Genomic DNA, 65935 nt, shown 5'->3' with positions numbered 1-65935 from the left:
CTAGGTAAAAGTTACTGTATTAACAATCAACCAACCTTGGGTTCCAGGTCTGAGTGACAATTTGCATCCATCCCTGAGTTACATAAATCTAAGCCACCATACTTCAAAGAAAAAGTTCTTCAGCTAGTGTTTCTTCTGAAATCCCAATGGGAGAAGTGTGTTCTCTGGGTGCTTTGATGCATTTCAGGTTCCTTTTGGGGCTCTGCAATTCATGGCAGATGGTTCTCTGATTATTTTATATTAAGGACCAACTTCCAGTAACATCAGTGGGAGCAGGATTTTAGCTCTAAAGCTATTATTAACTAATGCAGCACAACAATGCCTGGCTTTCGTTCTGTTTTGTTTTCTCCCAGGGTCGGAACGTGTGTGTATCCCATTAACTCTGTCCTCGCTGCTCTCAAGATGTTCCGCACAAATGATTTTATTTTTTTTGTAAGAAAATATATTTTACTAGGCAGTTTTATGAGAGCTGACAAAATGCCTCGTAAATAACCCAGCAGGAAATATGGGGTAAATAAAATTTTTACAACTTTATCATAAACCTGAGAAGTCTTTGGTTCCTTTTCAAATGGAATGAACAAGGTATTTCATTAAAGGAAAAGACATGCTCTCTAAAGCCCAACAATTATAGACACAATGCCTTTTTAACCTGCAATTCAGTCAAACAGGTTTGGTGGCAGTGGAAAATGTTACAGGCCCTGTTTTGACACTTTAGGTCATGCTCCCTACAGATCAATTTGTGCTGTAGGTTCCCTACACAGCAGAGCTGGAGAACTGATGTGTGCCTGACCTGCCCCCAAAGTATCCAGGACCTCTAAGGAAATGTGTATCTGGGGGAACATGCTGAGGTTTTCTGTTGCCTTTGTACACCTCCTAGTACAGGGGGCTGTGGTTGGGCCCCTGAGTGCAAAGGGAGTACAAACAAATATGGTCCTCAGGTCTCCAACACAAGCCTGAAATGCGATGGTTTGGTCAAAGACCAAGAGTCTGAAATAGAAACGCTTGGAACAAGCCTCAGTCCTTGAACTTTGCATGAAGGGGGAATTCAGCTCTCAGCAGGAGGATCTTTGACGTGTGATATTTTGGTACTGTGGCAAGATGGGAGGGGGTGTCACTTTTAAGTCCTTTGCACTTGTAAAAATTCATATTGATATCCATGACTATTTTCTGCTTACAGTGAAAGAGAAATATGGCAAAATACAACCTGTTCCTGGGTGCATAAAAGGTATGGAAACTACCTCCCAAAGGAAGTGATAAAATGCCATTGTACATCTACCTGGTCTGATGAAATACCAGAGGAAATGATCCGGAGGGAAGGTCTTTGCCATTTCTCACGCCTCTGGTTCTCTGATCCACCCTATTTGTGCCTCTGGGTTGGATAAAAACTGCGAGAGAACAGTGCTGGAAAGGCTGAGCCTCACAGAAGAACTGGAGATGTTCAGATCTGCACATTCTCTTCCCTGTGTTGAGAGCAGGAATCTCAGGCTTACCAGAAGAAGACCAGAGCAGACTCCACCAGCCAGGCCTCACCTTGCTGGCACCACAGGTTGTACCGCACAGCTATGGCCCCCACCCCTCCTCCAGGGCATCACTGCATAAAGCCCACCACCCAGGGTGGTATGGGCCCCACCCTCCCTTAGAGGCACTGTTGCATTCCCTTGCCTTCCCTCCCAGTCCCTCCCAGTTAGATAGCCCTTCCCCACCCACCCACCAGATCACCTAGGTCCTCAGGACATCTACCGGATGGTCGGTCGCATCGGGGAAAGCATTTAAAGCCTTTGTAGCTCTAATGCCGTGTAAACAAGGAGGTAAGCCCACACCATACCACGACTCCAAAGCTCTTTTGATGTTGATTTCTTTTATGACCACCAGCCACACTTTGGGAATGGGGCACCTACAGGAGAGCCGGTCCCTGCACCAACAGTTTGCAGCCTGACCCTGCATAATGCTGAGTACTCAGAGCCCTAGCTGACTTCCAGGCCAAGTCAGGGTGTCCCTGGGCGTTTTGCCTGTACAAGGGCTCCAACGTCTGGCACGTTGTCTGGAAAGCGCTGTGTAAATAGGAGAGACAATTATCACAGCCCTTTCCCGAAAGGAAATTCCATATTGGCACCGGACAGCAGGGTAGCATGGCAGAGCGCAGCCCTGACAGAGCAGGCTGGGCTGCGTGCAGGGCTCTGCCCGCCCCCGGCAGCGCCTGGCAGCGTGGAGTGGGAAACGGGCTTTTCGGTGGGACGTGCTGCTTTAGTGAAGGCCCATATGTTACTGAGTTATCTGCTCTGAATCCCCCGTATTATCCCCACGTCTCTGTCACTGCCCCCTGCCTCTACCCTCCCCTCAGGCCCCCACCGATGCAGAGGCTAAATAAAATACCATTTCCTACTGATTTAGCCTTTGTCTTTGGCAATCAAAATGCCCTTCAGGCCCCTGTGGATTCAACCTTCCAGGTCAGGGTAGGACATGGGAAACCCCTTCCCAGGCATTTCACTGTAGATAATGTCGTGGCTGATTCATGAGATCATTCAAAGCGCTGCCTTCCACTGTGGCTGCTGCTTTCGGTGCTGACGCTTTTTGGCTTGGGCTCTACCTCCTTTTCCCTCCCCACCACATCACCTCTCCTTCTGGCTGGATTTTACAAACCATCTCCTGGGCAGCTGGGAGACACAGGAGGGGTGCTCAGAAGAAGAATAAAGGGCAGGTTAGGTCTACTGCAGCCAGCCTCTGTGCAAGGGAGGAACAGGCTGGGTGAGTTGGGAGAGCCAGCAAACTCTGTCCCTGCTCCGGGAGAGGCAGGAGAAGCCAGGGAAGCAGCAATGCTCTCGCAGTCCTGCTGCTCCTGTTTGGGCCCCTGAATGCCGGAGTGGATGGAAGCACAAGGGCTCCTGTTGTGGTACTGCTGGGCAGACACAGCAAGAGATGGGGGAACATACTTATACCTGCCCATAGATGCATCATCTGTGTGTCATTCCTCGGCTTGAGGGTGCAATATAGGACAACAGTGTATTTTTTTTTTTATTACAGCTCCTCTAATCTCCTGCTCGGTATTGTTCTGGAGACTCCCTCTAACATAATGTCCAACAGAGATCACACTGGTAAAAGAACATGGTGTAACAGGAAAGACCTATAAAGGACAGTATATTACCTGTCTTTTATCATGTTATTTTAACCTCTCCTTCCTTGTGCAGTTTTACATACTTGGGTTGAAAGTGCAAAGAGAAAGCAGGGAAACTGAGAGCACTGACTTCACCCTGTAATGTGTAACATAGGTAAAAAGGGAGGAAAGTTGACTGTTTTTTGTTGTTTGCGTGGTCTCCAAGGCAAGTAGGATGAGCATGGAGGGAAAGACTCCAGTGTTGGCGTCCCATGCATTTTGCTGGCTAGGTTTGACCATTTCTGACGTGGTTAAGTGTGCAAATGTGTGGCCGGCAGGGAGCATGCTGCTGTCATGGATGTGCAGCAGGCATATACGCTGATGTACTCTGGGTGAAAGCCTTTGTGAGTACAGGGCTTCCTGTTGATCAAAACTTTTCTGGTTCAGCCCCATGCAGGGATACATATTGTTAGAAAATCATGCTGGTGAAAACTGTCCATGAGTCAACAGCTGTCATCCCCAAATCAGTATTTATTGGCATGGCTCAGTTACTGATACATAACTGCCAGGTGTGTCCTAGGACTCGGCCCCAAGCACCTTCTCACTGTCTGCTCTCTGTAGGAGACCAGGTAGGGATGCAGTAAAAGGTGAGCACTGAGTAAAGGACAAGGTATGGGTTGTGCCTGTGCAGCCACGTTACCATGGGTAGGGTCAACGCGCCCTGTATCTTTGGTGGGTAGAGCTGTAGGGAATTAGCTCACAGGAGTTTGGGCTATGAGGCCGTTCCCTGGCTTTTCTTGCAGAAATAGAGCCTATTTATCTTCTTATTTATTTATTTTTAGGCAGCAGCCTCCTAAATAACTACCTAAAGCATTTCAAAAAGCCAATCTGGCAAGACATGAAAATCAGAAGGAGACAGCAGGGAGGGGAAAGTGCCTGAGAGCCGGGAAGAGAGGACAAATGGCCCCTGCCCCAGCAATGGTCCCAGCCCCCCATTCTCACCCTGCTAACATCCCTCTCTTTGGTAAACGGAGACAGGCAGGTTGGCACCTTTTCTCTTCAGACAAAGGAGCTGGCCCTTTGTTTCGCTGTGTGACTCCCTAGCAGATGGGGGCTGGAGGGTGCCTGAGGGGTCTTGTTCAAGGAAAACCTCCAGTATGCAAAACGTGCCCACAGGCAGACAGGAGAGCGATGGGTTTCCTCCTGTGAAAGAGGTGGGTGAAACATTTTCTATCTCCTGCCTGTTCTTTTTTGACTTTGAGAAAACATAAATAGTCTGTAGTTTTCCTAACTGAGCCTCTTGTTTTTATAGGAACTGAGAGGGAAACCTGGGATTTGGAGCCAAGCCTTTTTTCTGGAGAGCAAGAAAGCCAAAATCCTGACGACAGGAATGTGTGCATATCTTAAATATTTACAATTCTTGCAGAAAATTTCTTAGGAGGTGAGAATCTGCCCCACAGATCAGTGAGACGCAAGTTTTACAAAGTCCTTATACTTGTCAATCCCTGCTTTCAGCCCCAAGGGATTTATTGGGTTTTATTTTTGTTGGTTTCAGTGGGGCGAGCAAGGCAGACAGAGAGGAAATAGCCAAGCCAAGGCACAAAGGTTGATGAGAAGCCCAATGTTAGTTGGTCATTTAGTCTATCCCTCACTGGTGATAGATCATCTTCCAAGGCCATTGCACCACATATGTGGCCTAACCTTGTTGTATGTGCTTCCTCTAGTCTCCTACACCACAAATAGCCAGGCTGAGGCAATTAAGTAACTGAAAATATTTGATCTCTTCAGGGAAGGTGTCAGGCATGGCATGGAGAGACTCATGGCACATTTCCATACCTAGCTCTGCTGTGATGGCAGCTGAGATCTGTCCTTGTGAATGGGGAACCTCTGTGTTGAAACCAATCTCAGTCAATGGACCTGTCGTGCTGACTTGCAGGTCTCAGACCAGCTGGTAACAGGAAGATGCCCACACTGTTGCTGGCATGGTTTGTCCCCTTGTTTCATTATTTTCCTTCCCTACTCTGACCTATTATTAACAGACCCACCTTCTACCTAGTGCTTCTGTTTCCCCTGATATATTTGTAAAAGGCCTCTTATTCTCCTTAATCCCTTTGGCTATAATTAACTCATTTTGCATTTTTGCTGCCCTTATCTTTTCCCTGCAAGCCTTAACTGACTGAATATTCTTGTTTGGTTGCCTCCCTGTTTTCCATTTCTACTAAAGGTTTTCTTTTTAATCCTTAGATCTATGAGCATGCTTTACGCACACTTATTTCTTGCATTCTTCTTCTTTATTTACTCTTCTTTTTGTCTCCCACCTTACTTATTGTGTGTGTAAGGACCCCTATCTGCTTCACACATGGGTAGATTTCACGACTGCCTCACATGGCACCTTACTTGCTTAGTTTCTTAATTCCCTTCAACCCATTTGCCTTTTTTCTTTGGCACTATGAGATTTTTTTTGACAATGTTGAGTTTTTCCTTCCCACTTGTGAGATTCCCACCTTCTCAGGCAGTTCCTTTCTTTCACCCAATACCTTTCGTTCTACAGAATACATGCAAAGTACAAAATATGTATTTTTAAAAACTTTTTGTTTGTGCAGGGTCTACTTTTGACCCAGAAAACTAGAAGGGCTGAACATGGGCTCAGTGCTATTCAGGAAAGTGGATCTTGACTCCCAGTGCCAAAACTGTCTTTAGAGTTTGGGTCTTTATAACATCCTGGTGTCTCTTCCCAACGGGACTCTCTGGACAGCCCTTTTCTTTACTCCTCTCAGTCCCCAGCTTTTCCACCCTTCCTCTCAGCTGGGTTTGCCTTTGCTGTGATGGTTTTGAGCAGGTTTTATTTTCTTTCAATGCATTTTACCTCTTGTGCCAACAGCAATATCACTGGGGAGGGGGCTGCCCCCCTGCTACTGGGGCTTGGCTGGGAAATAAGGAGCTCCTGACGCTCAGAGGAACAAGTTTGTGGCACATGATGGGGATCCATTGTGTTTACCTGAGGGGAAGGTGCCAGGGACTAGGCTGACACTGTGTGTTTGTGGACCAGGGTGGTAAAAGCCCACAGGACATTGTGGAGACCTGTCCACCATCGCAGCACTGAGGCGGGCTGTCCCACCCGCCATTTTAGGCTGCAGAAGAAGGGCACTTGGGCCACCTTCTTGCTTCTTGGCCTGCTGCTAACACCCACCTCAGGAGTGAGCATGGTGAGGAAACTTTTACTGCTAACAGAGAGGTGTAAACTGAAGTGGGGTCTCCAGCCATGCTTTTCCTCTCCTCCTGGGCACCCCAAGGAGAGGCCACCAGGCTATGCAGGTACACCATAATTCAGTGGGTGGGGGCAGGGGTAAAAAACCCGTTCTTTTGTTCCCATTATTATGGAAACAGAAGCTAAAAGAGACCCCTTGGAGGAGAGTCACAGGTGAACTTGTCCTATGTGGTGTCAGCAGCCAGGAGGCTTCCAGGGTGTGTGGTGAGGGCCTGGCCCAGATACCCTCTTCTCCCTGAGAGGACGGGGCTGCCTGAGCCCTGCAGCCACTGCCACTCACCTGGGAGGAGGCGACCAGCTCATCATGGTTTAAAAGACAACTAAATTGACTGTTCTTACTCAACAGCCACCTCCCTTTGCCCTTCCCACAATGTCCCTCCAGATCTGAGCCTCCACGGAGGCCAGGGCTGTGCTGCGTGGACAGAAGGATGGCGGCAAGGAAGAGAGAGGTTTGTGAGGGGCAGCACGTGGGCTGCCTTCCCTCCGCAGGGTCTCCCTCCCTTACACCAGGCACATCCCACCGGAGCTGCTAGCTGGCTGCCCCCTCTGCTCCCTGCTCCAGTCTAACTTAGGGCAGAAGCAGCTGCAGATGGCCATGCCGGTTTTGCCAGCCTCGGTCCCAGCATCACTCTGCAGTGGACATCATGGGCATTCTTTTGCCCTTTGCTCTCCTCTAGTTTCAGGCTCTGCCACTCCGGTGCTGCGGTTCAGTGCGGCAGAGCAGGGGAGGGAAGGAAGAAGAAGTGGGGGGGCTGCTTTACAGAAAAAAAAAAGAAGAAAAAAGAAAAGAAAAGGCAGTCATCTGAGGCCTGGGCATGCTGGTGGTTTTGCTGCTTCCGTTGCATGATCCACCTTTATAGACACGCATGAGAAGACTTCTGAGGAACAGCCCTGGGCACTTCAGCATAACCGTGCACACGTGTGTGCAAACACACAGCCCTGCATGCAGGCTTGCACACTGGGAAGGAGCCTGCGAGGCCAGCCTGCTCCCCAGCACACACTCACGCATGCATGCCTACCATCCTCCTTCCACAAAAGAGGTTTCTTTCATTTCCTGCAAGAGGAGGAGGTGGGAGAGAGGGAACTTGAAGGCTGCAAATTCCTCAGCCACATATCTTGCCTCCCTCTCCTTTCCTATGCTGCCTGCCAGCTCCATGTTCGGGAGCTGCGGCTCCTGCTTCCCATACAAATAGGCAAGGCTGAACAACTGTGCTTTTAAACCTTGTGAGACATTTCTGTAACTTTGTGGGTTGGTTGTTTTGGGTTTTTTTCACAGCATTTGTGTGCTTTGCCTGCCAGAGACACCTCAAGGCTGCTCTAACTCTGTAGGGCCAAGTTGCTGTTTAGCTGGTTAGGAGCACAGGCATGCCTTGTGCTGTGGTTGAAGCCTTTTTTCCACCCGAGCTGTCCCCTTCTTTTCTCCAGCCAACCCCAGGAAGCTCGTCTTCATGCATATTGACAATTACTTTGTGCGGGAGTAACACTTTTCCAAACCCTGAGCGCTATATGAGCAGTATACCTGGCATTTCAAAGGGATATTGCTGTCAGGCACCCAGCTTGTCACAAAACTGTGAGCTGGAGCCACTAAAGCAGCAGGTGGTACCCAGGTGTGTTAGGCTAATCCTCAGCTCTCCTAAGCCAGAGTTACTTTCCCTCATGAGTAACTAGGACAAGCACAGAAGAGGCGGAGAGTGTTTCACAGTTATTTGGCACTTGCAGGCTCTCCCTCATTTTCTACAAGGTAGGTAGTATCACTTCTCCTGTGTCATGGACAGAGACATTAAGGATAGTGAGTAAGATCTTGCTCTCTCCAGAGCTGTGGCAGAGCAGCTTACCCAGCCACTCCAGGGCTGCCGTGGCTGGGAGGTGTTTCTTAGACCATTTGAAGCATCCGAATGCAGTGTTGTGGCTCAGCTCAGTTAGAGCTGGTGCTGATGTAGGAGGGAGTCCAGCTGTCTCTCCTGTTTTTTTGCCTGACACTGCAGGCATAAATGAGTAGTATCAATTAGAAACCATGCCTGAAAGGCAAATAGATTTTGTGTTCTTTAAACAGGGGAAATCCTGTGCACAGAGATTTCAGGACCTGGTGGCTGGAGTGCAGAATGCATGGAGAGAAAGTCCGCTTTTGCAGAACGTTTCCCAAGGCATCCAAGGACTCTCTCAAACCCACAAAGCCTGCCCTAAAACCACAGCTGCAACAAAAGAGGAAGAGTCCACAGCAGAACTCGGAGCATATTAAACCTTGCAAAATAGGTCTCTTTCTGCGGTGGTGGGTATGTGTATAAATACGTATATATTCGTGTACATGAAGAGAGAGCTGGGTTTGTTCGGCATCGAGGCTAAAAGTGAAAGCAGCCTGCAGGAATGCTGAGCAGGGGCGGTGATTTCAGGCAGGGCTAGCAGTGGCAGGGCTGGATCGTGTGGAGGAGCGGCCCGCAGTGGTGGCTTCGCAAGGAGAATGACCAGTCTTCCCAGGCCATAGCGCAGCAGAAGTAAAGGACTCCGGCTGGTTTGTGAGCCACAAACGTAAATTCAGTAAGGATGTAAGTGGGAGAGTGAAATATCAGAAAGAGAGTACAAAGAAAGAGGGTGCAGATGAAAAGATGTCCAACTCGTGCAGGGTGCTAGGCCTAAAGGAATGTAATTTGCATGTGGCATTAAGGAATAACATAGGAAAAGAAAGTAAAAAGAGCGTGTTAAAATATAACCTGCTAAATGCTGGTACTATCTCTGTTCTTGTCAGTCCTGACACAACCCAGTGCAGCCACTGTTGAGTTCGGAGTTGTGCAGGCTCCCATGAAGTCGGTGTTCAAGGCTGGCCCCAGTGAGACTCTACCTGAGGTGGCTGCATTCCTGTGCATTGAGTCAGGAGCTCAGGGTTAACTCTTTCGAGGATGCAGGGCCTTTGCTGAGCAGGTGTGGGTCCCTCATGGACAAGTTTGCTGCAGCTGGAATGACACTGGCCAAAGGGATCTCGCCAAAGAAAGGAAATTCAAGGAGCCTGTGCCTGGACACCGTGTCTGTAAGAGCGGTTGCTTGATTTCAACTAACCTTTGGCCCACAGTGCTGGTGCATGCTTTGTGAACGTGCCTATGGTATGGTTTGCAGTCAGACCCGCATGTTTTGGTTGCTGCATGTATCCAGCTTAAAGTTTCCATTGGGATGTGACCATGTCCAAGGCCTGCACTAACACAGACTAATGGATTGCCACAACCCTATGGGTAGATAAATCCTGCCTTAACTGAGTGGGCAGAGGCATTAAACCTCTCAGTTAAGGTGGTGTAGAGCCTATTCTAGATCACAGGAGCCTGCAGCTCCTGGGAACAGTGGATTCACCTCCTGCATCACTTTAGAAAGCACAGAAGAAGGAAATGCACTGGAGATCTCTGCTACTATCTCAGTTCTTCTGAGTACAAGGTCAGCAGAAGAAAAACTACTCCATGCTATGTCTGGACTGCAAGCAGACAGGCTCCACTGGGCAAGCCACAACCCTTGTTCCCCAGTCACCTCATCCACACCAGGGATGTGGCTGGAGCTCCCTGACCTCCTTTAGCCCACGCACCCAGTCTTTTTTCCCAGGAAGTCAGAACAGAGCCACTGTAACCCTCAAGATGGAAGGACCAAGGCGTTCCTGAGACTAGGGGTTACAGTAGCGTTTCCACCTCTGATTATCTGCGTCTCACCTTCTACTGGAGCAAAATACACTTCCATATCCCTCAAAGTCAGCCTGCTGTGGAAGTGATGGAGAAAGGAGGGTAAAGCATGCAGATAATGCAGCAGTGAAGCATTTCTTTGCGTCTTTCCTGGACAGAAGTATTGTCTCCGTTCCCATCACTTGCAGGACCAGCTGTGGTTTCTGGCAATGCCAGACACAGCTATCACTCTCTGGGTTCCTTTCCCTTTCATTGTCCCTCTGGAGAACAGAACTCCTGTTAAAAACCCTGCAAGTATCGCTGAGAGCCAGCTCTATTATTCACCAGCCAGTGAAGCAAGACAGGCATACTCTCCCACAACCTAGGGATGCCCCTCTGATCTGTTACCAATGGGGCTATCTTTAATGGGATCAGAGCCTGCCCTTTACCACATCCCAGTGGGACAACACCTGCCCACTAGAGAACAAAGAGGAAACCTGTTGTGATGGGAAAAAAGACAGAGTTCTCCCCAGAGGCGCAGTGAGGCCGTTTGATTAAGAGCATCTTTCTTCCAGCCAGCTGGTTTGTTAGCAAAACAACCAACTAAACGTCATCTTTATGCAAAAGAGAAAATCTCTGTGAAGCAAATGCCCCAAGTTCAGTTCTATTCACCTATATAAACCATGAGAAATCTGGGGAAATAATTGCAGAAGAAGACTGTAGGAGCAAGAGGGAAAATATTTCTGCCTAAAACCAGTATTTAATGTATTTTTAAAAGGTAAATTCAGAACAAGATTTGAAATACCGCAGCAAAGAGATTTAACTAGAAGCTTCATTTCTAACACGTCCTCTTCAAAAGACCCAACAGTTACCAATCACTGTACATTTCTTTCAAGCTCCAGTCTTTGCAGAGGTTCAACATCCCAGTCAGGCAGGTCTAATTCCAGTTGTGCCTTCTGCATGAATGTCCTCTGGAGACTGACTGTCCTATGTGCACACATCTGCCCAGGAGTGCCCTTCATCTGTAGCACTCCCAGCCCTGGGGCACGGAACCAGAACAGGACCAACCAGCCCATTTCTCCTTGACGGTGGTGCCAAAGTCCAGATCAGGCTGTGCTTTCTTTTTCTCTGTCTAGTTCAAATTCCAAATCAGAGACCGTAGTCTTGGTTGCTGGGGCTTCTCCCATGAGCTGACCAGAGCAAAACTGGCATATGAGCATAGGTGCAGGCTCCGAGGGGGGTCAGAAGAAAGTTATCTATGACCCAGGCACCACTTTGTGATACATGGTTCATTAGCCCCGTCCAGAGTTGGAGTGGAAGGACTCGGGCATGCTTGGATGTGTTTCTGCATCCTTGTTTCTTTGGCAGTTTTGTGATTCTGGCAGAAGTGTAATTGTGAACAAAGCTTTATTCCAGTGGATGCAGCACGTAACAAGAAGTTCACCTTCAGTTAGAGAGGATCTTAATATGACCTTCCATAAAAAAGGGGCATTGTTTTGAGTTGTTAAACAGCTGCTGTGTTCCACCCCAGTAATGGTTGCAATTCAGTAGTGAATAATATAAGCCCTAGATAAACAGCCGGTAAAATAATTTGGGATCTTTCCAGGCAGGGGGAAGCAGGCAAGTTACTCTACAAAAATAAATTATTATTCTCTCTGCCTAGGAAATGAAGTGTTCTCCTTTTCATCACCAAGTGGGCTGTCACAAAAAAAAAAAATTTCTTCCCACCCTTGTGTGCTGGAAGCAGCCCAATGCCATTTGCAGTACTATCTTGCCATCTTCACTTTCATAGGAAGCAAGATGTGGTTTTAGTTTGGATTCATGCATCTTATCCGTTTTCTCCTCTGACCCTTGCTGCCTTCTCCATCCGATTCCCTATCTTCTTAAAAATAAGCCTTCCAAACTGCCCACCCATTGTTCCGCACAGGCACAAACACCATCTCCTTTCTTGAAGCAGCCACGACGTGACTGCAAGAGAAGCAAAAGTTTCCCTAAACCACTCCCTCCTGCGAAACGCCGAGTGTCCGCTCGGTACGCGCCGTGTCTGTCTGTGCTGGGGCAGGACTGGAAAGCGCCGGGCCTTGGGTCTTGGCCTCCATCGGATGAACAATTTCCCGTTGAAGGTTACTCACTTCCTGTTTTCCGTATTTAGACAATCTGGGCCTATAGGGAGGCTTTGATTTGTTGTAAACTTCAGCTGGTTTAAACGTTAAGTTGCGGGAGACCGAGGTGAAGGGGAGGAAGGGAAAGGCCTGGAGACAAATTAAGGCTATTTAATGCCGCGACTGTGTTCTCTAGCAGTTTTCTAGTGACCATTAGAGCATGTGAAAGGAAGGTCAGGGGCTGACAGCATGGGAGATGGGGAAAGGGCTGCTTCACAGTGGGCTGGGGCTGGCGGCAGTGTGTGTGTGCGTGTGCGTGTGCGTGGGGCTCCCTGTGTGCACGCCTGTACAGCAGTTGGGAGCAGCCGGGTGATACACTCCAATGACTAATTCCTCCAATGTGTCATTTTTGCCACAGACAGCTGTACGGAGAGACTAACGGCAGTACAACAGTTCCATAGCGAAGGCAGGGAGGAGCCTCTAACCTAGAGAGGAGAGTGCTGTGCCCTTTCCCGGTGCCTATCAGTACACACCACACACTGACATTTGTTAGAACTTGCCCAGAAGTTTGCTAGAGTGGAGCGAGTCAATACTTGTACAAAGCTGATATGGTCATGTCTTTTTTATGCCTGTTTTTCAAGGGGAAACTGAGGCATGAAGTGCTGTAACTGTGCTTGTTATCAGAAAGGGACTGAGTGAGGGTTTGGGGTGAGTACTGGCACCAATCAGGCAGTGGTCTGTCTCCAGAGATGTGCTTCTTCATGAAGACCATCTTCCTTGTGCTGGTGGGAGTTATGCTTGGATAGAGAAAAATAGTGTGCAGCCCAGAGTGCCTGTGGGCATAAAGGTCACATGAATGGTTTTGGTTTGTTCCTTTTTGTTCATGTTCATCTAGTTCTCATCTAACAGATTAACTCTCAAAACAGGGTGCTTTTGCTTCCAAATTTTACAAGAATCTACAAAAATTAAAAGAAAACAAACAAACAAAAAAAAGCAGATGGGCTGAAATGCAGCAGGAGGGGGTAAATTAATCTGAATTTTACAGCAAAGTCCAGTAGGGATTTCCAGGGACACCCTGAAATCACTCTAGCAATATAACCTGCTAGCAGAATGCCAATGTGGGCAGGTGAGAGTGAATGAAAGAACCAGAGATAAAAAAATCACAAAACAACCAACATAAAGCTCTTGCGTCCCAGGTAAAGAAATCTGCCATGTCCCCTCTCCCTGACGGAGACTGAATCAAGCTCCAGAGGAAAATAAAAGCACTGGGGAAGACTGCTGAAGCACTGAAGTGTTTAGGAGAAACAAGGGTCGTCTTCACGCTGTGGCATTGATAGGCCCAACTCCAGATGATTTACATACGCTCTTGACCCTCCTGAGCCAGAGTCAACTTTCCTCCAAATAACTCCCTGCAGCCCAGAGCACAGAATCACAGAGAGGCACGGGAGCAGGACACAGGCAGGTAGCTGTTTTCTCCCTGACATTGCTGCATAGGCTGGGTTAACGTTATACTTCCCTGATTCCATTTTTATAGACCAAACAGTAGCAGTTCCCTCCTTCAGTGGTATGTTGAAGCCTTTCCCTGAAGGAGGGGTTAGTTCTCTATTGTGTTACTACCTGCTGGATGTTTTTCTGCTGTATCTCCTACCCTGTGATTGCATTTAACTCAGCCGAGCTTTTGGTGCTCAGAAATGCAACTTAGTTGTTATTGCAAATGCAGTATAGTTCTCACTGTCTATAGAAACTATAGTTTCTCCCGTAAGTTTCCTCTGTAGGGGCCCTCGATCACCCAGCAGCACCTTGATGCAATCTAAACCCTGAATTTAGGACAAGCTCTGGATCTGACAGGGACACATCAGACTGAATCAGGATTGACCGCAAAGCCGGCACCACGGAGAATTGCACCCAAAGATGTTCAAGCAAATGGTGTCCCTGAATCAGCACCAGCCGGCTGCCCTGATGCCGAGGTTTGATCTGTTAGATCCAGAGCAGCCTGGTTTGCACTCATATCACCATGCTTAAAGAACAGTCACTTAATCTCACTTAGAAATGTTTACTTGCAAGGACCAGATGGCCCAGGGAGTTGGACTAAACAAAGCATTTTACTTCTAGGTCATGCATTCTAATCCAGTCCAGGTTGGTGATAAAAGAACATATTCACCTGATAGCCACTTTTGACTTATTTTTTGGTGTTTTTCAGGCTGGTTTCCAAGGGGAGATGTCACACCACAAAATCTCCCTCTGTGCCCTGCCACAGTTGGTACTGATTTGACTGTGTCTGTGGAGAAGCCAAGGATCAAATGCTCCATGGCGCCAGACTGTTTTCTTTTGCAGCCTGCAGGTAAGGGGAAGTTGTCCGATGTCTGGCTGTGTCATGCCTGCTCTGTGGATGGGCAGGATTTCAGTTTGCAAAGCTGCTGGTCCAACCCCCTCCACCAATGTGAAATTCATTTTAAAAAATAGGGAAATATTTAATTGCAGTTGACATATAGGCACTCTCTGCTATGAACTTTACACGCAATCACAGATAACAGCATCAAAATTAATGCCTGCTTCCCACTTGTCCTGCTATAAGCAATAAACGTTTGGCAAGTCAGTAAATAACAAAATTCTCATGTGGCCATCTACAGGTCACCAGGATACTTAAGAAGTTTGCGTTAATTATACCGTGTTTGCCATCAAAGAGGGGATATTAACCCTTTCGAGCTGTTGCAGGAAAGCATTGGAGTCACTTAGAAGTAAATGAAATCTTGTCACTAAAAGTGCAACCTTTGCAACATTAAAAAGAAAAAGGGGAGATGTTTGAGGCAAAACCCTCACTAGACATCATGGAAAATACGGTACCTTTTCAGCTTTCCTTTTATTTATTTTGTATTTTGACATCAAACACTCCCTGTAACTTAATCTTCTTGGCTTTTGATGTGGCCGTGGAGACATGACAATTAAGCATGGCTTAAAACAATAATCCCAACAACAGGAACCAAAGGCAAGTAATGTCAGGGCTACCTCCTCACAAAAAGCCTGTCCCCAAGTGTTTCGTGGTAGTGAAAGGATCGTAAATCCCAATTTGTTGCCTTGATATAGGCTCTGTGCTTACACTTTACGTTGAACTTTACACACTTGCTCCATTTCCATTCCCTGCTGTTTGTTTTTCTTCCGCTATGCAAAATGTCTGGAGACAAACACAATACGTCGCAGAGAGATGGTTTGATCTTTCACAGATTAGTGCCACCTGACAAATACAGGATTATTTATTATCTGTGTTGCAGGAACCGCTGAAGACCCCACTCAGAAGAGGCATGCTCCGGGTGCTGTGGGGCTGCAGCACCTCTTCTGACAAGCTGGTGGGTTTTGGCCCTGATTCCGCAAGCAGATTGGACCGACCCGGCAAAGTGCCTGCAGAGAGGCAACACCAAGGTAAGCCATCATCAAAGCCTGAATGGGCGTGTGATGTGCCACCAAAGCAAATAGCTTGATAAGCCTAAATTATTTTTAAGAGATCTTGTTAGTTCTGTTCTCTCCTTGTCTCAGTCTCAGCTATTCAAATATGGAGGGAGGGTTGCTGAGTTTTGTTACAACCGTGTTTTAAACCTGTCTGAAAATGAACATGTTTCTTTTTAAATGAAGCTTGGACAGTATGCTATAAACTGCTGCTTTTTTTTTTTTTCCTTTTTTTTCCTTTTTTTAATGGGTGTTTGCACTAAGCCTCGCTAAACAAGTTAGAGAGAGATGATTAACTCCTCTGAAATGATGCAGGAAGGCCTCGTCCCAGTTGTGTGTGCTTTCTTGTCATTCGTGAGCAGGGCTTGCAAACAGGGCTGGGGAGGAGGCTGCAGGGTTAAAAAGCAGCAGTGATAGAAAGGGCTGGAATTTACATACACACGCTGAAAAAGGAACTCAGGTTATTTTTTTTCTTCATGAGTAAGGAGTTATGCCCAGGTTCATTTCCACAGAAGTGAGATGCAACTCCTGGGGGGGTCAAAGGAGCAAACCCAAAGTTCATTAGGCGTTTTCTTGAAAATATTGTTTTAGTAGACCAGTACTCACCCCTACACATGGTGGGAGGACTTTGCAAAACTTTGCTTCACTCCGTCAGGCCCCAAGGAGTTCCTTGTGTGGGTCAGACTCAATCATGTGATGAAAGCAGCTGCAAAGTTTTGGCTGTGGGCTGCCTGGTAAACACTTTTCTCCATCCTCATGTACCAGCCCATGTGTGCACGCCCTGCACCTCTGTTCACCAGACAGCACTGAGCAGCTCTGGGCTGGCCACCCCCCATTGCTCCCTTCACACCACTGATGATGCCAAACAGTAAGAAAGAGGCTTCCAGACTGATGGTGTTGCCTGTTACAGCAGTGCAAGAACCTATGGAGAACTTTACCCAGTCTGATGCAGTTGAAACCCACTAAGGCAGCTGGCTGCTTCTCTGCATTTACGATGCCTTTAAAACTTGTTTTTATTTGAAAAGTATTTTCTCCAAGCACTTTAAAAAAAACAACAGAATTAACCCCCGAGAAACAACAGTCCATCATCTGCAGTGTGGTGGTGCCTTAGATTTTAAACTGGTTCAGAAACTTTAGTGCACTTAACTGCGTGACCTCGTCACCCCAAAACACCACCAGAGAATGAGCTTTTGTACCTGTGCTTTTTATACTAAATCATTCACCAGCTACTTTTTTTGTCTTAGCCTAATAGGTTTTTGAAATACCAATAGACCACTCTGCATAAAGTTTAAGCTAATAATTCTACTGGCAACAATGACGACGATAATTTTTCCTTTCTCCCTATTAAAAGCAGCCTTTATGACATGAAGCTGGGCACAAGTACTTTCACAAAAAAGGTATTTTATTATTCTTAGCAGTATTCACCTTGAAGGAATATGAGGAAAGCATACACTTTTTACAGACAATATATAAACATGTTGTACATAATTAACAATAACTTAGTTCACTAATCCAAAAATAAGCAAAATAAAAATTAAAAACAGAAAATACTGAAGAATTTTTTTATGCTGATACAAGTACAAAATAATTTAAATCTCGACTGCCGTTGTCTATGCTGCAGTGACTGACAATATATTGCACTTTGTCAACTGTATCAGTAATCCCTGTCTTCCACCCACATCCCTTCCCCACCCCCTGCCCAAATCCTAAAGAAATTTGAGTTGGGTACAAATAATATACAACTGTACCATTGCAAAAGATAAAAAGTAAAAAGGACCCAATTTTTTACTTCAGTAGATTAAAAATTCTTAGATTGCTCCCAACCAATTTAGTTTCTCATTTATTTCCACTTCTTTACAAAGTGCACCTATATGCCTACGCAGACCAGAAAAAGGAGGAAAGCAGGATTTTCATGGCTGCTTGGTTCTTAATTCATTATCAAATATTTGAATTACATGTTTAGAAAAAAATTAACATACATCAATTTTTATTTGTTTTGTTGTGGTTTTTTTCTTTAAAGCAGGACTTTTGCAGTAAAGATACAATTGGCTTGATCAAAAAAAAAAAAAAAAAAGAAAAAAACCCCAACAACAAAAGTTAAAAATCAAAAAAAAAAAAAAAAAAAAATTAAAAAGCTTGTCACAGAGTTAAGCTTACGTGGTTTACATTATCAAACCCCTCTGTTCATCGGGGCATTTTCATCAGAAGTATAGCTAAATATGTACATTGTATGTTATACTGGAGCTTGTGTTCACGAGAGGCATCAGATCATAACAATCAATAGAATACACTTCACATTGGCAATAGCTTTGTTTTCGGTCATTTACGTACAATATGCTTTAATAATGGGAGATTTAATTTTTTCTTGTTTTTCTTTTTTTCATATAAAATATGCTACGGAAAAACGACGTTCCCCTTAGAACGATGCTTTCCCTCGTCTCATCAGCTGTCGCTGTGTCTGGGATTTGACGGATGTGTGAAGCTCCAACTGATTGTCTCTCCCTTTCCCCTCTCCAGTGATCTCAACCTCATTTCTGCCCTTCCTCCCTGTGAAGTCCACCGGGGCCTGGATGCCTGAGACAGCACACGCGCTGGCTGGCTTGTGTGGATGTGGTGGCCACACTGCCGTAAGTTTACCCAAGCAGCTAATTTGCATTTTTAAGCGACAGCTGCCAACACAACAGAACAAAATGCTTCAACCTCTAAAGTCTGTGAGTTGGATGTTTTCATGCCCTGTGATGGTTTTTGCTGTGCTAGAAGTTAGCTGCGACAGTTTGGTAAACGCCTGTATCTCACCCCTTGCTAGTGCACGATTGCCTTCCCGAGAGTTTTTTCCCCAACGGTTTGTCTGATCTAGCTGTCTGGTTTGAGGAATAATAGGGTAGCTGGGAGGGGGGCTGTTTTGTTTTTTCTTTAAATAAATTTTTCATGTTAGGGAAAAGAATGAAAAAATTGTGTCAAAATAATCACCATCTTGGGCACATTTTACTGCTACATTTTGGCTTTGTTCTCCCCCTCCCCCCCCAGTTTTTTCCCCCCTTCCAGGTTAAGTATTTTGGTACGGAAGATAGACAGAGCTAATCCAAGGGGGCTGCTGAATATGTTCCACTCTCTCCCCCTTGTTTTGAAGGCAGGTTTTCTTACAGGATAGCCATTGCAAACAACAGCACCAAAACATGCAATCAGAGGGGTTGAGGCTTTTTGTGGAAAACAAAGAGCAAAATAAATATGACTTTGTGTCTGATTTCATTTTAAAAATTACGTTTTTATAAAGATGTCCTTTTCTTTTTTTCTTTTCTTTTTTCTTCTTTTTTCCCCATCCCTAACAAAGTCTGCGATAGAAATCCAGCATGTCTGGCTTCCAGTGAGCCGGTTCCAACCCGGGAGGCTGCTTATATCTCTTTACAATATTCACAGTAATAACAAAGAGAGAAAGGAAAGCCAGTTCCAAGCCTTTTCCTTCAGCTTCTGCCACCTTTTGCTTCCCGCTGGACCATTAAGTATCGAACAGGTGGGTTCTTTTTCCTTATACCTGAGGGGGCAAAGTGCATTACAGGCACCACTACACGTTTCTGCAGAAGACCCATCATTTGCAAGTTTTTAGTCCAGCATTAAGAGTTAAACCACATGGGAGCAAAGATCCCCTTTTGCCATCCCTACATTCTCCTCTTGGCAGAACGTTTTCTTACTTGATGTCATCTTAGGCAAAGCCCCATGTTCTTGATCTCTGGGTGGGTCTCTTGGTCATCAGGTTTTATCCCATGGCTGTAACCATGCTGGATGGGTGTGGATGTCCAAATGAGATGCTGGAAGATGGGTGGATGGGGGTAGGTGTTGGTAGGATGTGTCCAGAGTGGCTGAAAGGTGGCAAATGCCCCATGGGTGCCATATGACTAGCGAGGGCAGCAGCGCTGAAAGGAGATGATTTCTCCTGCATGCACTTGGACAGTTCCTCAAAACACTCGGAGCCTTTCTTGCTTTTCTTTGATTTGTTGGACATTTTCCTATTCCTGGTCTGAATTCCTTCCTTTTTCATGGTCAGAGGCCTGTTCACCTGCAAGAAATGAGAAAATCAGGCTCATGCAGACAAAATGACCTTATTGTGCAAAAATGAAAATATTTGGATAGACCCCATGTGTTTTTCCTGGATGGAGACCTTTTTCTGGCCCAAAAATATTGTGTTTCTCTCTGCAGAACTTGTTTATATTGATTTGTTTAATAAAACCACACACAAAAAAACCCTCTAGACATGAAAAACAAATTGGACTGAATTTGGCAGCTGATAACTCTCTTTCCTGTAGGCTTACCCTCAGTCCTCATTCATTTCCTAATAGAAGAGATCAAACTAGGAGGCACGCATTGACCCAAATTCAGTCCTAAGACATGAACAATCTTGTACTGGTAACCTCTGTTACTTACAGTTTAAATAACGTTCCAACTTGTCAAGCGATCCCTGCTTAGGATTAATTTCTTTTTAAAAAATATACAATAAAACAAAGCCTTAGATATAATTATTTTTAAAAAAATCAAAATGAAGATGTGCCAGCAGGATTAATGTTTGCACAGAACCCATTCCAAATGGTCTCTGTGTTTCTGGAAGGAAACAGCACACAAAACGCACTTAGTTAAAACAAAGTGTGGTAGCTCTGTTTTGCCCAATTTGCCAAAGCGTTAGAAGCCAAGCTAATACATTGTAATGTCACTAAACTTAGCATCACTATGCTGACAAAGAACGGCTGTCACTTCCCAGGGGAACCTTAGAGACAGGGGAAGGAATAAAACAACAACCAAAACCCTGAAACCAATAAAAGCCCAGTATACACCATGCAGTTAAGACATCAACCCCAGCTAGGCAAGCAGCAACACATGAGATGAGTAAATACTCACATTGTGCAATTTATAGTAGAGTCCGCAGGCATTACAAACTGGGTCCCCGTTTGCATTACGTCGCCATAAGGTCGTGGTGGTTGTCTGACAGTTGGCACAACAAGTCCCTGCTCTCCTAGCCGCTGACTAACAAAAAGAAATAGAAAATTAAAAATGTATTGGCAGGATGAGAGGTCATGAGAAAGGTCAAGTTGGACTCAGTATTTAGGTTGGGTAGAACTAGTTACTAGGATTTTTACAGAGCATCAGGGCTGAAGGAAAGCTCCCGTCTGTTTGAGTTTTGTGGCCATTAGGTTTTTGTTTAAATTCAAGTATTCTCTGCAAACTGCAGCTTCAGGCCCTGTGGCAGTGTGTGTGCACAGGGGAAGTAATGAGGGAAACAACGCATCTCTAACTCCACAAACAAAAGTTTTAGAGGGGGGCAACATCATCCGATTTGTTTAGGTTTTCCCTTTGCAGGATTCTAGAATGCTCCTGAAAATATACTTGCCTTTTTTAAAAAAAAATGACCAATTTAGTTTGTGCCAATGTTGCAACTGGGTTTGAAAATAAGGAATGATCTTAAAAAAAGTGATTTTTACCCCTACTCTGGCCCTTTAAAGATGGACACAAAAGAAAAGCCACTGCATTACTTAACTGGTTAACTGGGTGCATTACTTAACTGAGTATTTATCAGAGCCATCACTGAAAATTCAGTTTCCATTTACAAGTGAAAGGGAGAAAACAAAACCGGCTCCAACTTTCTTTAAATATTTAGCAAACCAAATTTCATGCCTTGAAGCAATGATTCCACTGACCCTGTCTGCCGCCTGTCCCAGCTCAGTTCCTTGGCTGACAAGCCCTCAAACAACTGTCTTAAAAGAAAAAAAAAAAAAAAAAAAAAAAAAAACCAAAACAAAAAAATTCACCACCCTTTCCTAAAACTATTGTTCTGCCAAAACCAAGGTGGGGGAAAAGAAAAATGCCCAAACTTTCACCCACCTCCCAAAACAAGAACAGGAAAAGTAGAACAGCAGGCAGCCAGTAATTCCTGGATGGGCTCTTGTCTAGCAGACCCCACAATAATACGTTCTTTGTGCAAGCATGGTGTCATATAAAGTGTTACGGATGGACTAATTGCACCCCATATTTCGGGAAGTTATTTTGTATTAGAAAACTTCAGCCCTGCCTCTGGAAGTGGTCAAAATATAGTCCATTTTGTGCCATTGGATTATTGCTGAGGACTCATTATTTTCTTCTCTTAAATTAGCAGTTTACTTTCTAATGTATATCTATTGTGGTAACTTCCCCGGGGCCTTGCTCCCTGGATATTTTTGCAATTAGCCACTGAGAGCCATAAGGTGAAGCAGCAGTAGCTCACATTAATGTGCTTGGCATCTCCGCACACAGAGCACAAAGTCCCGGAGCGGTGGGTTTCTCAGACCAGAACTTTGTGCGCTTCCCTGCCTGCCGGCTCTGCTGGGGAGCTGGCACCGCTTAGGCACAGACAGACCCAGCTCTCACAAGAGGAGCACCGGGTTCTGTTCTCACTTGTTCCTGATTTATGCCATGGCCCTCTGCAACTTTCCCAAAGCTGAGAGACGGCTCAGCAGTCTAAGGCAAGAATCAGGCCCTCGGAGACTCATATATTTCAGCCCCTTACTCGCCTGTAAGAACAGGCCAAAGGCAGAAAGAGGGGGTACCCCCTACTGCAAGTACACTCATGCAACCCAAACACAATTAATGCCAGACATCCAAACACTAGTGTTATTAATATGATCACTTTGCTATTGCATGTCATAATGAACAAATTCCCAAAGATGGCCATCTCCTCTCCCCCGCAAACAAGCAAACTACAGTGGAAAAAGGGGCAATAAACAAAGCTGTAAATCAATTAAAACAAAACATTAAAACAACTACACTAAAAGAAAACCGCTCTAGTGCTCCCCAAACCCCGTGCCGAGAGCTGTGAGCTAAGTGTAACACTCTCCCAGCACACTGGAAGGTGGAGACCCATGTTTGCATATTTGAGATGGCTTACTGATACTCAACTATGCTGCTTAACTCTATGGCCTGTCCCATTCAGGCTGGAAAGCACTTGAGCCTGAGAGACGATAATGTTACACTGTTGTCTTAACATTTTTCTATATGTCAGTCACTTTAGAAGGCAAGTCATTAAGAGGCTTGCATAGTTGAAATTCTGGCTCATGACAGAAATCTTCTGTATCCCATCCCAGTGTTAAGAGCAGTAATGCCAATTTTCTGCTCTCCAAACCTCATTGAAACGTGCCCATGAATAGCTAAGAGACTTAGGCACCATAAATCACAAAGCTCCAAAAAATATATTTATTATTCTTAGCATTTTACGCATTATTTGTGGAGTAGAGTGTATTAGAAATTTCAAAACAGCAAGCATGACTGGCAAGGCTTGCCTATAGAAACTCTCTAAAGCTTTTAGAGTCAGGAAACAGATACACAAAGTTTCCTTATCTTTAACGTACAGATATCCGGATAGGAAACTACTACCAGGAGCTTAGAAAGGACTTTTTTTTTAAATCACTCAAATGAAAATACAAAGTATAGGTGACTCCATGGAAAAATAAGAGGAATTTTTTTTTAAACAGTAGGGGATTGTCTGGGGAGGGAACCAATATTAATATTGCCAGAGAATATAAGAGTGAAAATTACTTCATGGCTTTTATACAAATAATTATTAGGTAGGGAGCAGTAGCTTTGACTCATCTGATTTGTTTTGCTTTTTGGAGCTGGAACTTTTTTTTAGTACACGGTGGAGGACATTCACGTTCATAACCCTTTCGCTCCCAGTACGCCCCCAAAAACATCCCAAGAGGCCAAATAAACGAGGAATTAAATTAAAAGCTGTCATCCGAGGATAAACGGGGAGACGGATACACGATATCCCGCATGTATTGTGAGCGGCAGGGAGGCTTGGGACAGAGGCGCACTCGGCAGGCTGCAGCGGCACGGTGGTCTGTGGTCTGTGCCGGGGCTGCCGGGGCTGGGGGTGGAGGGGGGGGAGATCTGCCCCGAGGCGCAGCAGTGACCTCGACGTGACTGACCCCCGTGTACAGTACAGCTCAGCTCCGCGCAGGGGCTGAGCAGAGATGAGACACGTTTGGCTTGTGCCTGCGTGTGGTCCCTTTGCCTAATTTATCCCCAAACCCAGAAGAAAGAGAGACACCTACCAGCCTTCGCTTAGGTTTAATGAGAGGTCGGTTTTGACCATTCATTTTGTGGTAGAGCCCGCAGGCGTTACACAGGTAATGCCCGGTGCCGTCTCTTCTCCAGAGAGGGGTAGCAGTTGCTCCACAGTTCACACACTCTCTGCCTTCTAAATGGAAACACGAAGAAACCGGATTTCTTTCTTTAAAAACAAATTCACAAAAGCTTTTTGCATTGTCCTTTAGGCATTTTCCAGAAGTCAAAACAGTGTGTTAATTCAAGCACAATCAGACAGCAGTGACATCTACAGCACATGCAGCAAGGAGCTCAGTGTTTCGAGAACGGCCAGACTCCAGCAAGTATTTTATGTCATGATCAAAAATAGGCAGATCTCTCTGCAAGGTGAGAAAGAGTGACACTCTCATTGTGTCAGATGGAAGTTATCATTTCAGTAATGAGAACTCCCTTAATCTGCACTGGGCACCGTTCCCCTCCCATACCTATTGCACTCCAATGGTTAGATCCCATGTTCTCCTGCCACAAATACACATGTACACAAACACACACACCTGCAAACACAGAGAGTCAAAGGAAGAGTTTTTCTAGGATTAAATCTAAGCAAAAAGACCTCCCGTCCTGTGCTTTCTCTTTTGTTGCAAATGCTACAAGATGAGAAAGCAAAGCCGAGCAGACTGGGAATGGATACAGAATGCCAAAGTCTGTTATGATTTCTGTTCTTAAGGCAGAAAAAAGTTAATTCTGATCTTTGAGAAAGTTCAGTTTCAGCGAATACTCTGGGAAATACTGTAAAACAACAGGCTTTCAGTTCTTTCCTGCTTCGGTGATTTTTCAGCAATACAGTTTGGATTTGGTAGGGAGCAGTTTACCTTATTATTGCTTCATTATTAGTTTTAGCAGCACAACGTGGGAAACGCAGCATTGTAGAATGGCTGTATTAAAACCCAGCGTGTAACTCCTAGATATCCATTTCTGCCCAGAAAAGCTCTCTGCTAAAAGTTCATTTGCCTCTGATGGTTTGAGGGCAGGTCTGCTTAATATAGAAATCTCTCAATATAGTTTATGCAAATCCTACAGTATTTAACTAGAGAGGAAATTCTTTTTGCTAATAACTGAAGCAGGCCATGTTGAGTTCAGCAGGGCTTGCGTCTCCTTTAATCTAGGGAGTGGGTGGCTTTTAAACAACACAGTCTAGAGTGAAAAATGAGGGGAGCTCTGCGGCGCTGCATTTGTAGCTTTTGTCCCTCCTAGGGCAGGAAGCTGCAGGAGTCGTTGTGTCGTGAGTCTTAGTTTTCCTACAAAAACACTGAGTGGTCACGAACTTTCCCCAGTTCCTTGCACAGGGGTGCTCCCTTACAGAAAAAAAAATAAAAATACCAACACGTAAAACAAAACAAGAAAAGCTCCTTACTTCCCCCATCTAATAAAATCATCAGCAACTACAGGACAAAAATAAAAATGCTACTCGAGATCCCTTTTATTATCTTCAGAGACCGAGGTCTTGAATTGGTTTCCAAACTCGGGAAGCTCATGCTGCTGATTGCCTTTACTTTCTACTCTCTGCGCTACTGAAAAATACATATAGATAGCAGCAATTGCATTTAAATGGTGGAAGAGAGGGTGCATTTTTCCCCTCAGAGGATCGGTTTGAAAGCAGAGCTGACGAGCTTGTGAAATAGCTTATATTTTTGTTGCAAAACTCCTAAGAGTTCACATCTAAATTATTGTCTACTTTAAAAACAACTACATGTAGTGTATTCATAAGCATATATGTGCAATGGTATATAAGAATACACACACAAAAGTATAGATAGCCATTTATTTTTAAAGGGCTATCTAAATTCAGTCCCAATGTACAGTAGTTTCATCTCCTTCCATTGCTGAGGATGTTAAACTAGGAAGGCAAGGTTAGTGGCATTACACAAACTGTCGCAATTCGTCTGCCTAGTTCTACAACTAGTGCGATCAAAACTTCATCTATCACCTAATTTGCTGATTCAGGACTGCACTTTTAGGAAGAAATACAAGGAGGGGTTGTGAACACGGGAAAGGTCTGCAGTCAGTTGTTTGGAAACAGAGATGTGTCTGGTTCAGAGGAGGGAAAAAAAAAGGGGGGGGGGGATAGTATTTTCCAGTTAAAGTTAGGCTGGAGTACGTTAGCGATGACTGGACACCTTAGTCTTTTGCACTGGTATGTAAACTATATTTGAACTTTTGCTCCTGTGAAATGTGAAGGAAATAAGGCCCTCTGCGAGCTGAAGCGGACCGGCCGGGTAAGTTTCGCTTTCATCCTCTGCCGGGGCCTGGGTTAGTACTAATGAAGAGACGTAGAAATGACCGGAGGAGAAATACCTATCGCTGGAAGGTCCCCACGCGTAATCCGTGGGGGTTTGCCTGCCTGGGGGGAGCAGGGTCGGGCCCCTGAGCCCCTTGGGTGGCTGAGGCCAGCTTTTCTCCGAGGGAAACGTTTTTTCCTCCTATAAATCCCTCTTTGTACAACTCGACCTGCCAGCTCAAGCCACACCAGTCCCCGTGTCTCTCGGCCTCATCCGAGCGCCCTGGGGCCGGTGCCCGGTGGCTCAGCAGCCGCTGCGGATGCGTTGGCACCCGTGGGAGCCCGGTACGAGCTCCGTCTCCGTGCTGAAACACCCAAGAAAGCAGGACCAAGCAGCCACCTGACGCCCTGTCCCGACGGGAGCCGACACAAGCACCCAGCCTCGCAGCAGCCTGCACCCTCGCCCCCAACAGCCAGCGAAGCCCACCCCGGCAGCACGGCCCTCCCACCCCGGGGGTGCAGCCGGTGCGTGGCGGGGCCGGGGGGCGCAGCACTTACCCGAGCAGGATCTGGCCTTGCTTCGCGGCTTGGGGGTGAAGCTGGACGCGGGGCCCCCCAGGAAGCTGCCTGGGTGGAAGAGGCTGCTGCTGTAGTCGTGGGCAGCCGGCACGTAGGAGGGGTAGGTGGGGATGGGGTGGTGGGTGGAGGGCTGGGCCCCCATGCTGGTGAGGCTGCTTCTCAGCGGGCTGGCGCTTTCCATCTTCATCCCTTCCGACAGCGACACTTGGTACTTGATGCTGTCTTTGTCCTCTTGCCGGGCCCCGGCGGAGGACGAAGGGGAGGCGGCGCTGGTGGAGTTGGGGTCCGGGGACACTTCCTTGGGAGGGGTCGGGGGGAAGCCGAAGAGGTGGGAGCCGGAGTGCGAGGCCGGGGTGAGCGAAGACACGGAGGCGGTGCTGGATGTGCTGCTGCCGGGGTACACCGAAATGGCCCCGGGTGCTCCAGCCGCCGAGGGGTGCAGGGGTGTCTTGGTGAAGGGGTTGACGGTCCAGGGGTTGTGGTGATGGGCAGACAGTGCCGCCTTGCTACTGTCCAGCCAAGGGATCCCGGGGCTGTGGATAAGATGAGGCCGGCACATCTGACTCCCGGTCAGGCGGGCTGTAGGAACACAAGAGCGTTTGGGATCAGCGTGGGGGCAGCTCAGCGCGGGGGAGCCCCCCAGACCCCGGCCCGGGCAGCCCCTCAGCCTGTGGGCAGCCGGCAGGGAGCCGGCCACGGGGGATCTCATAACCTGCAGAAGAGCCTCCAGCCTGGCGCGACAGCCCCTTCACCCCGTCCCCTCCGAGGGAGATGCCCGCCAGCCCAGCGAGAAAGAGCGATGGGCAGCAGGAAGGGGACCCAGGCACCCGGGGCAGGAGTAAAGGCACCCCCTCCTTTCCTCCCACCCCACCCCTCGGAGCAAGCAGCAAACCCCTTTCTGCTCTGTCTTCTGAGCTGCTGCAACGCGCTCTCTTCGGCTCCTAAAACCACCCCAAATAAAATCCGTCGCCGATTTGAACCGGTTTGCGTTTTGCATCCGGGAAGTAGCCGTGTCTTGAGAAGTTTTAGCCCGTGCGCACACTATTTCCCCTTCCTCTCTCACCTCCCCCCCTTTCTTTCCCTCCCCTCCGCCAGTCCTGGGTTATCCCGAGGGTTAAAACCCACCCGTACCCCCCCCTTCTATCCCGTCTCCTTAGATCTCCTTTCTTCCCGGCGCCGACACACCGAGGCGGCCCCGAGCGAAACTCCCGGGCTGCGCGTCGGACACCGGCCGGGCCGCACGGCGGGGCCGGGGCAGCGCAGGCGGCGGGCGGGGCCGGGCCGGGCCGGGGGGCCAAGGAGGGCAGCGGGTGCTCATTTACCGTGTGCCTGGCTGTAGGAGACCCTGGCCCGGGCATGGGCGGAATTGGCATAGTAGGGGTTGCCCTGGGAATCCAGGTGATTGAAGAAGACGTCGACTTCATCCGGAGGTAGGAGCTGCGCTGGTTCCATGTAGTTGTGAGCCAGTCCGGGATGGTGGCTCTCGGGGTGCTGCCCGTTGAGCACGGCGTGGTGGGCCATCCAGCGAGGCTGGTCCGTGGCCACCTCCATGGCCTCGGGCCTCCCCTCCCACCCACCCCCGGATCAAGAGCAGCGGCGCTCAGCGGGGGGTGGGGTGGTGCTGCCCGGGGGGTGGCTCTTGGCGCTGCCGGTGGGTTTTAGGAGATAGGGTGGCTTTTCTTAAAAAGAAAACCGCCGAATTAGTGGATTGCGCCCTCGGAAGGGTGGGGGAGGACCCCCGGAGTCAGCGTGTGCCTCTGTCAACACGCGGGTGGCGGAGGCAGGTCCAGGGAAGCGCCGGGGGAGCACCTGTAGGGAGAGACGGGCGGGTTAGCGGCTCGGCGAGCCCCGGGGTGCGCTCCCGGCGCGCCGGCTCCCGGCCGGCTCCTTTTCCCAGCGATAAATGGATGGGGAGGGGGAAGCAGAGCCCCTCCCCCTTCCAAAAATATCCTCTCCCCCAAAGTCCTCGTCTTGCGCCCTCCCTGCTCATTGCCCCACAAAATAAACAGAGATCCCATTTCAAACTCTTTACCAGAAAAAAAAGTCAAAAAGCTTCCTTCTTTTTTCCCCCCGCTCTCGCTACAAACGTCAACAGGAGTTCTTCCAGCTGGCTTCAAAAGCGGGGTAAAAAAGAAAGAACGGCAGATCTAATACAGCGTAGTTCTAGCAAGAACTCCGACTGACACAAAAGGAAAAGGAAGGGGAGAAAGAAGGAGGGGGGGGGGGGGGGGGAGAGAAGGAGAAGAGCGAGGAGAAGGGTGTTTAGCGAAAGCAGCGAGTGCGCCCTGGCAGCGGCGCGGCGCCCCCCCCGCGCCCCACACTTACCCGGCGCGGGAGGCTGGGTGCCTCCGCGGGGTGGGTGACGATGGATGCCGGCTTGGAGGATGCGAGTGCCGCGAAGAGGGGGAGAAAGGGGGGGGGGGGGGGGGGGGGGGAGGAAAAAAAAGCAAAAAAAAAAAAGGGAGGGGGGAAAAGCAGAGCGAGCGCGGGAGGAGGAGAGGAGGCTGGATGGAGGGTGTTACTCAGATGGCAAAGCCGCTGCTCTGGCCGGCTCGGTCCCATCCCCGCGCATCCTATATGAGCGCTGGCGCCAGCTGGCCGCGGCGCCGCAGACGGGCCGGGGCGCGCAGGGCCGGCGGCCGGGCCAGCCAATCCCGCCGCCCCACACCGCCCCCAACCGCACCCCCGGCCCCAAACGGAGCCGGCCCGGGGGGGGGAGCGCGGCGCAGACCCCCTCCTCCGCCCCCCTTCTCCCGCCCGCAGCATCCTCGCCCGGCAGCGCCGTGGGGGCTTTCCCCGCCCGGGCGCTGCACGCCCCTGCGGGGCGGGGACGGCAAAATAGGGGGGTCCCGCCGGCGTATGCGGGAATGCGGGGGGGGGGTGAGGGGGCCGGGGCGGGCGGGCGAGCGAGGACGGAGTGCGGGAAGGGCTCTGCGACTGGGGCCGGCTCCGTTGGGTGCTGCCCGGCCGCGGAGCCGTAGCTCCCAGCGTCGCCGGCGGGATGCCTGGGGCTCGGGGGGATGGAAATCGGCACCGGGGAGGTAAATACGCGACAGCCCCCTAAATGGGGCACAGCAGCCGAGAGCGGGACAAACCCCAGCGTGGTCGTTCCCATCACGTTAGTTTAAATTAACTGTCTGAATCGGGGGAGAAAAAAAAGAAGGGGGGGGGAGAGAAAAGAAAACAAATAAACGCGAGGCTCCGCGCCGGCCCCGGGGACCGGTAGGGCGAGGAGGGCCCGGGCAGCGGGGCTGCTCCCCTCTGCCGCGCCGGGCAGGCTGCGGGGCACGGGGACCCTGCCCGGCCCCCTGGCCTGCGGCGGACGGGCCGGGGTCTGCTGGCGGCTGCGCCCGGGCAGGCCCGGGGAGCCCAGCCGGGGCAGGAAGGCTCCTGGGGACTCGCCTCAGCCTCCCCGATGGGGCCGCGGCGCCGGAACCCCGTTTTTTCCCCTTCGCCCCCTCTTTAAAAAACAAAAACAATTCGGGTTTAATGTTTGCAGTTACTGCTGTGCTTTGGGCCGGGGAGGAGAGGCGCAGCCCGAATCAACAGGCGTTTTATGCGGAGTTTGCGGCGCTGCTCGGCCAGCCCGGGCGCGGGTCGGGCCCTGCTACCCCCAAAGGTGCAGGGAAACCACCCCCCAAAGGTGCAGGGAAACCAACCCGCTTCTGGGGCGGAAAATAATAATAATAATAATAATAATAATAATAATAATAATAATAATAATAATAATGGGAAAGTCACTACCGACCCCCCCTGACCGCGGCCGGGCGCTGCTGCAGGTCCCATTTCCCAGGCGCTCCCCTCCCATCACTCAGCCGCGGCTTTCGGGGGATGAAAACCTCGAGCTGGACGCAGGGCAGGGAAACCGCTCCTCTCCCGGGGAGTGGGGCAGGGGGCGGCGGAGAGCGGCCTCTCCGCTCGCCGGGCTCCGGCCGCGGCTCGCCCCCGACGGCGCGGCTGGGGCAGGGGCCGCGGGAGCCGGGCGGTGCCGGGCCCCCACCGGGGAGATGCCGGCGGGGGGGTGTCCGGCGGCCCTGAGGATGCGGCTGCTGCCCCGGGGGCCGCCCCCCTGGCGGACAGCGCTGGGGGCCGAGAGCCGGAGTCGGCCCTCCCCCAGCCCGGCCGCCCCAGTCACTACGACGCCGGGGCTCTGACGTCACCCGTCACTGCCAAATTCGCCAGGAAATGAACTTTTTTTTTTAATAATAACAATAATAATAATAATGATGACGGTAATAATAATAAAACTCCCTTTCCTCGCTGCGGAGCCCGGTCTGGCCGCTGCGGAGCCCTAACTGTTTCCCCCACCACCTCCCTCTAGTCACCCCAAACCTCCCCCCAGGGGACCCCCAGCGCAGCCCCTCGGGGGGACCCACAGCGCAGCCCGGCGGGGCGAGGAGGGCGGGGGCCGGGCTGGGGGCGCCGGCACTGCTCCCCCCGCCTCCCCCGCATCCTTTCCTCTGCCGACCTCCTGCACCCAAAAGCCCGGGTCGCCCCGCTCGCTCCCCCCCGGCCCCTGCCCTCGGGGCTGCGTGGTGGCGCCAGGACCGCGGCGCCCCTCGCCCCCCTCTGCCGCCGGGGGGTTCGCAAGCGGCGGGGTCGGGCGGCAGCTCCTCCGTCAGCTGCCGGGCGCGGAAGGGGCGGTGGAGCCGGCTTCTCCCGGGACGGGCTGGTTGGCCTGGGCAGGCCGGGGACCCGCGCTGGGGCGGGCTTGGTGGGAGAGGGGCCGGGGCTGGGGAGGACAAGTGCCCCCGGCGCTGCCGAGCTGCCTGCCCTCGGCGGAGCGTGCTTGGGCGCCTTAGGCCGGAGGTGCCAGGGAGGAAAGGGAAACAAAGCAAAAAAAAAAAAAAAAGTTAAAAGGCAGAGAGAAAACCAAGCGAGCTTTCTAAAAATCCGGCTTCTCCCTCCGAAGAGATTTTCTTTCTACATGCACCACCCCCACCCCCGTCAAAATCACCCAAATATCCCCCCAAAACAGATTTTTTTTTCTTTTTTTTTTTTTTTAAAGAAGGATGAGTATTAAATGAACCCGGGCGTTTGCAGGTAGGTCCCTTCGGCGCCCTGTTCGACCCACAGCCCGGAGGCTGCCGGAGCCGGAGCGCGCCGTGCCCAGGGGGTCCCTCCCGCTGCAGCAGGGCGGCAGGCGGCCGCGATCACCTCGGCTCCCGGACGGCGGCAAGACCCAGCGCCTAGGTACGCCCGTATTAATTAATACAGATGTTTTAATTATTGTCCGCCTGCCATCAGCACGGGGCCGCGATTTTTTTTTTTTTTTGTGGGGGTGAGTGGGGTGGGCTGTTTGTTTTAGGCAGGTGATAAAATCACAGTTAACGAGCTGATAATTCGCTCGTGTTTGTTTTAAAAGACAAATTGTAAAGATTAATCAGGCGGCTTGATTTATGGCGAGGCAGACCCCAGCGCTGCCCGGCCAGGGCTCCCTGAAGCCCCCGTCTCGGGTTACCCGGGGGCCGGCAAGCGAAACAAAACAAAAGGGGCGAGCGGGCAGCGGCGGCGGCTCCGGCCGAGCTGCCTCGGGCCGGGCCCCCTCCCCGGCGCCGCCCGCCTCGGGCCGGGGGGTCCGGCCGCCCCCTTCCCGCCTCCGGGGTGCTGGCACCGCGGACGGCGCCTCTCCGCGCACCCGCCTCTCGCCTTTGGCACCCCATCCCCCACCCCCCCCCATTAAAATCCTTTGTAAAATAAATGACCCCTGCAGCAGGGATGAACGATTTCTGCTGAGGGAGCGGTTTAATTCCGTGGCTGAGCTGGGAGATTTCCTAGCCAGCCGGCTCGCAGGATTTTACCTTTTTTTTTTTTAATTATGTTATTTTATTTTATATTTTATTTTATTCCCGCCATGTCCCATTCCCCGCTGCCTGCGTTTGACGAACCGGCTCCGGTCTCGGCTGCTAAATGCCGCGGCGGCACGGCTGGGGTTTTTAATTGAATTAACGCACCCAGCGGGAACATCAGCAACCCGCGCTGGCTGCTGCCGGCGAGCGGCTTAGCTCCGCTCCGCAGCCCGCTGACACGGCTGGTTAGGCAGCTCTCCCCGCAATCTGCTGCCGAACCCCCGGGGAGAGGGTCCGGCCGGGCCGGGGGCGCGCCCTGCTCCTGCACCCCGCTCCTCGCCAGCCCCTTTCCGCCTCCTCTCTCCCTGCCTTTCCCCCTCTTTTTTTTTCCTTTCAAAAAACCGGCTCCGGTTTATTAACTTTATTTTGTTAGTACCGTTGCAATTTTTTTTCTTTTTTTTTTTTTAATAAGGGAGCTTTCCCAAATCTGGAAGCACAACTGGTTATTTTGATTTGATTGACAAGTGATGTCATATCGTTAAGGGAGGTGGGAGACGACAACATGTTTTAGCAACAGTTAGTAGCGCCATGTGATGGAGTTGACACCTATGACTGGGCAGAGGCGAAGGCAGAAAACAAATACCCCCGGCCGTGCGCGCCGTCTATTTACGCGCCCGGAGTGGGGTGTTTTCCCCCCCCCTCCTTTTTTTTTTTTTATCCCCTGATCCTGGGTGCTTGGACCTGGGAAAAAGTGTACCTGAGGAATCGGGGCTGGGCTGCTGGGGACCCCCAGTCCCCGGGGCACTTTCCTCCGAGATCCCCCTTCCCTGGGTGCGCCCAGCGTCCCCCTCCTCCCGGGGCCATGCTCCCTCCCGCCTCTCAGTGAACGGAGACCCCGGGGGTCGAGACCTCCCGGGGCGCCCGTGCAGCATCTTCCCCCAGGCCCCCCTCCGCGCTCCGCCTCGAAGTGTGCAACCCGTGGCGGCCGCAAGCAGGGAGGGCAGGAAAAACTGCGGGAAAAGAAAGAAAAAAGAGGGAGAGGAGCGCTCAGCCCCGCGCCGGGCCGCGGTACTCACGGCCGCCGGGTGATGTGCGAGCCCCGGGGCGGGCCGGGGAAGGGGGCTGCCCGCCGGCGAGGAGGGGGCTGGGAGGGCCGCCGGCGGGCTGTGGGCGTACCGCTCCCACCTCCCCGCCCCGCCGGGGCCGCGGCAGGTAACGAGCAGCCCCTGGTGCAGCGGCTCCCGTCCGCCCGCCGCCCGCAGGTAGGAGCCCCGCGCCCCCCCGGGCGGCCAGCCCCGGCCGCGGCGAGCAGCCCCCCCCGCCCCCCAGCCTCGGGTTTATTTCCTTGGATGTGATTTTTTGGGGGAAGTGAAGTTCTTGCTTTCTGCCTCCTTTTCGGTGTTTTCCTCCCTTTGGTCTTGTCTCCGCTTTGCTTTTCTTCTCCCCCGATATCCCCCCGTTCTGCGTTACTAGCACATATTAATGGCTGCTAATAGGGTTATAAAATGACTCGGTTACCTCTTAACCACAGCACCCTATTTAAGCTGCATTAAAAAAAAAAAAAAAAAAGAGCGAGAGAGCAAGAAAGAAAAGAGAGACAGCTCCTCGGGGAATAAATCACGGAATACTTAATGTTTGGGGTTTGTTTTGTTTTTTAAAAAAATACTATAGGAGCCTCCTTGCTATTCTCCGACCTCGCAGATGATTTCTGCGGGGTCTGCCCTCCACCGTGGGAACCCTCCATCCCAGCCTCCCTCCCTCCTTGCCCGCTCCCGCACACGCCTTCACCTGTGCTTTGTCCGCAGTTTGCCCGGTGCCCGCCACCCCCCGCACACCCCGGCTCGCTCGGCTCCAACTAAAGGGGAGGAAAAGCCTCAAGTCGACGCCAGGCTGCCCACAAAAACGTCTTTTGTGCAAGTTCCCAAAGAAAAACGCGTGCGGGGTGCGAGGGGGGGAGTTGCACACGCACAGCTTTGTCCAGAAAAAGGTATAAGCATTATTTTCAGGCGCTGCCAGAACAGATTTCGTTCTCAGGAACTCGTTTTAATTTTATTTTTTTTTTTTTTCCTCGCAAGGTTATTTCGGGCGCAGCTGTTGCAGGAGGGAGGAAAGAGGCCGATCCCGCAGGTTTGGTTTGTTTCTCCGCAGGCAAAACTTTGCTGGGGAGGGCTCGAGCCCGGACCGGGGAGCGGGGCTCGTCTCACACCCGGCACCGGCACCGCCCCTGGCTGCCCCCACCGCCCCCGGCCCAGTCGCCACTGCCCTTCCCCTGCGCGCCGCGGGGCTGCAACCAGGCCGGGGTTTAGACTTCCGAGAAAAAAAAAAAAAAATGCGTTTAATAAAGATGCTCCGTGCTCTGGGGGAGAACAATCCCCGCGACTGAAACCTGCACCCCCTTAGTGAAATCGCTTTTCTTATTGAAATCGCCTCAAATCCAGGCAGGATCCGCTCCTGGTTGCTTTTATTATATTTTTTTTTTCTTGCCTTCCAGCCACAGCACCCCAAAGCAAAAGGAGGATAAAGAGAGGAACTTTGCACATACAACAACAACAAAACAAAACAAAACAAAACAAAAAAAAGAAAGGAAAGAGAGAGGGTGTGAAAGAGCCCGCGGAGAGGAGCGGCCCGTTCCCGATGTGGCTGGGTAATTTTAAATCATGCAAAGCCCCGTAAAGCTGCCGCACGGGACTGGGACCGGGAGGACTCCCCAGCAGGCAGGTGCAGGGGAGCGGGGCCGGGCCCTGCCGGCTTTCCGGAGCAGAATAAACCCTCGCATCTTTCTTTTCTTTCTTTTTTTTTTTTTTTTAATGCCCAAATCTGCCAACAATGGGAGCGAGGAAGACAGGATGTGGCTGCGGGGAGGGGGCGCGGGGCTCTGCACACCCTGTCTCCGGGAAGTGTCTGCCTGGCCGCCCTGGGTGAAATGCAACTTTCCAAGATGGAGATTTAAATAATTACCCCGGTGACAAGGGGGAGGGGGGAACAAAACCAAACACCAAAACCAACAAACAGACAAACCTCAAACCCAAACGCGGCCCGGCAGCCCCGCTCCCCGCAGGGTGCCGGTGAGCGGGGGGCGCAGCGGGTGCGCCCCAGCCGCCGGGCAGAGCCGGCCGAGCCCCGCGCTGCACCGGGCTCAGCCCGGCCCCGGCCCCGGCCGGGCGGGAGGAGGCGGCCCGGGGATGTCCGGCCATGCCGGGGGCATTTTTTCGTTCTTTACAAAACCCTGCCTGGTTTGTCCCCAGGGGAAACTGCCCCGAGCGATGCGCTCCGGCGGCGGAACCCGCATCCCGCTGCGCTGCGGCGGCGGAGCCGCGGTGCCGGTACGGCAGCCCCCGAGCCGCGCAGCCGCATCTCCTTACCTTGCCTTTTGCCCGTCCTCGTTTTTCTTTCAGTTTTCTGCCCGTTGCCTGGAAAAGGCCGGTTCTCCTCCTCCGCGGGGCCGCTCCGCGGGCTGGAGAGGGGGCGCCGGCCGTGGGGAGCCTCCCCCGCCTGCCTGCGCCGGGAGCGGCGGCTCTGCCGCGGGCGGTGGGTGCGCGCAGCCCGGCGGAGGGGCTGCCCGAGGTGCGCGCCGCTTAAAACTGGCAGCAGTTTTCGAGCTGAGCCTTTTTTTTTTCCTCTCTCTCTCTTCCCTCCTTCCCCCTTCCCTTCCTCCCTCCCTCCCTCCCTCCCTCTCTTTTCCTCTCTCCCTTCTTTCCCTCCCCTTCTCTCTCTCACTCTCCTGCATTCAAGGATGGCACAGCGAGCCACTGTGTATTTATGTACATAATAAGACAGCTCGTCCCCTCCACTTCATTTGCATCATTACAATATCTGTACAAGCACATCACATTGTCTGTTGCTTGCACCTTTTGTTACGGTTGCTGTCACAGTCTACGCGACTTGACTTTCATATTTTAAATGAATTGATATTATACCAACAGCACACACTCACATCCCAGGCGCTGGGAAGCGGGGCTCTGGCGCGCCGGGCGCCGCAGCCCCAGCCCCAGCCTCTCCCGAGCCGCTCACTTCTTCCACCGGATCCCGCGGAAGGTGGGGTGGGGGGAGCCGCTTAGTAGGATCATTTATTCGTATAAATTATTCCTGTTCGTATTCGTTTTGTTTCCACTCCCCAGTGAAGCAGATGTTTGGGGGGTTTGAATTTTGGAGATTTTTTTTTCCCTTTTTTCACTGGCCAGCCTGGCTTTTGTATAACGTCGTGCTGCTTCTCCCCCCTTTTCGTTCCCAAACTCAGCCTTTCGGGCTATGCACCTGCACGTAAGAGAGGCAGCAGAGAAGCTGGAAGAGGCGCAAGCAGATATTTTGTGACGCGTCGTTGTTATAGCTAGGAAAGAAACGGTAGATACATATTTCGTAGACCACTAGGAAATTCAGCAGAACGAATGTTTTTGGAAACCTTTGCGCTCCCCAGCCCCGTCTTGGCAGTCCTCACCTGCTGGGTATTTTGCTCCCGGTGCGTGTGTGAGCGAGGCTGGGGGAGATGCCCGCGCCAAGCGTCCGGTGCCGGGATGGGGTGGCGGGCGCCGGGGCCGGCCGCGGGGAGCCGCGCCGCGGGGGGCCGTAGGGGCCGCGCCGAGGCGCCGCGGGGCGCGGCGCGATTCTCCCGGGGGGGCAGACGAGACCCCCGCCCGGGGCTGCGGGAGAACCATAGTAATGGAGAGAGACAAAGGCCGGACCGTCCGGCGGGGGCCCTGCGGGAACGGGGGAACGAAATACGGTTCAGGAAGGGAAGGAGAAAAGTTTCGCGGGAGAAGAATTATCATCATAATGGAGGTAAAAATGTGAGCAGGGGAAAGGAGGGGGGGAGGGAATCCTATTCTGCTGGCATTTTCTGTCTTTGTGATATGGTTCGGGGGAAAAAAGGTCCTTGATATGCGGCAGATAATTCTTATCAGCACCACGCAGCCCATTTCCAAAGTAAGTGTTTTAATTACTCCTCCTGTATTACCCTTCATCCTCTGAGAGGAGATACATCACCAGATTTATGCAGGGGAAAAAATACAAAAGAATGCGGTATTAAAATATATACAGATATATATATCCCACTCTTTTTTTCCCTTGTGCCCAGGAAGAGGAGACGCTGTCGCCAGCCGCGCCCTGGGATCGCCCCTGCACGGAACGACTCTCCAACGAGGGACCGTCGCTCAGGCGGAAAAACCGACGGGCCGAGCGGGGTTCGGAGCCTGCGGGTGTCACCCCGAGCGGGGGCACAGGGGGGGCCCGGCCCGGGGGTGCGGCCGGCGGGGGCGCGGGGCTGCCCGCCCGAGCTCGCCGCGCTGCTGCCTGCCCGCCGGCCGGGCTGTCCCGGGGCCAGGGTCACCCCTCCAAGTGCCACCAGAGGCATTTGAGGGCGGGGGGCTGCGATTTTCCCCTCACGCCCGCTGGAAGAGAAGAATGTTTTCCTCTGCTGTTTAGCTTTCCTGCTAGATGTCATCTCAAAGTCTGGGAGGAAGGGGGGACCGTGCTCTGCTCTCTTCCACGGTAACAACCATATTCTGCATATTGAAAAATATGATAGACAGTGAGGAAGGAGCTTTTTTTTTTCCCCCTTAAAAAAAAAAAAAAACAAAAAAACCAACCTTTTCAATATTGATTCAACAAAAAAGAGAGGGAGAGAATTTAAAAAGAGAAGAAGCAGCACCAGCAGCAAGGAGAATATAGGCTCAGCAGCTCTCCAGGTTCGCTTCCTTATTATTACTATCCAGGGGTAATTTTTCATCTCTGCTAGCTAATCTTTGTTCCTTGTGAAGATAATGAATAGCCCAATCCTTATCTCCTGGGCTCCTGGAGGCTGCTGGAGAATGGGGTTGAACAGGGTTGAAAATTGGTTCCAAAGTGCTGCTGAATAAATGGTGTTCCTTATCTCTCGCTTCCAGATTATCGGAACCCTTTCAAAACTCACACAACAAATACAGCCACCGCATCTAATGCATCATTTACCAGAGCAGATCTCCGCGTTTGATCGGCAGATAGGCAAAATCTATGTATTACTTGCTTTACTTAGTATGCATGGACGCTGGGCTGCTGTGCATGCGGGGTGCCCCCGGCCGGGCCTGGGACACCCCCGAGACTCTGAGCACACGCAGGTCTTTGCTGTGGACTCTGTGGAGTGACAAGAGTGTCCCCTGCCTGTCCCTGACCCAGAGGAGCAGGGTGGGACAGCAACCCACCTTGCAAGGTTGCTGCATGCTTGGAAATTTGGGGTTGCTCTGCTGGGGAGCTGGTGCATTTGCAGGGAGAGGGGAATAGGTGTGAGCATCATCCTGGGCACCCCAGGCACCCCCTTGCACTTACAGTCACTCCTGCACCCACAGGCGCATTAGCCTGCACTCATGAGTTGTTGCTGCTCCAGAGGTGCTGAGCTCTGGCTGCATGGCAGCATCACTGCCCCACCCCCATTCCCCACACCCCCCCGAAAACTGTTTTTAGGCTTAGCTGTGCCCTAGTCCTGCCCCAGCCTTCAGCAGTCTCAGGGTCCATCTTGAACAGTCTGGTAAAACCTCCTAAAACCCCAGGCTTGTCCCCCCAAATCCTGGCAGCCCAGCCACGGAGCCCAGATGTCCCTTGGGTCCTCCAGGGGCTGGGGCCAGCCCCCAGCCCTTCCCATCGGGTGCTGGGTGGTCCCCTCCACATCCCACTGACGGGCAGAACAGGGCACCTGGGGCAGCTTAAATCTGGGGAGCAACTAGTGACCCTGGGGGAGAAAAATAAAGAAATAAACCCCACAGAAAAGGAGTCCTTCTTTGCCTTTGGAGTTTGTGTGAAGCCTGTCCCTTCCAGCTCAGGGCAATACCAGGTTTTCCTTTTTCATTTTCTTTCTTTCCTTTCTTTTTCTTTTTCTTTTTCTTTTTCTTTTTTTCTTTTTCTTTTTCTTTTTTTCTTTTTCTTTTTCTTTTTTCTTTTTCTTTTTCTTTTTTTCTTTTTCTTTTTCTTTTTTCTTTTTCTTTTTCTTTTTTTCTTTTTCTTTTTCTTTTTTCTTTTTCTTTTTTCTTTTTCTTTTTCTTTTTCTTTTTCTTTTTCTTTTTCTTTTTCTTTTTCTTTTTCTTTTTCTTTTTTTTCCTTCTTTCCTTCTTTTCCCACTAGGTTTTCTGGTTTCTTATTCTCTTTTTTTTTTCCCCAGAAAAATACATCTGCGTAACGCAAATGCTTCCCAGCCTGGCTGTGCAGCCACTAGCTCCAGAGCAGGAGATCCCCCAACCCAGAGCTGGGGACAGATGTCCCTTTGTCCCTTTCCCCAGCAGTGCCTGAGCTTGTCCCCAGGTCCCAAACAAGATGGTATTTTATTTTGCTCCACCACAGTATACCCCTACATCCCCAGGACTGCCCTGGACCCCCAGCCCAGGGACAGCAATGAGATTCTGGATTGGTGACAGGACATCCACAGTGTCCCAGTCCCCTCTGCCTGTCCAGCAAAGCTCATCCCTCCCCTGCCTGGAAAGGGAGAGAAACTTCCATGGGAAGTTGCAGGCAAGCAGCAGCCCCAGCCAGCCCCTGCCCATCTCAAGAGTTTTGCAAATGTTCAACTTGTACTAATTTTTTTATGGCTGTATTCATAGTTGTTCCCTGTAAAAAATGGACCTGTGTTAGTTTATTAATAACCTAAACATTACGTATTAAAGACCTATGAGTGACACAAGATGACAAAAAGCTGTATTTTTCCAATATACACAAGCACACATTTAATAACCTTCTATTGCATCTCAGCTAGGCCTTCTCTCTGATGGTTCCCATGGCAACTGAGATAAAAAAGCAGCCATTTTCCATATCTCTATGAAAGTCTATTATATTGCAGGATTAGTTCATCTTCTGCTAAGGTCAAACACAAAGTCATACAACCTGAAATATTTAGAATCCATGTACATTCATTTTTTTATATGCCCTTTCATTTTCCACAAAAGACTGGGCTCCTCTGAGGTTTTATTCCCCAGAAAATGCTAAGCAAAGCAATAAAAAAATCATGATTAGCAGCTGATGAAAAGTTCAATTGTTTTTTTTTTTTTTCCTCCCCCCCAGGTTTCTTTTTCCCTTTAAAAAAAAAAAAAAAAAAAAAAAAAGAAGAAAACCACCACACTATTGTTGGGCAGATAGTGCGTTCCCCATTTATCTCTATCAGCAGCCGTGATTGCAGCCGATACCGGCCGCCTAATTGGGCTGGGAGCAATTTGCAGGCGGACGGCGTCACCTTCTGGCTAAGGCGGGTGAGACAGCGGCGGTGCAGGGTCAGGCCCGGGGAGGGGTGCGGAGCCCCCCCCTCCGTTTTAGCATCCCCCAGCCTGCGCACCGGGCTGGCACGGCGGGATGTGCCCCGGGCGCCCCCCAGGGCAGGGACCCCAGGGGCGCGCAGCTCCGGGGCGGCAGCGCTCAGCTCTGCGCCGCTTCGGGAGAATTAATATCATCTCGCTCTACACGCTTGCAAACGTTTCAGGAGTCCGTATCTGCTTATTCCTGCCATGATTAAACATTTTTATTTATTAGTGTGTCATGAGGAGGTGCTCAAAGTCTTTCACCTGAAAATTGCAGCTATTGCATGCTTGCAAAAAAAAAAAAATGCATTGAACACATCCGAGTCGCTTCTGCCAGCCCCCATCTCCAGCACAGCGTGGAGAGGGAAAGCAAAGTCACTTTTCTTTTTTTTTTATGAAGGGGTTGGCAACGTAATTCAGCTGGGTTTTGGTGACACCTCGAAATGCAATAAAATAAAACCTGGGCAGCCTTCGGACAGTTTGAATGGTGATAATGTATTATCGCCTATGACATGAAGAACTATGGCTCACTCTTTTTCCAAGGTCACTCCTGAAAACCTGGAAAATCAGGGGAGAGAATCTGTGCATGTGGCTGGCCACACTTGTGGCTTTGTTCATGGGTACCTGCTGCAATGTGACATTTACTCCAGCCTTTTTTTAAGTGGAAAAATAGAGGCTTTGGAAATACAGGGGAGAAGCTCATCAGTGGCAGGAAGACTGAAGAATTATTTTTGTCCTTCTTTTCCCTGTCCCTCCATCCCCTGGGGGCTCCACAGGGACATCCCAGTGGCTCTGGCCACGCTGTTGGAGCAGACTGGGGTGGGCCGGGCATAGGGTTAGCAGGGATGGTGTACACCAGGCTACTCCTGGAGAAGACCTGCACCTGCTGCAGAGAGGTGGAGTGGGAGTAGGGAATAAAAGCCAGCGCAGGCAAAGCCAAATCCCAGTCCTTGCCCCCCGTCTCCCACTACCTCATCTTCCCCCAGCTTGGGTGAGGTGGGTGACACAGGGCACACACCTGCACGGTGTTGCCAGAGGTCAGCATGTACCCAAAGGTGTTTTTAATAAGCTGTTTGCAGGTAGGTGTTATACAGTAGTGCTGTGCCCCCCTCCCAAAAACGGGCAGCAGCCTCTGGTCTTGGGAGCACTCCTGGGAGGGGGATGCCAGGGTGGCTTCCCCACCTGGGGGCACCCACTCACCTGGGGCACCTGTGCACCCATAAAAGCCCCCACCTGCACCTCCTTTTGGTCTCTGCCTCCTTTTCCTTCTTTTGGTGAAAGGCAGATAGCTGCATTTTTAGGGCTAATGCAAAGCTATTTCAAAACCTTGGATCCTGGGATCTGGAGGTTTGTTGTTGGTTTTCTTTTTTTTTTTAAAGGTGGCTTTATATGTATTCTGGGATTTGGAGGTTTGCTGTTGGTGTTTGGTTTTTTGTTTGTGGTTTGTTTTTTTTTTTTTTAAAAGGTGGCTATGTATTGCTAGTCTTGGGATTTGTACTAAGGAGAAGAAGGCTGAAAGTGTGCCCTGAGCTGAAAGCTTGAAGGAGGAGTTCAGAGCATCACCAAACTATGTAGGTGGGTTTCTTTTTAAGTCTTATGGTATCTTTCCTTCCCTACTTCATCCTTGCTATACCAGGCAGCAGCTGACATGGTGTTTGCATGTCTGAGGTCTGCAGCTGTGAGGAAGCCTCTAGAAATCTAGGAGTAGCTATGCCCTCCAACCAAAATAGGGTGCTCCCCTGCCTAGGGTGCTAGCACCGTCTTGTTGGGGTGGTGGCATTGGTCTTCTCTCCTTCATAGCTCTGGCTTTCTTTGAAATCTGCTGCTGGGTGTAGGTAGAGGCTGAGCTGTGGTGGTGCTGATAGTGTGGGTGCTATGGGAAGCTGTGATGGAGCTCGTTGAAAGGATCCCGGTCCTCCAGCAAGTGGGGATGTTTGTGTGCCAGTGCCCACTGGGGCTGCCGGGAACTCCACGGAGCCATGCTGGGTGTATTGAGTGCTGTTCAAACCCAGCACGGAGCAAGAAACCACGTCCCCCTTGGGCTGCAAATACTGAGATTGTTTTGTTTCCACTGGCTGGTTACTGCTAGGGGAAGCCTGGAGTCATGTGGGGCTGCTGTCATGTGGCTTTTTGCAGGAGCAGGGTGGCTGCTTGTGCCTGGGAGGAAGGGGCTCCTTCCAACCCTGGGGGCTCGGGGCCGGTGGTGCCACCGAGGGGGTGCTCTCTGCTCCCTCTCCCCAGAGAGCCAGGCGCCGTGTGGTTTGGGATTCAGGGCAGTGGCGAAATGCCCCAGTTTGGCCCCCAGTTGTTTTTCTGTGTCTCAGTGACATCTGGTGTGTTGCTGCGAGTTCCCAGAAAGAGGCCCTGATGGAGGATGTCAGGGTAGAAAGAAAGGAGCTGACCTTGCTATTAAAAGGCAACAGAAATGGAAATGTTTCAGGCTGTTTCTAGTAGACGTCTCTGGGAAGAAAATCTCCTTGCTCTGTTCCATCAGACCCTTGTGGGCAGCTTTTCTCTGGTAATTGTTCGCTTGATACCGCACTGGAGATGCTTAATTTATCCTCACCCCCACTGCTGCATGTGAAAAGATCTTGGGGAGTTTGAGAAGGATTTAAGTCCTACTGATTCCTTGCGACTTTGTGCGTTGCTGGTCTTACAGTGACACCAACAGCCCCAATGCTCTTGGATCAAAGATGATTGTCTCGAGTGGGAAGAGTCTGGGGCCAGATCCTGCTCTGAGTCTGGAGTAATCCCATTGAATCCAGCCCCACATTCCCAGCAGTACCTCTTTAAAGAGAATTTCTTGCAAATCTCTGATCCTTGCTCCAAGCAGGGTCCTATGGAGGAAGGAAACCTTGTCATCACATGGATGCTCCCGTGATGGGGGAGAACTGGAGTAATTATTGAGATTAGTGAGAATAAGCTTTGCTTACAGCCTGAGATGAATGAATGTTTTAAACCCTCTTGGCTTTTTGGCTGAGGTCAAATGTGGCATCAGTTTAACATCTGTATCCTTTATCTGGGCACTGGGAAGACTAACCGCTAACCTTTCTTGATGCAGGGTGTGATCTTGATTTAAAAGGGCTTCCTTGCAACTTCCCCCCCCCCCCCAGCTGTGTGATGCTGCTAGGTGATACTGTGGAGAGCAGGGGCTGCTCTGTCTGCCTGGAAGGGAAGTGGAGGAGGAAGAGGAGGAGAATATGGTAGGCTGTGCTGGATATTTGGAGAACGATGAGAGCGGTGTGTGTGAAATGTGGCTGGGGGTGGGCCTGTGTGCTTGAGGCCAGTGTGGGCACAGTGACAGCAGGCAGCTATTGGGATTGAGATGTACGGATAATCCCTGCTGACCACAGAGCCATCGGCTGCCCCAGTTTGGTCTCCTCTGAGCTGTTGCCTGCTGAGCCACGGCAGACAGCATATCTCAGAAAACCCAAACGGTATATCTGCTGCAAAGGCATAAATCATCCCAGGTGCCATCTACCTGTGCCACAAACTGCTGGTCCTGCTTTGTCCTGGGAAGTGCGAAGCTGGGAGCGAGCTGACAGCCACGTTCACCCACCGCGGGTGGTGGAGGGGGCTTGGTAGCAGCCATGAGAGCTAATGCTTTAAACGATTAGCACAAGGAGCACGGGCAGCTGCTATTGACTTCAGCCAAGGTGCTCCCATTGTTCAGGCCAGTGTTTTCCAGCCACTGTCTGTGGAGGCATCAGTGGGGCTGTGGTGGTGGTATGCATCGATGAAGCACTTCCCAGAAGCTGTGGGCACAGAGCAGGGACAGCTGAAGGCTTTCTGAACTCTGCCTTCAAATGTTTTTTGGTGATGAAAGTGGCTGTTTCCTCGGGGCGAAGGCACCTGACCTGGCTTGTTGAACATCATCTCCTCTTCCCCACCCTGGCTCTGGGGTGCCATGTGTGGGTGGACTGTGCCTGGGCTAGTGGCCCCTGATGCCATGGCAGCAGCCAAAGCTGAGCAGTGAGGCTGGTGTGGCCCAAATGGGGAAAACTGGGTGGCTGTGTCCAGTGCAGGAGCTTGGAGTTGCTCTCCTTGGGGTTTTCTGCATCCTCGGTGCATTTAGTCTGTACTGGGCTGAAGGCAGCAGCTTCACCTTCCCCATCGCTTTCTCTTGGCATGTTGTTCCGTTCCTACAGTCCTTAATGGTGACAAGCCCCTGAGCAAAAGAGCACCTAATAACTTTGTTTTCTACCCAACAGAGAGGGGAGATGGTACCTAATAGGGCCCAGGAGCCTTTTTCCCCCTCGGGGGCCAGGCCTGGGGCTTGTTTGAGTAAACCAGCCTGGGCTGGTTCTGCCCGTCCTTGCAAAGTGAACCCCGTGGGTGTCAGAAGGAGGTTTTGTTTGCTGGACTAGAGAAAGTGAACCACAACCTGAGAGCAGGGCTGGAGCCCAGTGTACCCACCACCCTCTGGCAAGTGGCATGCAAAGGGCAGAGCCACATCCTGCACCCCTGGTCCACCCCCGTACATCTGGGCAGCCCCTCAAAGCGTGTTGCTCCAGCCCCACACGGGCAGCTCTCAGGTCAGTGGGGGTATGCGATGCCCATACCCGGAGGGTCTCCAGGAAGGTCCTCTCTCCTTTCAGAGACTAAGCTGGTGCTGGCAGGCAGTGGATAGTCTTTGACTGCTATGGGCTCTTAAGACCTGCTGGAGCATCTGGTTGAGCCACTGTTGGGGACAGGATATTGCAGTGGGGGATATTGGAGCTGGTCCACCAGCCGGTTCCTGTGTTGTGTGGATGTGTAATGCACACCGGCACAGTATATGCTGTGCAGAGTGTGTGACTGTGGGTGCAGTATTTATTTAGGTGTTGAAGGTGAAATGAATCTCTGCCACTTCCCTCTGGGCTGAATCTTTACCTGCTTCCCCAGTTGAAAGCCAACACTGCTTCTCTGGAGCATGGGAACCTCCTCCCAGTATGGTGGGTGGATGCATGTTTCCCAGACTTTAGCAGAAAAACCTTTTTCCCCTCCATCCCCTAATGAAACATGCAGTCCCCACTACCCATCTTCCCACTCTTGCCTTCATTTCCAAAAGCTGGTGGGGCTGCCACTACTCTGCCCCTTTCCCTTGTTTTTCCCATCTGTTTTGGAGCCCAGTGGGTGGCTCTGGACAGAAACCTGCCCAGCCCACAGAAGCCATAGAAATGCTTCCTATGGGGCTGATAAGAGCAGGGTGGGGCTTTTTGAGGGTTTTTTTGCCAGAACCCAAAATAGCCATTTACAGTGCAACAGGCACGTCACCACCAAGTCAGCTTGACACAGTAACTGCAAATCCTTCTGGGTGGAGATGCCCTGGAGGAGGCAGCCAGGCTGCTGCTCTTCCCCAGTGTGCACAGGTGAACTGGGAACAACCGCGCTGGGATCGATAGGGCCATAGGGAGCATCTCTCAATGCAGTGCTTTCCTTAACCCATTGATCTCAACCCTTGCCTACTGGGCTGTTCTGAAGGCTCCAAAACAAAGCCCATCCTTCATTTGGGAACGTGGCTGTATTTTTTTGGACAAATGAAGGGATTTCTTCATAAATCACTTTTTCAACAAATTAAGAGGGAAGAGAAGGGGAGGAAAGGAAACCCCCCAGCCCTTGTCTTGGTGGCTTGTCATGCCTGCATTTAATTGACAGACCTTGTTATTAATGTTTTCCAGCCGCCTCTCATCCAGGGCTCAAGCCTCCCTTTTAAAGCCCTGTCATGTTAAAAATTGACATGTGTTGACTTTGGCCTGGGAGAAGCTGGGCCCTGGCTGTAGGTAGGAACTGCATGTGTTTAGTCTGGCTTACGTTTTATTTTCCCCTTTCATCAAATTAGTTCAGCTGTATTTTTTTTCTGAAGGAAAGAAAAGAAAAGAAAAACTGTTTGACAATCCGAGGCTCTGGGTTAGAATTGCAGCATTGCGTTAAAACAACAAAAAATAGCTTACAAATGTGGGCTGCGGTGGGCCGGGTGGAGATGGGGCCACCAGAGCAGGGATGGGAAAAGCCACTGCAAGGAAACAGTCTCGAAGGAGGCACACAGAGATTCCTCCTGCAACCCTTCAGACCCAGATATTTGTTTATTTGATTTATTCCGGTTAGGGTAGTTGCATTCAGCCTTGCTAAAATTAGTGCTGTCCTGACTACATCAGGTTTTTTTCCACCTCCTCCTAGCGCAGCCTGTGCAGCAGCCTTGCTGCGGGTACCCAAGTAGTCCACCCTAAAGCTCAGCCAGGGATGTGCTTCAAGCCCATAGGGTGAGTGCCAGGTTGAACTGGGGCTGGAAAGCCAAGGAAATGCTGCTTCTTGCCCACTAAGTGCCTGAGATTAGGAACTACATGGCACATTTCACTGGGATCACAGTTAAGATCCAAACCGCATCCATCAGGGATGCTCCTGCCCACAAATGTGGAGTGGAGGAGCTCCCACACACCAGGGAGAGCATGTCCTGCTCTTGCTACCCTAGGGTTTTACCCACGCACCTTAGTGCCTTGCTGTGGGAATCATCTGCCCCTGGCTCCTGGTGTGTTTTCCCCAGGTGCTTCAGGGTTAAATGCACCTGAAATGTCAGCGGGGCTCATCTAACATATAGGAGGCTTCCCGAGCCCCAAGTCACCGCGGACCAGGGAAGCACCAGCTGTTGTTTTGGTGCCAAATGGAAAGAAATAGTTGAAACCTCAGGAAGTTACTAATGTGCTCGTGTCGCCATCCTGCCTGTGCTGAATCCAACCCTGCTCTGCCCAGGGCGGATGACAGACACCAGCCTGGGGCTGGAAACAGTGAGGGGGGAAAAACCCAGATGGGGCTCCCAGGAGGCTGCATGGGGGTAAGGGGGGACTCTACTCCCACCCACTCAGGAGCATGGCAGTGGCATGTCCCCATGCTGCCATTGGGGTTTCTCCTGCAGTGCCTGTGGACATGGGAGCAATGGGGCTCAGCACCTGCTGCTTGGTTGATGCCATATTCATGCACAGCTAGTGTCAATCCTGCAAGAGGTGACCGCCTCGTCGTACCCAAACAGCGCAAGTGAAGTGGAAACGGGCAGAGAAGGATCTTCATTTAACCTGGGGCACGTTTGGGACAACCTGTCAACCTGTCTTTGCCTCCTGAAAGGTCTCACGGTGGGTGCTGACTTAACATCTCCCTTTGTAGCAATTCCCATGCACCCTTTTTTCTGTATCTTGTGATGATGTTTCTGTGGGATGGCCACCACACAGCCTTGTATCCTCAGTGCCCACCAGGTGCAGTGCCAGACCCCAACATCCTGGCAGCCCTGGGACCCTCAATCTGGATTAGCCCCCTGGTTTTTGGTTGTATGGACAGACAAGAACAGGTCCCATCCCCACCTGCCCCACAGGTGTCACTGTAAAAAGAAGCAGGGGGGGTGGGGGTGGGTGGAGGGTTCCTGCCTCCCTGATGGACCCACAATGAAAAAGTTGCACCCAGGGAAGCGTAGAGAGATTTGGCACCAAGACATCTTCTCCCTGCAGCTTCAGTCCCTTTCCGAAGGGCCTGGCTGGGCAGCATGCCTATACATAGAATCATACATGCAAGGACCCGGCCCCTCATGGGGAGGCTGAAATATTTTCTAACAGCTACTTTTGTAATATTAGCAAAATCAAAGCAAAACGTGTCAAAATTCCCATTAAGACACATTTAACTTCCCTTGTTTCAAGACAAAGTGCCTTTGCCTGGAGGCAGGTTTCGGGTTTGCTGCGTGGCCGTGGGAGACTATTGGATTACAGGCAGCACAGAGCCAGATTTTGCTCTCTTCAGGGTAAAGGCTTTTTCTAATCGGGATCAGTTTAATTCTGTTATCTGAATTATTAGCTTGGCTCTGTTTCTGGCCTGTGCAGGAAAGAGATGAGGGAAAGGAGCCTGTTGCTGGAGGAGGGGAGTTGAGCAGGGAGAGGGTCCGAGGCCCAAAGGGCAGAGCCTCTCCCTGCCTGGGACCTGCTCTTTGCAACTGCAAAACCCCTGTGTTTGTTTGCTAGGTGATGATGGATGGTGGAAGATGTGAAGGCCTCAGAGGGCTTTACAGCTACAGATTAAGCCTCACCACATGGCTCTGCCATCGATGAGCATCAACCTGATTTACTGATGGGGAAACTGAGGCATGAGGCAGAGCCCAGGGATGCGGAGCTGTGGTGCTGGCAGCGCTGGGCTGCCCTTGCCAGCAGAGAGGTAAGATGAATTCCTTATTAAACAGTAGGAAACAGCAAAATCCCTCCTTTCCTCCTGGAAAAAACAGCATCTCTGCATCCTGGCTCATGTGTCAGGGGAGGCTGTTTGGCCTTACCACATCCTTGCTTTGAAAAGTATACTTTTTTCCCCTTCCCTTTCTTCCACCCCCCTCACCAAGAGTGAGGGTGTGTATGGAAATTTGAAGGTAGCATTTCCCATGTTTCTCCTCCAACATCCTCACTCTCCATGTCATGAGTCCTGTCTGTGGTTCTCAGTGCTTGTGCTCCAGACACACACAGTGCTGTTGCTTTCAGCCCAGGCTCCCCAGGGAGCATTTTGGCTGTTTAACCTGCTCGGAGGGCACCAGGCAGCAGCAGTTACCCACCAAGTTAGTTATTACTTGTATTGCTGGTGGCATCGTAAGGAGAGTGTGATGGGGTGTGTGAGCGTGGTGGTGGTGAGAAAAGGGCTTGGTGAAGGGGCTGGGCAATGCATCCTGCATCCTGGGTGGTGACCAAGGTCTGGGATACCTGCACCTCTGAACGGGATGCAATCAGGCTGGACTGAGCATCAAAGGAAAGCTGGTGCTTGTTCTCAGAGGGAGTAGCCGGCTCTGCTTGCATGTTCCCAGGTGGTCCCTCAAAATGAGGGGGAAGTTGCTATAGCACGAGGATGATCCCAGTTTTGTTTCACCCATGCAGATCAGGGGTGAGGGAGCCTCACTTCAGCCCATGAGCTGGATACCTGCTTGTCCAAAGGTGGCACCAAGACACCTAAAATGAGAGGGTGCAGGCACAGACGGTGTGGTCAGGATTAGCCAGGCCACTGAGGCACAGTTGGGGTGGCTGAGGCTTACAGGAGCATGCAAGGACTCCAGTGCATCTGATTTAAGTGGGTGAGCAAATCCGCAGGCAAAAGCACCAGGCATGGAGTGATGCTGGGTCTGAGCTGCATGGGTGAGTGCAGGCAGTGCAACAAGGATGGTCCAGTGTCTCCTGCTATTGTGCAAGGAAGAGGCAGAAATAAGGTGCGTGGTGAAGCCACTGCTTGGAGTGAGCATCTGGGAGTCCAGACCCCATCTGAAAAAGGGAAAAGAGAATTGCTTCCAGCTGCCTGTAAGGAGAGGAGAGCATGTGAGGAGAGGGGCTGGTCAGGCGATTGCTGGGTTAGCTGGTGGGAGTGCAAGCAGTCCTGCAGCTGGGCTGGCTGGTGGATTCACCCACAATGGGCACCCTTGGGAGACCCCAGGCTTTCTCCTGTGTTCCTAACATCTGCCCTGCAGCTGGAGTACCGACTAGTGCTGAAGAGCACTTCCAGAGCAAGAAACTGAAAAAAGCAGCATAACGTCCTTTCCATCATGTTAATGGGATCGTGGTTTCTCGGGTGCGTTTACCCTGGGGTAAGAGGTAACCCAATGAGACAATCGCCATCCAGTGGCAGTAAGACACCTCTGCTTAATAAATTCTCTGCTTTTTGATTATGCTCAGGCTGTGGTCATTAAGAGGTTTGAGCCCAGGTAGGACTGAGATGTCAGATTGGCAGAACTGGGGAAAATAGATGAGTTGCAAAATACCTGGGGAGACCTTAGCAGATCTGCCACTGAGTTGTCTTACTGAGTTTTCATAAGGTTTCTTCAACACCTGTGAAAAACAAGAGAGACCTTGCTGGTATGTGAAGGGTCTTCAAACCATTAGATTTGGGGACAAAAAAGCTGCTTGTTCCCTGGCTGGTCCAGTCCTGGGGTGGGAGCAGGGAGATCCAGCACAGGGCAGGGGGATGACATGAACAGCACTGGGTCTGGCTCATTGGTGATGGGGAATCTGTGACTGAACCCATGTGGGTCAGCACGTAGGGGTCCCACATGTGGCAGAGCTCAGTTCCAAGGGCATGGAGACTGATGTGATGTTTTTGGCTTTGTTCCTTGCTGGCACAATCAATCTTCTTCAGGAGATGCTCTCTGCTCAGTATTTCTGACATTATCTCATCCCCACTGTAAAGTGCAAGCTGAAGAAGTGTCCCAGTACTTCAATTTTCAGCCATATAAGCCCTGAGCATCTTTGAAGCCTTGGCTCCATGTTTCCCTTTGCATCCATGTTTCCTCCCTGATGAGCAGCTGTTGCACAGAGAAGCCAGCCTGTGTCTTCGCTGTCCTGCCCCTGCAAGGTGCTCGCTTCCCCATGACCTGTTTTGATCTGTGGAGACCTTTAGGTTCCCTGTGTCGGAGATTATCCCTTTCCTCCTAAATCAAGAGCTGATGGTTGCATGTCTGAGTCCAGGAACACAGCAGTCCTGGAGTCCTCTTTCCTCGGCCTCCTTAATTTGATGGAGTCAACATGCTGGCTCTTTTGCTGGGCCCAAAATTTTTCTGAAGAAGGTAATTTTGAGGGAATACTGCTCTGGGGTGTGCTAGTTGGCCTTTGGGGTTGTGCTGTGTTTTTTAAGGTTGTTGAGGGTTGTGAGATGTGATGCCAATATGTGGTTTGATGTTGAGTCAATGTTTCTTTGGGTCACTGCTGTGGGCTTCTGCCATGGAGCTGCTGGAGCTAGTGTCCAGAATGCGTGGTGCCAGTTGGGCTGGTGCCTCTTTGAACAACTTCTGCAACATTTTCCAGCTCAGTCCATGTATCCTGAGGTCCCTTTCCCTCTTCTAGAAAGAGGCCAAGGAGATGGGAGGTGGTGTGAGCTCAGGTCATGGGAGCTTTCACCCTCTGGCATGAGCCACTGAACCTGGGTGACAGGGATGGCTCTTCCCAGGGCTATCAGCTGGGACAGCCCACAGCCACCCTCAGCAGCTGGCCAATGCCTCTGTTGTGCTGCCATGTCTGCAGCTCCCATCCAGGCGTTTCATGATGTGCTGCCACCCACCCATGGGAGAGAGACCTTCTCCCAGCTGCTTATGCTGGCTCTCTTCAGCCCAGGGTGCCTCACCAAAATAGCTGCTATGGAAAGAGGTTTGTTGTCTTTTTCTTTTCCTTTATTCTTTTTTTCTTCCTGTGCTCAAACTTCCCCAGACCTCCTCAGAAGGCTCTGGCATATCATCCTACAGATGTGGCATAGAAGCCCTGGTTGCAAAATATATCCGGCATGGCAGTTGGTAGTGTTGTGCAATCTCCATCAACTTACGGAAACCACTGTGAGATACTATTAAAGAGAGACCCCGGCCCCATCCATCACTCCAGCCGCAGTCACGTGTTCCGCTGTCAGGCAGAAGGGCACAGGCAGGCAGTGCAGGGGCTGTAGGCACCAGGCGAGCTTTCCCTTGCACTGGGTGCTCTTGTGCAGGGGCAGATGGGATATGACCTGTCTTCCGGCACCCTTTGCTGTTCAGACCGGATCTGTGGCATTGCCACTTATGCCCTACCATTGAATATTCCTTTTCAGTGTTTGTCAGTGCTGCTGGTTTCATGCCAGTGGTCAAAATCTGGGTGACTGAATGGCCATGCAAAGCTCAGTGGGGAAACATGGCAGAGGTGATGGTTACAGTAGCTCTGAGAGGCCAGACGTGGGATGGGAGCATGAAAGCCGCTGTTCAGATCATCACACTGTTTCTTAACCCAGCAGAGCTCTGTGGCCCAGGCTGTCCCCTGTGGCAGTCAGTGCAGTGTGCTCAGTCAGACTGTCCTAGCATGGGACAGCCTGTGCCGCCATACCTGACAACAGCAAGCATGTGTAAGAAGGAGCTGTTGCAGTTGGAGACCTTAGGTATGTCCCTTGCCAGAGAGGGATGATGCAGGTCAAAGGATGCTGTAAGGACTCAAAGCAAGAGGAGAGCAGGGGATTACAGGTGTTTTCAGGAACAAAAGCATCCATGCTGTTCCCACACAGCTGGTTGGCTTTTCCCACTAAAAAGGAACCTGCTGGATGAGCAACACCAAATGTGGAGCAGGACTCTACCTACCCATGTGCAGAGAGGCTCCTAGAGGCAATGGCTGGGCTGGTGTTGGGGCAGCCCCCTCCCGTCCTTCATTGCTGTTCTCCAGGGTTCTTGCTAGTTGCCCCCCCGCCCCCCCCCCCCAAAAAAAAAAAAAAAAAAAAGGACCCTGGCTGCAAGGGGGCACTTGTGCAACAGCCTGGGTCTCCTGGATTGGTGAGAACATCAAGGATTGCAAGGACAGACTGGCAACTTCCAACCATGGGCAGACTTGGGTGAAGGGCCACAGGACACTGGTCTCACCAACTCTATTCATCCCTGTCCTTGGGGCACTTCCCCACCAACCCCAGTGGCTGTGGCAGGGCACTGGGAAGGGACACAGTGAGCAGCCACCCCTGATGAACCCTGCTCAGTGTGGCAGGCTCTTTATCACCGCAGCTTTATTGCACAGCACCTCCTGGCCCAGCTTGCCCTCTCCTCCCGAGCCGCCTCTCGCCCTTCTCTCTCCCTGCAGGCATATTAAATCCCTGAGGTCTGCCCAGGAGAAATTGCTGCTGCTCCATTACCCTGCTGTCAGTATCCGCTGCACTTGTGAGAATCAGGCTCTGCATCAGAAAATAATAAAGGCAATATTATGAGCAGAGGGGAGATGAGATTAAAAAACCTGTTTAAAGAGCCTTCTGGTCCCCATGCTGTTTATTGCACATCGTGACTTTGGGTTATTTTTGTTGTCACTGAAGTTGGACTTTTAATTTTCCTCTGATCGTCAAGTGCCTGGCTTGTAATTTCCCTATGGCTCTGAGGATTAAAAAAAGGCTGTTCTTTAGAGTACCTGTTGCTCCCCAAGATCAGCTAGCGATACATTTTCTGCTAGTTGAAGTGCTAAATAAATCCCTTATTTGGCTAGACTGCAGTCATGGCATGCACCGAGTCTAACTCCAAGACTGAGCCAGACTTGCAGTGACAAGGCAAGAGCTACTTGGGGAGGACTTCATAACCCGGTGCAGGGTTAGTTCTGGACCCCTTGGGATCTTAGTGTCATACCCATGTTTGTCCAGGACTCTTAAGTGATTTACTTTCCAGGGTGTTTTGGTCAATTCTCACCCTTAATGCCTTTGGCTAATGAGCCTGCTGAATTTCACGGACTGGTTTTCATGCATTGACATGTTTGTGCTGTGGGCTGGCAGCACTATGAAGGGAAGATATTTAAGTCCTTCAGCCAAAAATGCCATCTTTTCCACCCTTGTGCCAAAAACTTTATTGGTGATAGGATTTTTGGTGGTGGTGGTGAAGGTTTATTTAAATAATGGATATTAAATAATCCCATGAACTGCAGAAGTAGTGATGAGTGTTGGTACCATGGAGCTGTCATGGGTGGATGCTACAGCAAGGGCTGTATGGATGTGTGGCAGCCCTGGCCTTGGAAAGCGTCCAGTGTCCAGCATGGACATGAGCTGCTGTTGCCTGCCCTGCCTGGGTGCTGCCTGCTTTGATGGCAGTGCCCGTCTCTGTACTGATGGGTTTGTGTTATACCTCCCCGGTCAAGGGAGTCAAGGCTACCTGGGGTGGCTTAACTTATTTTATTGCAGCACAGGTCCTGGTCAGGCCTGGAGAGTTTCATCGGTGTGAACCTGGGATTTGTCACATAAGCAGCTCTGCCTGCAGCTCCAGGGCAAACATTGCTTCAGCTGGCAGGGCCACAGAAGAGGAGGTCTGGTGTTGGAGATGTTGGTTGGAAGCAGTTCCTGGAGGGCTCCAGACTGAGAGAGCGTGACTATTGCTGGTGCTAGACCAGCTCAGCTCTGGCTGTGCTCAGGCAACTCCTGCAAAACCTCTAGGAATGGGACTCCTCACACCTCTGGGGAGCCAGCCCGCTGATGTGCTTTTGTCCTGCTGATGGCAAGAAGGAGCAGGTAGATATGAGTGCAATGATGTGTGCAGCTCCTTCAGACGCAGGACCATGGCAAATGCTATTGATGTGAGTGCCTGGTGGAGAAAGATGGGCTGTGATGGATGTAGTCACTGGCCTCTACACAGTGCAGCTGCTGCAGGCACTGCTGGGACATCTGGATGTGTCTCTCCATTGGGTTTACTTATTGCCTGAGACATGGATGCAACTGGACCTGTGTTGTGCATGCACTGACAAGGAGCCAAAGGTGAAAACCCACCTCAGGAGATACTGGTTGGTTTTGGCTTTCTGTCCCCTCTTTCCTCACCCTGGTCCCAGGGTTTAGTATGGGCAGATCTCTGCCACCTTCCAAAAGGCAAAGAGGTTGCCTGGCTTCACTGGAGATGGGCCAGGTCCAGTCCCTCCTCCTGTCTCACCAGTGCCCAAGTGCCACCACAGCGCTCAGCTGGTGGGAGGAGAGCAGAGTTCTGCCTGTCCTCTGGTCCACCCCTCTCCCTCCTCCCAGTCCCAGGGAGCTGCGTTTGGGACTCCTCCCCCAACAGGTCATGCTGGTACCAAAGATGAAAATTAAATTTAAAAAAAATCCATGTATTTCTAAAGAAAACTCCAGACTGAGTTTTCCCAGCTGGAGGGTAGGGGACGGTTGCTTTGTAGTCACTCCCGGCTTACTGTTGAAAACATCTTGGTCAGATTTTTATCAGTACCCAAACAGGAACAGCCTTGAAGGACTGTCTGGGGAGATTAGGTGGTTGCCTGGTACAGCGTGAGACGCTCCTGCCCAGCCAGCTGAGGTGCATTTTAAGTGACACTGAGTTGGTGTCTGGCTGGGGACAGGCATCCCTGGTTCTTCATGGCAGAGCTGGGTGGCTGCTCTCTGGCCTAGGGAAGACCATTAGCTGTCAGATTATGACCATGGTGAGGTGGAAGTGTGTGGTTGACTCCTGCTTGCAGTGTTGAGGAAGGGCTGGGGTTGCCCAGAAGGCAGGTGGGATGGGTTTACCCATCCTCAGAAGAGGGTAAAAGGAGAAAAGGGGAAGGAGACTCAGGTCTGCCCTGTGGGGAGAGGACTGACTTTGGGGATGAGACTTCAGCTGTGAAGAAGGGACCTTGCAGGGACTTGGCCAGGACACATCTACACTGCAGAGATGGACTTAAGGTGAGACCAGGCAATGTGACGGGAGCTGGGCTGGGAGTGGTGAGATCTGATCTGTGGTGTTTTGAAGGAGCTTTGGAGCTACGGTGGGTCCCAAGAAGGTACCAGCACCCCCCAGGGATGGTGATCAGGGCTGGGAGAGGAACCTGCATAGGAGGAGGTGGGTGCTGAAGATCAAGAAAATGCTGGTCCAGGCTAGGATGGATGTACAATAGGAAGGGAGGAGACTGAGCCAGTCCTCTGGTGTGAGCCTGGATGTGGGGCCTGGGTGATGGGAGGGAAGATGGGCTGAAAGGCAAGGGAGATGAAGAGCCATGCTTCCACCAGGCAGCCAGCACAGCTCTGTGAGCATAAACCCTGCAGGGATGAACCCTCTGCTTGGCTGATGCTGCTGTAAATCAGGTGGGAGCATGCTGGATGATGTCCATGGGGAGTGCCTGCCTCATAAGCCCAGGCACCAAGAGGGACGGCTTGGTTTGTAGCCCCCATGGCCTTGAATACTGACGTTGTCTCCCACTGCCAGGGCTTGTGCCGTTCCTCCCCTCTGCCGTTCCATTCCCTTTCATATCCCTATGGAAAGAAAGCAAGCACTTTGCTCCAGCAGCAGCACAAAGCAGAGGGGAAGGGGGAGAGCGAGGTCGTGGCTCACACCAGCCTTTTGCCACCTGGACAGTGCTGGTGGCCAGGCTGAGAGTGTTGGGCAGCGCTCAGGGTTTCCAGTAAGGCCGGGCCGTGGCAGGGGGCAGGAAGTGTGCAGCAGGCAGCAGGAAACTGGCCACCACACCGCCCGGCATTCCTGCATGCTGGAAACCCGAGTCATGCTTCCTGCGGCGTGCCGGCAGTGCCTCCACCCCAAGCAGTGCCTGCCGCCAGGCTGGATGTGGCCCTGAGGCTGCAGGGATGGGAGCACAGCGATGCTTGATGCTCGGTGGCTTCAGTCCTCGGTGTGGGATGCAGCCCAGTACCTGCTCTGAGGATGCTGCAGGCACAGGTCAAAGCTGTGGTACCTCTGGTGATGACGCACCCCAGGGGGGACACAGCTATGCCGAGGTGAGATGACAGCGAACTGCAGCAGCAGACAGTACGTGTATGTTTTAGATGACCTCAGTGTGGAAACAAGCAGTGCCCTGTGGCAGAGAGTGCCAGATGGAACCCCATGCCGCTGTGGCAGTGCCCCATTGCTCCTCTCCCACCACAGGCTTGTCCCAGCCCATCTCCTCCATGCCGTGCACCTACGCTGCCCACACGGGGGTCCTGTGTCCTTGTGCACCACTGCTTGCACCTACTGGGGTTTGGCCCCAGAGAAACCTGAACTGCTGTGTGTTAGGACAGTTGGCAACAGAGCCATCCCTAAGGGACAGCATGGCATTGTTTCCTCTCCACCACCCACATGTGGCCCGCAGCAGGGCCACAGCCAAGAGTGGGGCTTGTTACCATGTCCCCTCCAGCTGGGATTTCCCTGTTTCCTCCTGCCTATCCTGTTGCCTGCAATCCATGCAGGGGAACGAGACTTTGGGCTCTTCTCCCAAAACCTCTTCCACACCTATGCTTTGGGTTATTTCCTTTGTTAAGGTGTTTCTGCTTTAGCCAGAAGGACCTCAACTGAATAATGATTATTGTGATTTCCTTTGCTTTCCTCCTAGATTTCTGCAATTCCCCCTTGCTTATGCCCCTAGACAGTTCCACTAATCGATGTGCTGATTCAACAAGCCTGGGCTCTGTGCTGGCACAACAGCATGTATCCGAGAAGGTTTTCAGCTTTTTTTTCCTCTGATAGCCCAGCAGTTGAGTTCAATCCTCTTTAAGATGCTAATGTCCAAGTTTACTCCTGCACCAGAAAGCCTATCCAGTGGTCGTGTCCTGGCTGGATTTCATCTGGCATCTTGCAGCCATGCAAAACTGCTGCTGCCCTTCATTGCAACATCGCTGTTCTGTTGCCCTGTCCTTTCTTTCACTGTGTAGGTGAGATTTCCCTCTTGGGGTGCTAGGATGTGTTGTCAGCCATTCTGGATGGTGCTGAGTATCATCAGAGGCAGCAGGAGCAGCGGGATGGCTGCAGAAGCCCCTGCTTTGGACCCAGGCTGGTACAACTGGCGAAGGGGAAAGTAGATGGACACAGGTGGTGAGAAAAGTCCCACCGGGCAACTTTTTGGATAGAAAGAGGGCCCTGGTGTTGCTGTTTGAAGCTGACATATGCCAGCATGGCTTAGGGGTACAAACCAGAGCAATTGAAACCCTGCAGTTCACATCAGGGGAAAATATCATATTCCAAACCAACACTGCAAGGCCGGTACCATGTATTCTTTAGGCCCAGAAAACTTATTTTTCTGTTATCTCTCATTCTAGTACCAGCCTAACTACCCCGGTGAATAGGGCAAGCCTCTCTGCTGCAGGGTTTTTCCAGCACACCTCTGCCATGGAGAGGGTCAAAACCCCCAGGGCTTTTTTCCTTGGCTGCCCTGGCACTGGGAGCATCAACCTGCCAGCTTAAGCCTGGCCCACCAGTACTCTCTGTGCTGCCTTGGCTGCGTTTCAGAGCACACCTGGAAGCAGACTGAGCCCTGCGTGACAGCCAAGCTCTACTTGTGAGCTTCACCAAGCCCCTCGAGCACAGCCCAGCCCATGGGCTTTGATGGCTCTGAAGCGGCTTGCACCAGCCCCTGGGAGTGCGGTCCCCGTGTCCCTGCCACCTCGGGCCAGCAGCAAGCCCCGCTTGCTAAAAGAAACCCCCAAAATGCCACCGCCAGCTTTCCTCCAGCCGGTCCCCTGCTGCGGAGGGGTCAGCCCTCTGCCAACCTGCTGCCGTAGGAAGCGGGCGCGCGGCTGGTGGCTGCGGTTTCCCGCGCGGCTGCTTTCCCGGCCGAGATTGCAGGGCTGGAGTAATGAGTTACCCGGAGTAATGAGTTACCCAGCCCTCTGAGGAGAGGAGAGCCCAGCGGAGCCAGCGGTGTTTCCAGGGAAGGAAATCCCAGCGCTTCATGAGCTCCACATAATCGTGGGCAACGAGGAGCAGGAAGCACTTGTTAGGAAGGAGCAAGGAAACAGAGCCGCTGCCTCAGCCCAAGCACACTTTTTAGGACCGGAAAGTGGGAGTAGGAAGGCGTAAAAGTGCTTTGAGCTTTCGCAGAGGATTGCAAAGGGCAAAGGGTGAGGGGAGAGGGAACAAATACCGGCACGATGCTCAAGGAGGGGGGAGCCAGCATTGTGCGTGCTGTGGAGGGGACTTCACGGTGGAGCTGCTAATTAAATAAGAAAGGCTCGTCTCCATGCTTGTTAGGTTAACTCAGCAGGGATATTGCAAAAGCAAATTCCTCCCAGCAAGTGTAATTAGGTGGCCGGAATTCCTCCAGTTCCTTGTCCTCCCTGCAAATCCTGCTAAAGCCATCAGGTGAGGACACAGGGTGAGGGGGGAACACGCAAGTCCTGTGCAATAACAAACCCCCTCCTGGTGTGGCAAGGTTTTCACATCAAGGCTTGACATTTTTTCTCTCTGATTATTCCAGGGTGGAAAATACATGTTCAACAGAACAGGCTCCCTTTCTGGGCTAGGTTGCAGGGCTGCTGTCCCCAGGTCAACAAGCTTGTGTTGGAGGTGGAAAGAGGACTGTGAGCGGTCTTGGCAGGGCATCGGCAGCTCCCAGGCCGCAGGATTTGGGAGGCGTCCACGCACAGCACAGTGGTCTTGGATGGTGCTGCTGACCTGTCATCTTCCTTGCCAAGGGATGCGTGGCTCTAACCCAGCATTGCTGCAGCAGGACATTTCAGGGTTTGTCTGGCACATCATGGCACGTGTTGCTGTTTGTGCCAGTGCTGCCTGTGCAGGCAAAGGAGGATGCTCATGGGGGGCAGCACATGAAGATGTGTCTCACCTGGCACTGGGGGACATAAGGTACCTCTGGAAACGCTGGGACAATGGGAGGTATGTGGCATGGGTGGATGGAAAGAGCCCGGGGGCTGACTGAAGGGGATGGAGGGCATGGATGGAGGGTGAGGAGTTGGGAGAGGAAGCGTGGGGGGAGGAGAAAGGGTGAGCCTGGGACCTTAAAGAGCAATTAGTCAAAGCTGAATTGTTTTTCTAAACTCTTAATGAAAACAAAGAGTGGGGCATGGCCCAGATGGTGCCAGGGGATCAAATAAATGTCGCACTCAGGAAGCAGCTGCTACTGGGAATGTTTCCTGCCAGCCCTGCTGCTGCTCACAGCCACTTTTATTATTTGTTATTTTTCAGGACTGCAGCTGGGGTTTCCCTCCAGCTGTGTGGAAATATGCTTAAGGCTGGTCATGCCGAGAGGCGAAGGGCCTGCTAGGGCTTGTCACTGGCCCATGGCAGCGGGCAGCCGCAGGGCACACAGCCTCCCTGCCCCGCATCTGTGGCCACCCTTCTCCATGCCAAGCTCTGATGGAGCGGTCTTGTCCTCTAGATCCCACCCAGCCTGGCCCAGCATCATCCCTGGCTTGTATGTTGTGAGCCTTTATCTTGTGTAGGGTTTTATCAAAGGGCAGTGAACTGTTTCGCTGCCCAACCCAAGCATCTGCCAGTGGGGGTTCAACCTGTCCCTGCTCCATGTGGTTGGTGTGAATGACCAGAAATCAAGAAATTTTACAAAAATGAATGTTTTGGGTGTTGTTTTCATCTGCCTGCTGCTTTTTGGAGCTGGGGAGTTTTTCTGTAATCCCAAGGCCTAAAATACCCTTGTTTTTAGGAAAAAGAATATAAATCACAACCAAACCAATGCTCCCCCGATGCCAGCAGATGTGATTTAAGAAAGGCATAAAACCCAGCCAGATCAGCTTGCTAGCCATGAGCTGGCTTCCATGGGCATTGGTCAGCCTGAGCGCTGGCAAAAGGTAGCTGAGCAGGGATGTGAGGGGCAAGCAGATTGTGGAGGTTGGTGTCATTTTGATGGAGGGGATGGTGCCTGAATGGTGGGGGACTGTGCTCTGTCCCCCACACTGTCTGGTCCCATCCAGTCCACCAGCAGCCCCTCTGGTCCCTTTTTTTGGGGCACAAGAGATTTGACAGTTTCACGCATGCTTTTCTGTGCACATCAGTCATGAAAGCTCAGGTTGTGCCAGTCCCACAGATTTCCTGGGCTTTTGAAGGCCCCTGAAAATGTGTGTGCAAAGAGCTGACCTGGTAGAGAAAAGGGCCTGTTAGTGTTACCATGGAGGTGAAGAGTGCAACGTGTGTTCAACCCCTTATTAGCCAGCAGAGACTCTATACGGGGCTGTACTTTTGCGGCACAAAACAGTTGGAAAGCTAGCTTTGTAGGGCAGCTGCTCCCCAACCAAAGTATTTTTAAGACATCAGGACTATGGTGGGTTGGTGTATATTCAAGTATTTCATTGGGAGACCAAATGTAGGGACCACTCAAGTCCCTCCTGAGGAACCATGTGCTCAGCTTCTGCCCCTTCCCTTTTAGACGTGGAAAAAATAAGTCAAACTTGCCATGTTATGGTACATCCTGGTCTCTAGAGGATATAATTTTCCACCCAAGCCCTCCTCTGTGTGCCCAGGAGGATGAGCACATATGGTTTGCTGAGGCTTGTGGCAGGCTTTCATCCCATGTCCCCATTCAGAGTGGGATCAGATACCTCTGAGCAGGCTGTTCCACTGCTCAGGGTGGGGATTGTCCCAGACAGCAGGTATGGGGCCCTTGTGAGTTCCCGAATGAGGGGAAGGAGCTGGGCAAAAGGAAGAGGCCATGGAGCGGTTGGCACCGGCCAGGATGGTGCAGGAAAGCCCTGCATGCCCAGGGTTTGGCAGCACAGCCCTGGCGCTGTGGTCCGGCGCGCCGGCAGGGCAGGACCCTCGCTATTGAGTCGTGTCCCAGGAGTTTTGCTCCAGCCAAACCATCAGCTACAGCCATTGTGGCAATTCAGCGATGTGCTCTGGGGGGTTTGGGCTGGGTCATGGGGGGGGGGGGCTGTTTCCCGGCTGTGATGGCCAAGGCTTTGCCAGCTCATGCTGGAGACACCACTTCCCTGCCCGTCATAGCATGTCCCGGGATTTGCGGTTATGTCCTCAGAGCTGTTTGATCCACTAAAATCACAGCTGATCAAAGGGGCAGTTTACAAGAACAAAACACTGGGTGACTTCCTCCGGTGGTGCCAGAGGCAGTCCTTTAGAGGCCAGATACGAGAAAAGAAGAAATCTTTTAACTACTGAGTGCCTTGGCTCCTTATATAGCTGCTTCTGTGGGATAGCTCTGCTATGCAGCACAGGCAACAGCCAAGTGACAGGTTTTTTTTAAAAATAAGTAATATATATGTATTCTTGGATTTCCACTCCTAAATACACAGGCACATTTTTTAAAATGTGTATTCCTGCATTTCCAGGCTTATGAGCAAGCTTGGCTGCTGCAGTAACTCAAAAGCAAAAGCCCTCAGTCACTTGTCTACTGAGCAAGCACAGAACAAAAGCCTTGATGGGCCCATCAAGTTTGGGGTTTGCACATCAGTTGGGAGAGGGAAACGATGACAAAAGTGGGGGCACTTGCCAGCCAGCCACGATCACCCCATTTCCTCTGGTCCCATGTTTCTTCCAATGAATGTTTTGGTTGTTAACATAGGATTAAATTATTTTTGCTCACACAGGGAAGAAAGAAATAGCTAACAATGGCTCTCCTGCAGCAATAAGCATGCAGTGGTGGCCACGGATTGCCCTCCTGCCTGAGACATGGGGAGTGCCACCAGTGTGGGAAGAGGCTTGTTCCAGGTAGGTGCTGCCAGGCTGGATCTCAGTTGTAGACTCCCTCGTGGTCACTGTGCTGGGTGATCCTCCAAATCTTCCTGACTCTCTTTTTGACCTATCCAGTGAATTGGGAGGTTTGCAGCTGAACAGGGACAGTGCTGAGCATCATTTTGGGAAGCTGGACCATCCTCTGGGATGGTCACACCAGTCCCGATAGTCTCAGGAGTGGATGGTTTTGGCTTTTTGGAGGGGCCATATAGGAGCAAGCACCCCTCTGAAGGGTGCTCAGCTAGGGGTTCAGAGTAGCGCTCCTGAGAGGGACCTTATCGTGCTGGTCCACGTATTACCTGAACATCGAACTGCTGAAAACGGAATCGTCTTATTGCACAGGAGTGGGAGGAGATGGGAAAAGAGTGGGAAGTCACTCAGTAGTGGGAAGCATTAAAGAGGGCTGGGCAGAGGGGTGCTCCCCACCCGCCCTCCACGCTCTGGAAAAAGCCTGGTCCCCAGGTAGAGGAGGAAGCTGGCAGTGACAATGCACTCCAAGATGTCACCATGCAATCAGGGAGGCTATTTATAGGTCATTAATTGGTTAGGGCAGCCACAGCAGAAGGAAGTGACTTTCAGGAGCAATAGAAAACTGCAGTGCCCAGCTGGCTTTGGAGAGGTGTCAGGGAAAGCCAAAAGCCCTAAAATGATCGAAATGCTTTGGAAAGAGGTATTTCACTGGGATGATGACTGACTTGGGTACAGCCTGAAGAAAAGTTGCATACCTGCCTGTGCTGTTTGGGGGGGCGCCTTGGCAGGACAGAGCCAGAACTGCTGTTGGTCTGGGAAGCCCCATGGCAATGCTGGTGGCTGTGCTCCACACCATGACATATCTCTTTTTGTCATAGAGCTTTTGGCTCTTCTTTGTAGCCATCCCTCGAGGGGCTTTCTGTCTCTTCTGAGCTCCAGTTAGAGGCTTTGTCCCCAGGCCTGTCAGGTTTAGTTCATTAAAAGCTGGTAAGTAGAACTGATACCAGCTCAGAGAACACCTTAAATACCATGTGATGTCCTCCTAGGTGGGACACTTTTCTTCCTTGAGTTCTTGATGAGATGAGTTTCCCTCAAGCCAGGGGCTGACCTCACTGTCAACCATCAGGCTACTCAAGTCAGAGCAATTGCAGCTTTCCCTTACAGCCTGGAAGATGCCAAGCTGGTTTCAGGAATTAACATGGGCAATGTCATGTGCCTGTGACTGCAAATAGCCGTTTTTCTGGAGGTCCTGATGTGAGATTCCAGCCTGCAGGCATGCGAATAGTGGGGACCTGGTCGGGCTGTGCTGGGGCTGCCTGAAGCGAGTGTGCTGAACTGGTGTGAGCTGCAGGAATGCACTGTCTCCAAGTCCACTCATTTGGATATTGTGCTCTTTTCAACGGTTCTGTTATCAGATGGAGCATTTCCTTCATCAGTGTTAATATCCATGTACTGAAACAATGAAAGGGCTTCCTATCAGTTCCAAATAGGACATGAAAAGCTCTCAGCGTTAAGAGTAGAGGATGCTGGAATAGGGCAATGGGAAACGCCTGAGTCACTGAAATGCCTCTTTGATTCCATGAGGCTGATATGTTCAAAAGGGAAGAAGAAAAAAATAAAAAGAGAGAGAGCGGAGCTAGTTAATGATCTGCGGGACAGAGGACAGGAAGGGCCAGTGCTTGCAGCGTGGGCCTGCAGAGGAGGGGAGGCACAGAGGGGTGTCTGGCAAGGGCTTTGGAAAGTGGAGAGGGCAGCAGGGAACTGAGCATGATGAGCTGCCTAGTTTGTTTTTAGAGAGGGGGGAGGCATGGTGGAGAAAGCCTTCCTCAGCCTGACCCTGTGCCCCTCGCCCTGCTGCCTCTCAGCCAGCGTTTGCCAGCCTTGCCACCCCTTGCCTGAGGGCTGCTGAGCCTGCAATCCCAGACCAGAGCAGGGCTATTCAGTGCAGCATGGCTTGGGGCAAGGAAACCAGCCAGGGCAATGCTCTCCAGCAAAAATTGGAAGGGTTGAATGTATCCCCGATGCTCTGTGCAGGTGTAGGACATAGTGGTATCTTCTCTTCACATCTCCCTTTTGTGCTGGCAGGCACAGCTGGGGCAAAGCTGCTGGATGGGCACGGAAGGGCTGCTCTTGGGCTTTGTTGAGCAGCATTGGCAGCACTGTGAGGCTGTCCTGGGGACTCCTGGTACATAGAGGCAGCACCAGACATCCTCCATCTCATGTCCAGGAAACTCGCCGGCAAGCTGCCCCTGCAGCCTGTGGGATTTAGGCTGTCAGTCCTGCTCAGCTTGGGGCTGATAAGCTGCAAAACAAACTTTTAAATCACTGTGATTTAACGGTCCCTCCAAGCGCTGCAGACTTGGAGTAGGGAAGGGAAAAACTGCTTTGCAAAGCACCCAAGGTCACTAGCCCAGCACAGAGGAGTTGATTGTTTCCACTGCCTGTTGTCCTGGCCGGAGGACGTGCACGGCCGCTTATGCTGGAGCTGTGCATGCACGCGGGAGTGAGGGATTTGCTGAGATTGGGCAGCACCTGCTGTCCCGAGGCAGAAGGAGCAGGATTTCCCGAGCCTGCAGAAATCCCTGGTTTGGAGCAGGGCAGGTGGCCAGGGCAGCACGGTCACTGGCTGCTGCTCTGCCGTGACTGAAGGTCTCCCTGCCTGTCCCTGCTAAGCAGGTGTAAATCTCAAGGCCACCGAGCAAACACACAGGCTGTGAGGTGTGCCAGGTCAGGGTCAGGCAGATTTTTTGCTGTTACAGGAAGAGTTGCAAATACATTAGATGTAACCTGTTTTCTCCCTCTGTTTTGCAAACCATCCCCACTCTCCTGCAGGCAAACACTCCATCGGGCATGAAGGCAACAGCCTTGCTGTCCTCCCCGAGGAAATTTCTCAATGAAACGAGTTAAAAACTGCAAAGGGAAGGAATTGGAGGAGAGATCAGGTTGCTCCTTCAGGGTGGTAAGAGCACTAGGCACTGCAAAACTCAGTAAAGCGCAACCCCCTCCGTGAGGAGTAGGTGTCTCTGCACCCTGAGAAGCACCGTGGAGGGCTGTACCCAAGGGGCACAACTGCTCCATGCTCAGGGTGATGGAGCAGTGCACACTCAAAATCTCTCCTCTCCTAGCTGTGGGGCCACAGGCAGGAGGCGTGGACCTGTCCCCTCACCAGAAAGCATGCAAGACTCCCTGTGAGCCTACTCTCCAGGATTGTGTCCTTTCCTCCATTCTGCCTTGCCCAGGAGATGCATCTGGCTCCCTGCTTCCCTCATTCCAGGGGGAGCCCAGCCCCAGGGAGCCCAGCCTCCAGGCGATGCGCAGCACTTATCCCTCTGTGGCTCCCATTCCCATGCAGGACAGGGTTGCCCTTTGTGATGGGTGAGAGGAGAGGTGATGAAAAGCCAGGGGAAGATGTGCCAGGGCTGGAGGGAGCCCAGCGCGGGGGGTTAGGGCGGCTCGGGAGGCTCGCACACAAAGGGATGTCCTGTCTTCACACCTGCGGGGCGGCTGGGGCGCTGACAGGGGGGATAATGCCACTGACAGAGGCACGTCACTGGCAGATAGAGGCAAGGCGCTTCAAATAAAGGCAAGCGGCATGGTGACAGGAGATGTGCCTGGGCTTGACTGCACAGGG

At 51.3% G+C, this 65935-nt stretch overlaps 2 protein-coding genes across 16 annotated transcripts; one reads left to right on the top strand and one right to left on the bottom strand.

Annotated features, from left to right (window-relative positions):
- Window positions 1-16915: 16915 nt before the first annotated feature.
- GATA2 (GATA binding protein 2) lies at window positions 16916-35728 on the bottom strand. Of its 7 annotated transcripts, none has more exons than XM_055708964.1 (6): window positions 35607-35728; window positions 27778-28264; window positions 26435-27034; window positions 23607-23785; window positions 20422-20547; window positions 16916-19588 (listed from the first exon to the last, which is right to left on the bottom strand). In XM_055708964.1, the coding sequence occupies exons 2-6, from the start codon at window positions 28004-28006 to the stop codon at window positions 19289-19291; spliced, it is 1434 nt and encodes a 477-aa protein (XP_055564939.1). In that variant the 5' UTR covers window positions 28007-28264; window positions 35607-35728; the 3' UTR covers window positions 16916-19288. The 7 variants fall into 7 exon arrangements, with proteins under 7 accessions (XP_055564939.1, XP_055564938.1, XP_055564941.1 ...); XM_055708963.1 differs by lacking the exon at window positions 35607-35728 and adding an exon at window positions 28781-29213; XM_055708966.1 differs by lacking the exon at window positions 35607-35728 and adding an exon at window positions 28781-29207 and having other exon boundaries at window positions 23607-23752.
- On the top strand, window positions 27763-39117 carry LOC129735972 (translation initiation factor IF-2-like). Of its 9 annotated transcripts, XR_008732012.1 has the most exons (7): window positions 29369-29496; window positions 31499-31648; window positions 34050-34231; window positions 34320-34371; window positions 34736-34888; window positions 37316-37728; window positions 38124-39117. XR_008732012.1 is itself a non-coding variant. In XM_055708970.1 (6 exons), exons 1-6 carry the CDS (start codon window positions 29457-29459, stop codon window positions 37660-37662), a joined length of 924 nt encoding a protein of 307 aa, XP_055564945.1. In that variant the 5' UTR covers window positions 29369-29456; the 3' UTR covers window positions 37663-38109. The 9 variants fall into 9 exon arrangements, 4 of the variants coding, with proteins under 4 accessions (XP_055564945.1, XP_055564947.1, XP_055564946.1 ...); XM_055708970.1 differs by lacking the exon at window positions 38124-39117 and having other exon boundaries at window positions 37316-38109; XR_008732014.1 differs by lacking the exons at window positions 29369-29496; window positions 38124-39117 and adding an exon at window positions 27763-27885 and having other exon boundaries at window positions 34320-34888; window positions 37316-38109.
- The last annotated feature ends 26818 nt before the right edge of the window (window positions 39118-65935 follow it).

The sequence above is a fragment of the Falco cherrug genome, chromosome 4, assembly GCF_023634085.1.
Source record: "Falco cherrug isolate bFalChe1 chromosome 4, bFalChe1.pri, whole genome shotgun sequence".
Lineage (NCBI taxonomy): Eukaryota > Metazoa > Chordata > Aves > Falconiformes > Falconidae > Falco > Falco cherrug.
This window is presented reverse-complemented; position numbering and strand designations above follow the sequence as displayed.

Bases quoted from the DNA above. Each gene is read 5' to 3' on its own strand.
- GATA2 (XM_055708964.1), bottom strand. From the start codon at position 28,006: ATGGAGGTGGCCACGGACCAGCCTCGCTGGATGGCCCACCACGCCGTG. The intron at 20,548-23,606 runs GTAGGTGTCTCT...TCTTTTTGTTAG, and splicing joins TTAAACCTAAGCGAAGGCTG to TCAGCGGCTAGGAGAGCAGG. The intron at 19,589-20,421 runs GTGAGTATTTAC...CATTTCTTGCAG, and splicing joins TCTACTATAAATTGCACAAT to GTGAACAGGCCTCTGACCAT.
- LOC129735972 (XM_055708970.1), top strand. From the start codon at position 29,457: ATGCCTGGGGCTCGGGGGGATGGAAATCGGCACCGGGGAG. The intron at 31,649-34,049 runs GTACGCCCGTAT...CTTTGTCCGCAG, and splicing joins CGGCAAGACCCAGCGCCTAG to TTTGCCCGGTGCCCGCCACC. The intron at 34,232-34,319 runs GTATAAGCATTA...TTTCCTCGCAAG, and splicing joins ACAGCTTTGTCCAGAAAAAG to GTTATTTCGGGCGCAGCTGT.